Source organism: Rattus rattus, chromosome 3, assembly GCF_011064425.1.
Source record: "Rattus rattus isolate New Zealand chromosome 3, Rrattus_CSIRO_v1, whole genome shotgun sequence".
NCBI lineage: Eukaryota > Metazoa > Chordata > Mammalia > Rodentia > Muridae > Rattus > Rattus rattus.
Window position 1 is genome coordinate 116,910,408 of NC_046156.1, and position 72,089 is coordinate 116,982,496.

The 72,089-nt window shown below is 38.9% G+C and overlaps 2 protein-coding genes across 3 annotated transcripts in view; both read right to left on the bottom strand.

The window, feature by feature from the left end:
- Positions 1-6,625: 6,625 nt before the first annotated feature.
- Adad1 (adenosine deaminase domain containing 1) lies at positions 6,626-39,305 on the bottom strand. 2 transcript variants are annotated; one of them, XM_032896764.1, is made up of 12 exons: positions 39,116-39,305; positions 38,549-38,728; positions 37,627-37,815; positions 35,447-35,614; positions 33,526-33,594; positions 29,131-29,256; positions 27,042-27,165; positions 23,752-23,922; positions 21,988-22,217; positions 16,165-16,402; positions 10,972-11,104; positions 6,626-6,779 (listed from the first exon to the last, which is right to left on the bottom strand). In XM_032896764.1, the coding sequence occupies exons 1-12, from the start codon at positions 39,231-39,233 to the stop codon at positions 6,666-6,668; spliced, it is 1,860 nt and encodes a 619-aa protein (XP_032752655.1). In that variant the 5' UTR covers positions 39,234-39,305; the 3' UTR covers positions 6,626-6,665. The 2 variants fall into 2 exon arrangements, with proteins under 2 accessions (XP_032752655.1, XP_032752656.1); XM_032896765.1 differs by lacking the exon at positions 39,116-39,305 and having other exon boundaries at positions 6,666-6,779; positions 23,752-23,889; positions 38,549-38,705.
- A 22,575-nt stretch (positions 39,306-61,880) lies between these two features.
- Positions 61,881-72,089, bottom strand: part of Kiaa1109 (KIAA1109 ortholog) — a 182,077-nt gene continuing 171,868 nt past the window's right edge. Inside the window, exons 81-86 of the mRNA XM_032898488.1 lie at positions 70,575-70,826; positions 68,932-69,135; positions 66,869-67,063; positions 66,293-66,427; positions 63,891-64,056; positions 61,881-62,582 (exon numbers count right to left, since the gene is read on the bottom strand). Of these exons, the coding sequence (XP_032754379.1) occupies positions 62,366-62,582; positions 63,891-64,056; positions 66,293-66,427; positions 66,869-67,063; positions 68,932-69,135; positions 70,575-70,826 (1,169 nt within the window). The 3' untranslated portion in view covers positions 61,881-62,365. The remainder of the gene's footprint in view (positions 62,583-63,890; positions 64,057-66,292; positions 66,428-66,868; positions 67,064-68,931; positions 69,136-70,574; positions 70,827-72,089) is intronic.

Here is a 72,089-nt window from a genome sequence, read left to right on the forward strand (position 1 = left end):
CAGATACCAGATTCTGAAGTTGAACCAGGAACAGATAAACCATTTAAACAACCCCATGACTCCTAAAGAAATAGAAGCAGTCATTAAAGTTCTCCCAACCAAAAAGAGCCCAGGTCCAGTCAGGTTCAGTGCAGAATTCTATCAGACCTTCATAGAAGACCTCATACCAATACTATCCAGACTATTCCACAAAATTGAAACAGATGGAGCGCTACCAAATTCCTTCTATGAAGCCACAATTACTCTTATACCTAAACCACACAAAGACCCAACAAAGAAAGAGAACTTCAGACCAATTTTCCTTATGAATATCGATGCAAAAATACTCAATAAAATTCTGGCAAACCAAATCCAAGAGCACATCAAAACAACCATCCACCATGATCAAGGAGGCTTCATCCCAGGCATGCAGGGATGGTTTAATATAAGGAAAATCATCAACGTAATCCATTATATAAACAAACTGAGAGAAAAAAACCACATGATCATTTCATTAGATGCTGAGAAAGCATTTGACAAAATTCAACACCCCTTCATGACAAAACTCCTGGAAAGAATAGGAATTCAAGGCCTAAACATAGTAAAAGCCATATACAGCAAACCAGTTGCTAACATTAAACTCAATGGAGAGAAACTTGAAGCAATCCCACTAAAATCAGGGACTAGACAAGGCTGCCCACTCTCTCCCTACTTATTCAATATAGTTCTTGAAGTTCTAGCCAGAGCAATCAGACAACAAAAGGAGATCAAGGGGATACAGATCAGAAAAGAAGAAGTCAAAAGATCTGTATGTTAAGAACTTCAAGCCTCTGAAGAAAGAAATTGAAGAAGACCTCAGAAGATGGAAAGATCTCCCATGCTTATGGATTGGCAGGATTAACATAGTAAAAATGGCCATTTTGCCAAAAGCGATCTACAGATTCAATGCAATCCCCATCAAAATACCAATCCAATTCTTCAGAGAGTTAGACAGAACAATTTGCAAATTCATCTGGAATAACAAAAAACCAAGATAGCTAAAACTATCCTCAACAATAAAAGGACTTCCGGAGAAATCACTATCCCTGAACTCAAGCAGTATTACAGAGCAATAGTGATAAAAAACTGCATGGTATTGGTACAGAGACAGACAGATAGACCAGTGGAATAGAATTGAAGACCCAGAAATGAACCCATACACCTATGGTCACTTGATTTTTGACAAAGGAACCAAAACCATTCAATGGAAAAAAGATAGCATTTTCAGCAAATGGTGCTGGTTCAACTGGAGGTTAGCATGTAGAAGAATGTAGATCAATCCATGCTTATCACCCTGTACAAAGCTTAAGTCCAAGTGGATCAAGGACCTCCACATCAAACCAGACACACTCAAACTAATAGAAGAAAAACTAGGGAAGCATCTGGAACACATGGGCACTGGAAAAAATTTCCTAAACAAAACACCAATGGCTTACACTCTAAGATCAAAAATCGACAAATGGGATCTCATAAAACTACAAAGCTTCTATAAGGCAAAGGACACTGTGGTTAGGACAAAACGGCAACCAACAGATTGGGAAAAGATTTTTACCAATCCTACAATAGATAGAGGGCTTATATCCAAAATATACAAAGAACTCAAGAAGTTATACTGCAGGGAGACAAATAACCCTAATAAAAAATGGGGTTCCATGCTAAACAAAGAATTCACAGCTGAGGAATGCCGAATGACTGAGAAACACCTAAAGAAATGTTCAACATCTTTAGTCATAAGGGAAATGCAAATCAAAACAACCCTGAGATTTCACCGCACACCAGTGATAATGGCTAAGATCAAAAACTCAGGTGACAGCAAATGCTGGAGAGGATGTGGAGAAAGAGGAACACTCCCCCATTGTTGGTGGCATTGCAGACTGGTACAACCATTCTGGAAACCAGTCTGGAGGTTCCTCAGAAAATTGGACATTGAACTACCTGAGGACCCAGCTATACCTCTCTTGGGCATATACCCAAAAGATGCCCCAACATATAACAAAGACAGGTGCTCCACTATGTTCATCGCAGCCTTGTTTATAATAGCCAGAAGCTGGAAAGAACCCAGATGTCCTTGAACAGAGGAATGGATATAGAAAATGTGGTACATCTACACAATGGAATATTACTCAGCTAACAAAAACAATGCCTTCATGAAATTGTTCATGAATTCTTCAGGCAAATGGATGGAACTGGAAAATATCATCCTGAGTGAGGTAACCCAATCACAGGAAAACACACATGGTATGCACTCATTGATAAGTGGCTATTAGCCCAAATGCTTGAATTACCCTAGATGCACATGAATTACCCTAGAACACATGAAACTCAAGAAGGATAACCAAAATGCAAATGCTTCACTCCTTCTTTAAAAGCGGAACAAGAATACCCTTGGCAGGGAATAGGGATGCAAAGTTTAGAACAGAGGCTGAAGGAACACCCATTCAGAGCCTGCCCCACATGTGGCCCATACATATATAGCCACCAAACTAGATAAGATGGATGAAGCAAAGAAGTGCAGGCCGACAGGAACTGGATGTAGATCTCTCCTTAGAGACACACCCAGAATACAGCAAATACATAGGCGAATGCCAGCAGCAAACCACTGAACTGAGAATGGGACCCCCGTTGAAGGAATCAGAGAAAGGACTGGAAGAGCTTGAAGGGGCTCGAGACCCCATATGAACAACAATGCCAAGAAACCAGAGCTTCCAGGGACTAAGCCACTACCCAAAGAATATACATGGACTGACCCTGGGCTCCAACCTCATAGGTAGCAATGAATAGCCTAGTAAGAGCACCAGTGGAAGGGGAAGCCCTTGGTCCTGCCAAGACTGAACCCCCAGTGAATGTGATTGTTGGGGGAAGGGTGGTAATGGGGGGAGGACGGGGAGGGGAAGCCTGTATAGAAGGGAAGGGGGAGGCATTAGGGGGTTGTTGGCCCAGAAACCGGGTAGGGGAATAATAATCGAAATGTAAATAAGAAATACTCAAGTTAATAAAGATAAAAAAAAATTATATCCTTTTAGCCTGTGCTAGCGCCAGCACCCATAGGGCCACATGACACTCTGGGGTATCTTTATCTCAGTGGTTCCATGCTGCCCCCAAGTACTCTCAGACCCAGGTGATTTGCCAGCCAAGCTGTTCCAGTGTGGCATCTTGCCACATTGGTCCCTAGGGTTAGTTGTGGCACCCATGGGGCCATATGGAACTAACCATAATTTATCTCTGGTTAATATATCTCCTGGTGGCTCTCTACTAGCCTCAAACTCTCTGGTTCCAGGTACCTGGTAAAATCAAGACTCAACAAACTGCAACCTAACTATTAGACTATATGTTAAATTTTCAATCTACAATATATTCATACAATAAACTCACAACCAATTGATAAAGATATAAACCACCCACCTAGATAAGATAAATTGATGTATAGAAATCCATCCTTTAAGAAATATTCTTAACTAGCTGTATCTATGTATAGATTCATGGCAATGGATCATTTACATCTGCTTCCATGTTGCCTCTTCCTTTCTGCCTCTCCCTTTCCTTCTAAAACTTTGTTCCTTTCTCCCTTCCTTCTCATCTAATGACAGGCCTCGGTTTATCTTGTGTCTGCCTTCAACTGCATAATATCAACCTACAGTGCTGTATGATGTTCATAGCAACCTTATAGTCAGAACCTGAAAACAACACAGATGTCCCACAATGAAAGAATGGATACAGAAATTGTGGTATGTTTATACAGTGGAATACTATTCAGCTAGAAAGAATGAGGACAACATGAATTTTGCAGACAAATGGATGGAAGTAGAAAATATCATCCTGAATGAGGAAACGTAGACACCAAAGGACATGCATGGTAAGTAATCATTAATAAGTGAATATTATACAAATAGTACAGAATACCCAGAATAAAACCCACAGAATTTAAGAAAGGAAGGAAGAAAGAAAAGCAAAGAGAAAAGAAAGAGGAACATGATCAGGTATGGGTGAGGTGGAGAGACAGGAGAGAAGCCCTGAGGGTCAGCAGAATGGAAATATGCAACCTCGGTGGTGGAGACCCTCTAGAAAGTACCAGAGGTTTGGAAGGTGAAAGACTCTTCGGACTCAAAGGGACCTTAAATGAAATGCCTAACAGTGGGGAGAAGGAACTCACAGAGTCCACCTCCAGTAGATAGGCAGGGCAGCTCTGAGGCAGACCAGGCAGTCCTCTGCTGTATAGGTGTGTGGTCCAGTGACCAACCCTAATTGGGATCCAGCTCAAGGGGAGGCTCTAAGGCCTGGCACTATTACTAATGTTACAGTGTGCTAACAGACAAGATCCTAGCATGGCGGTCCTCTGAGAGGCCCAACAAACAGCTTGAGACAGACTCAGATACTTATACCCAACCACTGGACTAATGCTGGGGGGGTCCCTGTGGTTGAATTAGGGAAAGGCTGGAAGAAGCTGAAGAGGAGGGCGACCCCATAGGAAAACCTGCAGTCTCAGCTACCCTAGACCCCTGAGATGTCTCAGACACTGAGCCACCAACCAGGCAGCATAGTGTAGCTGGTCTGAGGCCCCCAACACATATACAGCAGAGGACTGCCTGGTTTGCCTCAATGGGAGATGTGCTTAACTCTTGAGAGACTTGAGGCCCTGGGGAGTGGGGAGGACTGGCATGGGAGGGGGGCTTCCTCTTGGAGACAGGAGGAAGAAGAATGTGATGAGGAACTGTGGAAGGGCAGGCCAGGATGGGGGCAGTGAATTGGCTGTAAAGATAAAAGTAATAAAAAACTTGAATAAAGAAATAAAGAACTTGAGCTGGAAGATTAAATCCTTACAGTAGTCACAGTCAATGGTTTATTTCCTCCCCATTCTGTTAGCTCCCTGCCTTATACCTATTGCCTTCTCCTGAGTCCTTATAAAATCTCCCCTGGGACCTGAACTGTACATAGACTCTGTTCTCTAAACCAAAACTTCTATAGGTAGAAATAGTATCTAGACACATTCAGTGACTAGGTTATAGGTAAACAGTTCTCCCGAGGGCTGGTGAAATGGCTCAGCAGTTAAACGTATATACTGGTCTTGCAGAAGACAGGAGTTTGATCCCCTGAACCGACATCAGGCAGCTAGCTCACAGTCACTTGTAACTCCAGCTCCAGGGGATCTGACACCCTCTTATGGACTCTATGGGTACCTGCACTTTATGTGCTCATGCCCCCCGCCCCCACCAAATAACTGAAAATAAAATCTTTAACTTTAAAAAAAAATGAATTCTGTCTATAAAGCAACTGGGTTATATTTGACTTATTTTCCCCTCAAAACTGCAAACTTAAGAAAAGAGATCCTATTTCTATTGACTGCCCCCACAGGACGGCTCTTGGATCCTTGCCTAGGGAGATTTCAGAGACTAATCATCTGCTTTCCCAGATGGTACAAGAGAAGGTGAAGCATTTTGAGTTTTCAAAGGCAATTTTACTATTATGTAGCAAAGTTTTTAAAAAATGAAATTTTCCATTACAGGAAGCAGCTTATAAGAAAAAGAGATTAAAAAATATTTACAAGAAAATGTCAACTAGAGAAATAAACAAAAATAGTAAGTATCATACAACCGAGATGTAATTTGCTAATATGTTTACATTGATCCATAAGAAACTGCTCATATTTTAATCATTTCTATCATTTAAAAGTGCAAATTCCCATGGTTCAACCTCCTAAGGAGAGTCTAGACTACCCACCCAGGGACACGTGTCTTTACAGAATAGTTTCAGCACAGATTTAGAGTTGAGACAACTACCAGTCTGTGTAGGGTGAAGGGGACTCATACATTTAGTAGAGATTTAAGTAAGATGAGAGGGATAAACTTAAGAACCAATAATGCTTGATAAAGCTGGCTGAAAAAAGAATAAAGTAAAAATACTACGTGATTAAGCTGTCCCTTCCATCTAACTACTGTCGAAACAAAGATATATAATATGCTCAATATTGCTTTTTTACCGTATAAATTAAAAATCTCTATTAGTCTAATTATAAAGAAGCAAATTACATGTGTTATAAATCCTATATGCCACTTAAAATCATAATCATTTACCAGATTCTTTCCTAATGTGAATAGGGTTTTGCAGTATTTGTATGTGTTTGTACATGAACTCCTGAGCCACAAGTGACAGTCTAATTATTGATTTTCTATCACCAAGCAGGGTGAGTGGCACGGATCACACACCCGAATGCCTGCTAAATCAGTTAAGTTAGTATTATTTTTATTCTTGACTTTCACTTTTAATTATAAAAACCTACAGTGGGATATCAGATACAATGTTGGATATTACATCTTATAGATAAATTTAAAGTAAAGACCAAGATATATGAATTATCTTTTAAGCCCATTAAAAGGTTTCTTAAACTGCATAAGAACTATAATTGCTTTGTGTCTACAAAAATAAATGGAAATGTCTACATGTTTAATTAGGTAATTCTTTTTATAACAGGCAAAGGAGCATAATGTCTCAATGCAAGGTGTCATGGGTATTTACACATTTTTAGCAACACCTGGGCATTGCTGTTGCAAAAATTCCACTGTGAGGGCTAAAGTCTCTATGTTTTAAAACATTTTTACCACTCAAACACACCAAAAATAAAAGGTTTTTAATTTGACAACGTGTTGTCTAATTCACATACTAAATTGCTCTATACAGGGAGACTTCACAATCCAGGAGCCATAGCCATGCTGCTGCAAGTAGGCCTTCAGTAATGCCTTAGCTTCTTGATAGGGTCCAGACAGACACTAGAGAGAGAAAGTTGATTGCATCAAATTGGCCTACAAAGTAAATAACTTCACATTGATGAACTTTAAATTTAAAAAAACTCATGAAAGACCTCTGAACTCCTATGCTAATTTAAAACAGTTCTTTCCAGATATGCTTAAGCAGGCAATTTTGCTTGTTGTTTAACATTAAGATTAAATAAATTCATAACAGAAAAATGTAAAGAAACATATAAAAGTATCGATATACCTTTGCAAAGCTACCTTTACTAAAATATAGTTAACTATAAAACTTACCCACTGTGATCGCTGTTAAAGTTATTGGGATGTGCAAATGTTACTCTGTCCAGTGGTAATGCCACTCTACTGCCTCTGCATCTTCCATTCTGCCTCCTGCAGGCCTGCAGTCAGTCTCTACCTCTACCTTTGGCCCTAGCCCCTGGCAGCTACATATTTTTTGGTCTCAAGATTTAGTTTTCTGGAAGTTTCAAGTAAGTAATTAGTGAGTAAGCACTCTGCTATGTCAGGCTAGCATAATATTTTCCAACCTATGCTATTTCACATGCCAGGCTTGGTTTTCAATGTCGGTTAACAACACAGTATGAATCTATCGCCTCTGTCCATTCACCAGCTTATGAAATTGCACTGTTTCCAGTTTTTACTGTTAGGGAGATGCTGTTATAAACATTCATGTAAGTTTGTTTCCTACAAATGCCAGTGGTACTGCGGAGTCACACGGCAAGTATGCTTACTTTTGCGGGGCAGGGGGGGAAGCAGGAGGGGGAAGGGGGCAAGCCAAATTGTTTTTCAAAAGTGGCTGTACCATTTTCAGTCTCACTATAATACATGAGGCCTCATCCATCCAAACCATCAATAGTACCTGGTGTGGGGCATCTTCTGGACTACAGTTGTTCACTAGGTTTAGGTAAAGAGCCAGACTCCATCAAAGTGTGAAGTACAGCAGCAAGTGCTGAAGAAGAGCTGAAGAAATCCCATAGCCCTGGCTCAGAGCACTGACAATGTGACTGCATTCCACATTGCTCAGTGTAGAGTAACCAGCTCCACCTGAAGAAGTATAACTATGACTTACAGAGAAGTTCATGCCTGGCTTAAAGTTTTAAAGAATACCTTGATTGTTTTGTGATGCTTTTGTTAGTTTGGGCATCAAGATACTGGTCTTGTAAATCAAACAGGAAAATCTCTATATTTGAAAGTGATTTTGTAGGATTTATATAATAATTCTGTTATATATGATAAAATTTAGCATCTGGTATTTTCTATGGGAAAAGAACTTGGTAACAATTCATAACTTCTCTATTTGATATTCTAATTGCATATCTATTTATTGTCATATTTTGACATTCTTTGTTTGTCTAATAGCATGTCTGTTTCATCTAACTTGTTAACAAACAGTTGTTGGACCAAGGGCCTCTCCTCCCATTGATGTCTGACAGAGCCATCCTCTGCTACAATGTGGTTGGAGTCATGGGTTCCTCCATGTGTACTCTTTGGTTGACGGTTTAGTCCCTGTAAGCTCTGGGGGATCTGGTTGGTTGATATTGTTGTTCTTCTTATGAGGTTACAAATCCCTTCGACTACTTCAGTCCTTTCTCTAATTCCTCCAATGGGGACCCTGTTCTCAGTCCAATGGTTGGCTGTGAGCATTCACCTCTGCATCTGTCAGGCTCTGGCAGAGCCTCTCAGGAGACAGCTGTATCAGGCTCCTGTCAGCATGCACTTCTTGGCATCAGCAATAGTGACTGGGTTTGGTGACTGCATATGGGATGGATCCCTAGGTAGAGCAGTCTCTGGATGGCCTTTCCTTCAGTCTCTGTTCCACAATTTTTCCTCCTGTGAGTGTTTTGTTCCTCTTTCTAAGAAGGACTGCCCAGTGTAGGCGAATGCCAGAGTAGGGAGGCAGGTGGCAATGGATGGGTAAGGGAGCAGTCATAGAAGCAGGGGGAGGGGGAATAGTATAGGGGTTTTCTGGAAGGGAAACTAGGAAAGAGGATAACATTTGAATGTAAATAAAGAAAATATCCAATTAAAAACAAATAGTTGTTGGAAGTGCTTGGGGTCTGTAGTGATGACCCTTTATTCCAGCTTTTGATAATTTGTTTTCCCTTGTATTCCCTTACTCACTAAAAGATCAAATTCTAACTCTTAATGAACCAACTTTAGATTTCATTTATTTTTTTATTAATTTTTGTTTCAAATTTCATTGATTTCCACTCTGATACATATTATTTATCCCATTTTACTTATATTTATGCCCCTGATTTTAACCAGTTTCTTGAGTTGGAAGCTTAAATAATTTTAGGATTCTTTTGTAATATAAGCATTTAAAGCTATACAATTTCCATACTTCTTTAAACACCCATTAATTTCAATGTATTATGCTTTTTAACTCACTCTAAGTTTTTTAGTTCCTATGAACCATTGGTAATTCAGAAATGAAAACATTTCTAAATATATAACAATTTACCACATTTCATTCTCCTGTTAATTGATATTTTAATGCCACAGTGGCGAGAACATATATTTCTGATGTTTATGTTGTTACTGTAAAGTTCTCCTGCTTTCACTGAGATCTGTCTTCATGGGAGGTTCAACTGCTATGCTATCCTCTCATCCTCAGTTTTCCCTTTTGTTTTTACAGTAGGCCTAGCATCCCAGTTATAGGTAACCTTGTACCTATATAACTTAAGAGATAAACGATATTATTAACAGCAGACACTGTACTCAAACATATGAGACCCATAGGCCTTCTATCTTCTGGCAAACTTGCGTGTACAAGTGGATGTATTTAACCAATGTATCTATACCTTAAGTATCCTTTGGCTTTTGTTCACTGTCTAATTTTTTTGAGCTTATCTTGTACATGATTCTAGTTTTCCTATCAGCCAGAGAACAAAGAGAATTTCAAATTGATTTCAGTCTTTTCGTTTTCCCATATCATCTTGGTAAACAGATTTACCACTTGCCTCCAACAAGGACTCCAACTTGAGCCAGGGGATTTACCAGCTTTTCCTATTCATTTTCCACCAGGTTTGGCACCTTAAGCTGAAAAGAAAGACCCTACAAACTGTTATCCTCTGCCCCATATCAAGCCTATAGCCTCTGGCAGAAAATCTATGACTTTAGTGGAGTCTTAATTCTGCTAACTACACTACCTATGATTCAAATCATTTGAACTAGAGAGATGAAGACAAGAGAAGAACAGCTCCAGGCAAGAACATAAACTTGTTATTCTTATTTAAAGTCCTAGAACCTTTTCAAGAAAATATAATTTTGATATTATTTCCCTAACTTTAATTCTTTTCCAGAGTTATGAAAGGGTGCTTTTGACTAGTTCTGTTTTCATACTGTTTTTACAAAAACACCTATAGCCTCTTTACATCACTGAAAACAGCAAGGACCCAGAGAAGCTTATATGTGGTTTTAGGAAGGTGTATGTACAAAGGCTTGTAGCTGGTATGACTGTATGTGGGAATATGTACACAGGCTTGTAGCTGATATAACTCTATGTGGGTATACACAGGATTGTAGTTGACTTAACTATCTGTGGGTATGCAAACATAGGACTCTGACTGACAGAAGTATATGCGGGAATATCTACATAGGCTTGTAATTGATATGGCTATAAGTGGGAGTACATATACAGGCCCATAGTTAATATGACTGCTTCATAGCTCAAAAGTATTGTTTGGTTATTCCAGTGCTGGCAAAATTAAAAAGACTTTCATATAACACTGTATTATTAAAATCAGGAAAATCAAAACACTAATGATAAAATGGATGTATGAATATGTAAGCCATATCAAATTAAAGCTTAATAAATAAAATCTACTATGACTTTAGTTCAGTGCTGTCGTGCTTGCCTTGAACGTACAAGCAATGTAACCCTCCTGTCCCCAACATTCTGTTTAGAAAGACAAAAAACTCTGTATTATTTGTTACATCATATTCAAATTAGGGCCTGGAATTTAACTTATCATGAGCAATGTAAGCAATTATTGTAAGACTTAACATTATATAGTTAATAATGTGATGCAGAGAAAATAGCTTTATTACATTTGTTTCTCTGTGGATAAGAAAAAGTTGTTATGCAAAATAAGTACTGTAATGTGTTATACTCAGAGCTGTTTAATAAATGTTTGCTGTCTCATGTATTTAATTATCATTTTTATCTGTACTTTTATGATCACCTTACCTTAGCTGCATGGTATGTCCGAGCTTCAAGTAAATCATCTGTTTTTGCTTCCTTGGCAAGCAGATTAAATCGACTTAACATTGCAGCCTTACAAAGCCGACTTGCCATTGATAAACCACTTTTAAATGGAGAACTAAAGTTGAAAGGAATGGAACACAGAGTAAACATAGTTAATGACTTGTGTTGGCAACTGTAAGGATTAATAGTCCATAAATATTTATGAGTCCAAATTAGGGAGAAAAATACATGTAGAGAAACTTTTAGATATGAAGCATTCTGTGTACTGCTGTCAGAGCTAATTTAACTTGTTATTGTACTACACCAAAAGTTAAAACACAATGTATTTGAATATTTTTATTATTTGAAGTAACACTAAACTATGGTGATTCAAACTGAAGCAGTGATTCTCCCATGCTTGCCTGAAAGGTGGCATGGAAACGCCCTCTGAAGTGATGACAACCACTGAGTTGTAACTAGAGCAATAGGTGACAGAGGGACACATGGATCAAATCTGAAACTGTACACTGCATCCTCTGCAAGCAAACTTTAATTGAGAAAACATTCTTTATAACCATCCATATATGTATGTGTGTGTGCACGCACATATATGCATTGTCTATTCTAATAAAACTGGGTTCCAGATCACAAACCTTTCTACTGAGTAACTTTTTCCCCGTAATAATTTATTGGCTGTTCTTGTGACAGATGATTCAAACTTTCCATTCTTCTGGTATCCATGTAGTTTTTCAGAAGCATGCATCCCCTTGAATTTGTGCTAGCCTTATGATTTGTTATGGTGAACAAGGAGAAAATGTGCCAGTTCGGAGCCTAGGTTTCAGGGTAACCCTGTTTCCTTCTCTTCAGACTCCTCCACATTCAGGCAACTGTTTTGGGATTAACCTACTAAAGGGCAGAGAACAACTATTCCTTGTGAGATCAACCAAAGTGACGTTTTCTTTGACTAACACCTGACTCCAGGTGTCTAAGGTAGTTCAAAAATGATTCAGAAGAAACATTCAGCTGATCTAAACATGTATTGAGAAGTAACAATATATTGATGCTTTAAATCACTCAATTTTGAGGTAGTTTTTATGTAGCAAATGTTAGCATGCAGTCATGTATATGAAATCTACTGATTTCTATATTCATTTCCTACTGTGATACTGTTGGTAGGTTTTCTATAAAATGTCTGGACTTTTCAGCAGAACTGGGGAACACAGAAGAGGAACATGTGCCTGGTGTTTGTGAGGTGCTAGATTTGACATTCAAAATCCCCCTACCAGTGGCAGTTTTGCCTCCTTTCTCCCACAGGTTGTCTCTCACTTTCTCTAGCCCAGCACACTGATGTTGGCAATGGCAGTAACAATGAACAGTCATCCTGGCGCGTGGGAGTTATTTCGAGTCAATAAAGCTACGTTTTATCCTGAAGCACTTCATCTACTGTTCTCCTTTTCACTTTTACTCCACAGCAGACCTTTCTTATGTGCTCTACTGGAAGGACGACATGAATGAATGGTGATCAGGAACAGGAATTTATAAGCTGGTGTCACCTCTGCTGCCACTCTTACATTCTAGGAAAACGTCAATTAGTACTGCTGTATACGTCATCTGCTTTTAAATGCTTCTAGAGTTTTTGTTGTAGTGATTATTGCAAAGCTTTCCTTGTAAGTTTTGTATGTACATTGGGGAAGAAGTAATGTTTCAATATGCATCTGCTTCATGTAAGGTTGGTGCATTTATGACACACATGGGTAGATCACACTCATAACCCTAATACTTAGCAAGCTGAGACAAGATAACTGAAAAACTGAGACTAGCTGGGCATGGTGGTGTACACCTTTAATCACAGAACTTGGGAAGTAGAGGCAGGTGGTTCCTTGAGTTCTAGGCCAGCCTGGACTACAGAGTGAGTTACAGGACTGCCAGGGCTACACAGAGACCCTGTCTTGAAAAACGAAACCAAACCAAACCAAACCAAACCAAAAAACCTGAGACTAGCTACTTAGCAAGTCTACACACACACACACACACACACACACACACACACACACACACACACACACGATGGATGCTTTTAAATTTTTATTCATGTGTGTGCCTGTGTATATGAAAATATGCACTCATGCATGTTAAGTATCCTTAGAATCCAGATAAGGGAGTCAAATCCCCTGGATCTGGAGTTACAGGTGGCTATGATCCACCCCATGTGGGTGCTGGGAACTTCTGCCCTCTGCAGTATCAGCAGTGACTTTTAACCATTACGCCATCTTTCCAGCACTTAGGTATTTTTCTCTTTCTTCCTTTCTTTTTCCTTTCCCTTCCCTTTCCCTTTCCTTTTTCCTTTCCTTTTCTTTCTTTCCTACTTCTTCCTCATAACCTCAGTTCTTTTGTTTCTTTCTGCTTGCTTCTTTTTTAAAATGTTTTTAATTTAAATAAAACCCCTTTCCTTCCCTCTAGCCTCTCCCATGTCACCATATAAAGCTGACAGCCTCTTCTCATTATTATCATCATTATTATTATTAGTTGTATGTGTGTGACAGCCACCTGATATTTGACAGAGAGGCAAAACACATTGACAAAAGGAAAGCTTCTTTAACAAATGGTGCTGGGAAAATGAGATGTCCACATACAGAACAATGAAATTAGAATTTAATCACTTAGCACAAAAATGAGACTCAGGTGGATCAAAGATCTCAATTTAAAACCTGAAACACTAAAGCTCCTAGAAGAAAACATAGGCAGTACATTATAAGATACAGGATATGTGGTGGTCTAAATAAGCTTAGCCCAGGGAGTGGCCTTGTTGGAGGAAGCGTGTCACTTGAGCGTCCTCCTAGCTACCTGAGGATGACAGTCTTCTCCTGTTTGGCTTTGGAACAAGATGTAGAACTCTCAGCTCCTTCTCCAGCACCATGTCTACCTGCACGCTGCCATGTTACTGCCTTGAGGATAATGGACTGAATCTCTAAACCTGTAAGCCAGCCCCAAATAAATGTTTGCCTTTATAAGAGTTGGCTTCATCATGATGACAGCTCCTCCCATAAATAGAAACCCTCATGAAGACAGACGTGTAGAAAATAATTTTTCTAATAATACTCCATTTGCCAAAAAAAGAAAAAAAATCAGTGAACAACTGAGAAGTAGGACTTCATAACTCTTAAGTAGCTTTTGTACAAATAAGGAAACAAGCAAGTAATGGAGAAACCCACAGAATGGGAGAGACTCTTTTTGAGCTATAAATCTGACACAGAATTAATATACAGAATACACAAAACTCAAATACAAAACAAAAACCAAAAAAATCAAACCAACACAACAACAAAACAAGAATCAAGGAAATGATCCCACTTAATAATGGGCTCTGTGAATAATAAATAAAAGTGGCTAAGAAATACCTCAAAAAGTGTTATTCACACTTAGCAGATAGCAAGTGTCTTAGAAAACGAAGACAACGGAAATTTCATCACACTCCTGTCAGGGTGGCTAAAATACAGTGACTGACAACCAATGCAGGAGAAGTCATAGACAAAGAGGAACGCTTACTAACTCTGGAAATCAGTATGGAAAATCCTCAAAAAACAAAAACAAAAAATAAACCTGTAGCAGCTCTACCATTCCTGGGCATACACATACCTAGTGACTTGACGTCCTTTCCCACAGACACATGCCTACTCTGCATTTACAGCAGCCAGGAAACTGAAAGATCTAAAGCTAAACACTCAGTAACAACCAAACACTGAGACTTTCTGGGGCTGGGTATGGTGGCACATGCATCGACCTCAGCACTCTATGAAAACAGAGGATGGCTGAGGCTAGCAAGGGTTGAAGAGTGAGACTCTGACTTTAATTTTTTTTCTTTTGACAGAGTCCATAGAACTTGACTATCTAAAAATACGGTAACAACAACAACAACAAGAACAACAACAACAAACCAAGTATCTTTTATTAAGAAGCCAAGGGTGGTCTGAACCTAGAGACCCTCTCTGTCTTTTCCTCTCTGGTGCCAGGGTCAGCACCACTGGATTGGGCTTTCTTTGTTTTATAAAGACTCTCTGAGACTAAAATTCACATAGCCTAATAGTCAGACATATCCACTACTTTATTTTTATTATTTGCAGATCCTTGGTCATAATAAAAAATATACTAATTTCATTTTTATTTATTCCATTTTGTCATGCCATTATTTCCTGAATTTTAAAGTATCTTTAATATAGTCAAATGTGTAAGTTGAGCCTATTTATAATCCAAAGCACAGACAATGTATTAATTGTGGTAGTCTATATTATTCTTGACTTTATCTTGCATATCATCCCAAGAGTATTATGCTTGATGATATTCATGCCAAGAAATAGTTGTACTGGTCTTGATTAAATGTCCTTCTACAAGGAAGATATTGAAAGCATGTAAACTTGGGTGTGTGTGGGAGCACACTAAAAGAAAACTGGGTTACCTGGAACTATATGTGTGTGCGTGGGTTTAGGGTTTTTACTGGACCCTAGATAACTTACCATAGCTATAGGCCTGAAGAAAAATGGCTTCTCCTCCCCTGTGTGTTAAGCTTTTAACATCACTGCTCATTTAAAATGTATATACACACTACTAGAAGTTTTTATTTTTATTCAATAATAAATTGTGGTAATAGTACAAAGAAATATTTAAAACGTATAGAATATTATGTTTAAAAATAATTCCTTTGGAAATAAAACATCTAAATTAGAATTTCAGTTTGTAAGTCTTACTATAGGGATGACTCAGAAAAATACTGGAAAATCACATGCAACTTACATGGCTATCATTATAGATGTTCTTAGACTTACATGTTCATAATATTTGGGATAGAATGTGAAAAATACAGATTCCTAATCTCAGATCAAGAAATTCAAATTTAGTAGAACAAATTCTATGATTCTCATACAAGATGATGTTTTTAACAAACACAGGGTCCAGAGACAAAGTCCGTGGGTTTGTACACTGGTTTTATCACTTAAAATATAACTGCTCTAACCTCTTATTTACCCCAAAAGGAATTTATAATGAATATGATGTCAGTAACTGGCCACACTCAATAAAAATTGTTGAGAATTAAATAAATAATATACAAAATTGTTTTGTATTTCAATATTTCAATAAAATACCTTTTTTTTGCTGTAGGTATGTATGTATGTATGTATTAGAGAAAGTAGTAATTCTAACCTTTCAGTGATCTTCCCACTTAGGCCATCCACAATCTCCAGAGAATTGTCCCCTTGTGCCCAATTCAAACTGAGTGATTTATGGTCCAAGTTTATTTGCAGAGGATATGCAGTGGGCACTAAGCTAATATGAGGTCTGTTGACCAAGTAAAACATGGGCAGTTTTGAAGTGAGTGCATCATCAACACGTTGGTTTATTGCGATTTCTAAGCCTCTTGTGTCATTGCAATTCCCATCACCTAGAAAGAAAAAACAAAATACACTCAGGAATTTAAGATCAAAAGGTTATGTTAAACAAACAAACAAACAAATAAAAAAAGGGAATGGTTAACTGTAAAAATCTAAAGCTCACTTCTTTAATTTTTCTCTATTCCACATCTGTCCTCTTAGCAGCTATTTCCATATATTTTACCAAATCAGTACAATCACAACATTTTCATTTAAAAAGGCTCAAAAAGGAAATAATGAAGTAATACTAGTAAATAAAAGCAAAGAACCAGCAGCTGGGGAAATGGATCAGGATTAAGAGCACTGGCCCACAAGTGGGGAGGTGCACTAGGGATTCTGTGGAATATTTTACAGAACTGCACATCTTTGACTTGCAATGTTACTTGCAGGACTTTGTATTACAATACAAATATTTGTATATTGTGTATATTGTAAATATTAAGTATGAAAAGGTCATTCACAATAACATTTTAGTAACTGCAAATGATTAGATACAATTGAGAAATGTCATCAACTGATACCTGGCTAAATAAGTTATAATATACTTCTGTATGATAAAGCAAAAAGGGTTAATAAAGAAGTTATTTACATAGACATATGTAAATCTTTCCAAGATCCTTTTTAAATAAGAAAAACAGTTGTAGAAAAGTATAAATCGGATGTTCCTGTTGGTATCTGTGTATCTAAAGTATAAAATACAAAAAAGAGTATGTTCACTGATTTCAATAAAGCACAACTCAATTATCCAAAGAAAAAATAAGAAACTAACAACAATATATCCTTTCACAGAAGTAAAATGGGTGCTTAGGGACTGCAGTAAGAGAGAGACTTTTTGCTACACTTTTTAAATTACAAATCAAGTTAATTTATTTCCTCTACATTTAAAATAAAGCTAATATTAGCAAAACAAATATCCATCTTCTGTTTTACAATATGCATTATGAAGTTGAACATACACATATGGAAAAGCTGGGTGCGGTGTCACATGTCTGTGATCCTAGCATTTGAAGAGCAGATGCAGGGACATCAGGATTTCAAGGCTAGTCTCAGTTACAAAGTGGGTTTGATATAAGCCTAGTCTACATAAGACCCTGTCACAAACAAAGAAATCTGAGAGATCTCAACTAAGAAACTTAACCATGTCTCTAAAGGTCTTAGAAAAACAAAAACAAGCCAAAACCAAAAGCAACAGACAAAGAAATCCTAAACCAATGACATGAAATAAAAAAAAATACAAAGAATCAATACAAAGAGTAGATTTTTTGAAAATATAAACTAGATCAATAAACTCTTCATCAAAGTAATCAAAGTACTCAAATTAATATAATTAAGAAATGAAACCAAACTCATTAGAGAATACTCTGAAAACCTAGATTCCTAAATGCTGGGAATTGTGAAAGAAATGGGAAGCTCCTGGACATATATAACCTCCTGAAATTCAGTCAAGAATAGCAAGAAGAAACATGGTATATGGATCTGTAGTGAGCAATAAATTTAAACCATTTGAAGAAAGCCCAGGACTGGATGGAGTCACTATAGAATTCTACTAGATCTTTTATGAACTAACACTAACTAGTCTATAAAATAGAAAGATATGAAACACTACCAAGCTCATTCTATGATATTAAAGAACAGACAAGGACACAACAACACTATATACTGGTTGCCTCAAAGAACACAGATACAAAAATTCTCAAAGACATATTTGCAAAACAAATTCAATCACGCATGAAGAAGAATATGCCTCATGTTGAGGTGGTCTCACTCCAGGCATTTAAAACTGGATATTTTAGCATATATAATGAATAGTTTGTAATACAGAACATAAATAGACTCAGTGATAGAAACCATACGATAATCTCAACAGGAGCAGAAAAAAAAACTTTAACAAAGTTTTGTATCTCTTCATGAGTAAAGCCCTGAGAAATCAGGATAGAAGAAACATGAACTATTTGACAGATGTACAGCTAACATTATACTAACTAAGGAAACCCTTAAAGTGTTTCCTCTATAGTTAGCAATGAAACAAGAATGTCCATCTATACACACTTATTCAATATAGTACAGAAATTGTAGCTAGAATTTGAAGGTGTAAGAAAATAAATGAAGAAAAGTCAAAATACCTTTTTCCAATCAACATGTTTCTATAAATAAAATTTTAAAAAACTGTAAATAGAACCAGAAAGTTGTCTCAACATTTAAGTGCACTTTTTGCTCTTATAGAAGACCCAGTTTGGTTCTCAGTCCACATGGCTCAAAAAATCTGAAACTCAATGCTAGGGGATCTGATACCCTGGTCTCTATAGGCACCAAGAATGTCCATGATACATACATATATACTGGCAAAAACTCATGAGTATAAAATAAATAAATCAACAAATTTTAAAATACTCTAAATAATATATCATAAAACTTAAATTTGATAAGCACTTCTCAACATTTAAAAAAATGTTACTAAATCAACATTTAAAAAAAACACTAGTATTTCTATATACTAAAAACAAACTTGCAGAGAAAGAAATCAGGAAAAGAATCCCACTCACAATACATTTTTTAAAAAGTATTTAGAAATAAATCTATCCAAGCAAATGAAATACCTTTACAATGAAAACAAAGAAATTAAGAAAGACAGAATATGGGAAGACCTCCATATCCATGGATAGGCCAAATTTATATTGGTTTGTTTTAGTAGTTTTTGTCTTATTGGCCTTTTGTTTATTCATATTTGTATGTGTGTGCTTTTATAGGATTTCTTAAAACATTTTAGTTATTCAGAGAGAAAGAACATAAAGTTGGGTGGGTAGGGAGCTGGGGAGAATCTGGAAAGAACTGGGGGAGGGGAAAAACATGATCAAAATATATTGTACAAAAAAACTTTTTCTCAATAAAAGCTTTTTTAAATACCAAGCAGGAAAATATTTATCAACTACATACTACACAGGAGATTATTATCTGGAATATAAAAGAATACTCACTATTTTAAACCTATCAAAAACTCCTAGTAATGGGGGACACGGAACATGAGTCAGCAGTCTTCTCTAACCAGGCAGGGCCTGAAATGGAGCAATGGTGCCAACCCAGGCACAGAACCTCCAGCGTGCAGGGAGTATGTGCAACAACTGACGGGGGCAGATGGAGTCCAGCAGAAAACCTTAGGTGTATCTCGGACAGTCTTGGTGGTGGTGGTGGTTGGGGAGGATTGGAGGAGCCAGAAAGGTCAGGGACACCGTAAGAATATGGTCCTCTATACATATGTTATGTTTCTGTAGCTTGGTGCTCTTCTGGGAATAATAAGTTTGAGTCAGGACTGTCTGTGCCTCTTTCACCTGCCTGTGGGACCCTTTTCTGCCTGCTGGGTGCCTTGTGCATCCTTGATGATCATGGTGGTGTGTGCCTAGTCTATTGTAGCTTGTTACTTAGTTCATGTCCTTAGGAGGCCTGCTCTCTCCTGGGGAGACACAGATGGGGTGTATCTGGAGGGTAGGGAAGTGGAGAGAAGAGATTAGGGGGTAGAGGAAGAAGGGGAAACTGCAGTCAAAATGTAATATATGAAAAAAGAATAAAATTTAAAATAAAAAATTTAAAAATAATCAAAAATTTTACATGAAAATCTCCCTGAATCATCCAAGCAATAAATGAGCAGATAAACTAAATAACTCTCAAAAGAAATACAAATGGCCAACAAATACACAAAATGTTTAACATTTATAGCCCTCAGACAAGTGCAAACCAAATCAGGTTGAGATTCCATCTCACCCCAGTCAGGATGACTAACATCAAAGAAACAAATGACAACACATACTGGTGAGGATGCTGAGAAAGAGAACAACACAAAATAAATTGCTGGCAGGAATGTAGTCACTATGAAAGCCAGGATGGAGGTTACAAAAAAAAAAACAAAAAAAACCCCTAACACTAAAACTGTTATTGCCAAATGATTTAGTTGTAGTATTCTAGGTATATACCCAAAGAAATCTAAGTGTCCCAGACTTAAGTTCACACACACACATTTATTACAGCAGTAAGCATAATACCCAAGACATGAAACCTGCCTAGGTGCCCTTCGATGGATGAATGGGAGAAGGAAATTCAATATACAAACACAATGTGGTTTTAGCAATGTTTTTCTCATATGAAGAGTTTAAATTTTCATGCATGTGTGTATATGTACATACACATATGGTATACATACAAAAACACACACACCAAGAAAGTCAACAGAGACAAATGAAGGGGAAAGGAGAAAAGGGGAAAGCAGTTACTGATTAACAGGTCATGAATATGAGCACAATACCAAGACATATGTGCACATAAATGCCATGATTCCCATTATTACGTGTGCTGAATAATACATAAAAGAAAAAACCTACAGAAATAATTATAATGACATGTGTACATGAAAATGCCACAACGAATTCCATTCTTTGTATATTAACTTAAAAGAAGAAAATTCCTAAACTGTTTTCCAATGAGATAGTATCTGGAAAGCCATTCATAAAAAAATCAAAATTCAACAGCACCTTCTAAGAAATTAATAATCTGTCAGTTGTGTTCCAGTTAACCAGACTCATTTGACCAATTAAAAGGATCTATATAATGTATTAAATTTATGTAAGGATAAGAAGGGGAAAATTGGCATTTAATTTCTTAGAGAAGATACAGCATAAGCTTTTAGATTTAGAAGGTTCAAAAAAGCATCTTTTCCATAAAGAGATGGGGTTCAGTATCAGGTAAATGAAGCTGTAAGTTTAAGACAATAAATCTAAGTGAATAGTATGTTAATTCCTGGCCTCCTATAAGATTATACAAGTCAAATAATCGTGATTTCTAGATATGACAAAGCAAATATCTCAACAAAGCAATGATGTGTAGTGAGAGTTGTGGTTTCTTATGTTACCTGAACATGTTTTTAACTCCAGGTGTAGGATAAGAGGCTGCTTCACAGATTATGGTTTACTTTGTGCACTAGCAGGGTGCACATCATCATTTTTGCCAGCTGCAGATAGTTTAATTCTAGGGACTCTGAAGAAGATGGACTCTGAGAGAGCCTTGAGAGGGCCTGTAGTAGCCACTGCCCCTGCTGCTGGTCCCTGCTGCTGGTTTGTTGCTGTTTTGCTGAACTGCTGGAGATTCTGAAGATGAAGATTGGACTTCTCACAAGGAACCCAATTCCCCTAATGAGCAGAAAGTAGCGTATAGAGTCTACATACATCCCTTTCTCCCTCTAACCTTCTTTCTCTCCTCCCTAGTGTTGGGGAGTTGGAAGGGATTGGGGTGGAGTTAAGTGTTAGAAGGGAGGTAGAGGGATAAAAACCTAATAAAACAGTAAAAAAAAATACGTCAACAATGATGTGTGCTTTTTACTTAAAGTCTCATGTATGCAAAAGCTGGTTATATACTAGTGGGTCAAATGTGGTTTTCCCTCCTACTAAACATCCAGAAATGTGCAACTCACCAACAAGTATGCTGCTGATATAAACAACAAGTATGCTGCTGATATAAACTGATATAAACTCACCAACAAGTATGCTGCTGATATAAACTGATATAAACTCACCAACAAGTATGCTGCTGATATAAACTGATATAAACTCACCAACAAGTATGCTGCTGATATAAACTGGCTGTATGAAGTGACTCAGCAGGGCTCCCTGTACACCAAGCACCTCCCATCTGGTCAGCTTGTCACTTGAGGACATACTGTTTACTCTATTAACCCCGTCTGCAGAACAGTAAACAGTAAGATAAATTTTGCCTTCAACAGCCACATGGAGACTCAGTTCTTCATTAGCTTCAAACGCAGAAATAGAATGTGGATTAAGGCGTCTAGAGAGAGAGAAAAGTTTTCTTTAAGAAAAATAAAATTGTTAAAAGTAAAATGTGCATGTTCTCAAGAATTGTTCTCTACCAGGCTTAATTTGCCAATACACATTTAATTCCAATAACATGAACAGATGTAAATACAAAGAAAAAGTAGGAATGGATTCATCAGCTCCCCAAAACTTAATGCATAACAAATTACCAACACACTAAGCTTCAGCGTAATTTTCCTATTATCAACATTCTTTATGGCCACTAATATAGAATGGTAAGGTCTAGTGGTAGTACATGCCTTTAACTCCAGCACTTGGGAGACAAAGGCAGACAGATTTCTATGAGTTCAAGACCAGATTGTATACATAGCAAGTTCAACATCAGCCAGGGGTACATAGTAAGATGCTTTCTCAACTCCCTTATTCCTGCCAAAAAGCTTAGGATCAGCCTTGGCTATAAAATCAGATTCTTGTGGTCTAAATATACTTGGCCCATGAGAACTGGCACTATTAGGAGGTGTTGCCTTGTTGGAGGAAGTGTGTCACTGTAGGTGGACTTAAAGGTTTCCTAATTCTCAAGCTCTGCCCAGTGTAGAGAGTGTCTCCTTCCGTCTGCCTTGGTTCTTTCAGTTTCATGTCTGCCTGCACACTACTGTGCTTCCTACAATGATGATCATGGAGTAAGCCTCTGAGCTGTAAGCCAGCCCCAAACTATAAGGCACCCATGGTCATGGTGTCTCTTCACAGCCATAAAACCCTAACTAAGATGGAGTTCAAGCCTAGTATGGGCTACATGAGATCCTAGGTCAAAAAAACATAATAATAGCAACGAAAAGTCTTGTTCTTGTACTTTGAGAACTAGGTTCTTCTACCAAAAAAAAAAAAAAAAAAAAAAAAAACAAAAAAACAAAAAACTAAAAAACCAAAAAAACAAAAAAACAAGTTTTAAAACTACAAAATGATTAAATGGAAAAAGTTTTTTCCAAAATTCACCTATGGTAAAATGTCAAAATCTAAAGCCAGTTTTCTTGAATTTTTCTATACATGGATCTTATTTTCAAAGCAATTCCTAGAATTTTTATAAAACTATTGCCCATGGTTACTTCTAGATGGTCAGACTGGGGTAGGCTTTTCTTTTTTTTTCACTCTTCTATGTGTTCTGTTTAAAGTTCATTCTACCTGATGTGTATTCATCAAAACAATGGCATTTGACCATACAATAGTTTTTAATCTCTTGAATTTGAAAATGAATATTGCACAGATCCATAATTTCCTAAAGCTTGTAAAATCTTCAAGGCAGATTTTTCAATAAAATAGGAAAAGAGAGTGGTGAAGCACAAGTATGTTTTTAAAGTGTCCTAGATCAGCGTGAGTGGAAAGGAGGTGCTGATGCTGGTGGACTTGTTGTGTCCTGAGCCAAAAGGTAACAACTCAAGGCTACAGAGAATGTGGATACACATGGGCTTACTCTTCCTGCTTGAGAAAGGGATTCAGAACATACAGTGCTCGTCCTACTGTCTTTTAAAAACAACTTCCAGAATACTTACAACTGTGACTTGATCTGGGCCGATCCTTTAGGCAGCTGGTTCATGTAGAGGTAAAGGTTGATGTTCTGTTTCAGAGTAAGTAGATTAGAAGCTGGCTCTGTACAAAAGATTGACTTTTCCATCATAGCAGGATTTTTGCTATAGAAGAGCAGAAGCTGTCTATAAAAGTACCTAAAATAAATGTTGTAACTTCGTTAAGTAATACAACTTCATACAGATGTATCTTAATTAGTATATAACTAAGTATAACCTGAGCAATGTCTCTTTATGTCAACAGCTTTGATACTGATAAGAATCTTATAACTTTAATTAGTGAAACATTAAGTCCCTCAAGAAGTCCTCACTGGGGACTGACCTGTAACTCATACGAAAGCATCGGTGCTTTATTACTATTCTACACCCACATTCAAGACTCTATCAGATCTTGCAAAGGACCCATTTCTCCAGGTTCCTTCTTTCCTCCTGAGATAGTTCAGAAGAGTCAATTTGTTGCCCTTTTCCTATCAAAGTAAGTTCCTCCTCTTTGCTACCATCACTATCACCACCTTAACACTGATTCTTAGTGCTGTTGAAGAAAAACCCAAGAGCACAGATAGAGCACAGGGAACATTATGGGTTGTACAAAGTGAATAACAATGCCAAGCATGAGAAAAACTTCACACTTTAGAGGTAGCATTAAGAAAGTCAGATAATATCATCAGCATCAAGGAAAAGTGGACAACAATGAGTTAACTCCTATGGGCTTCCACAATACTGTATGTGTGTGGTGTATGTACATGTGTGTGCATGCCAAGGCAGTTTAGGCTGGGTTAGCAGGTCCTCGAGCTTTCCGGATCTGGCCATCTCCACTCCCTAAGGCTAGGGTCACAGGAACAAGCAGCCATATTCAGCTCTGTATTCGATCGAGTTCTGGGGATGTGCCAATAGGTCCTCACATTTGCAGAGCAAGCACACTTGCCCATTTCCCAGCACTCTAATAACTTTAAACATTATATAATTCTTTCCTTAATAGAGATACCTAATTGCATTTTTTAGCTAAAACAGGTCTACCTACATTTGTTTTAAAATATTCCAGCAAAGAAAGCAGCAACAACGAGAACACAGGAATTAAACAAGAGGAGCAGAATGCTGACAACTGCTCAAGCTGGAGGATGACACTTATTCCACCTTGACTGGATATTTGCTATAGTGGCAATTCTGTGAGAAGTTTGATAGTTTAGAAGAACCAAAAGTCAGTGTGTATTACAGGAGGTAATACTCAAGTCCCACTCCTCATGTTTTATATATAAACACTCTTGATCTTTTGAACCACCTGCTACTTTTTCCTCTTGTGAATCTGAATTCAGTCCTTTTCCTTCTCTTTTGGTCTATCAGTTTACAGCAGTGTTCTCAACCTTCCTAAGGCTGCAACCCTTTAATACAGTTCCCCATGTTATGAGGACCCCCAACCATAAAGTTATTTTGTTGCTACTTCGTAACTGTAATTTTGCTACTGTTATGAATTGTAATGTAAATTCAGGGATATCTGATATATGGATATGTGGAATAATCATTTAACCCCAAATGGGTCACAAAGCAAAGGATACATTGTTTATACTCTGTTGAGTAATAGAAGAGTATTGGAGGAATTTGTAACTGGAAACCTGTGCTTTTCTGGTGCTATCTTTGGGTAAGTATATCTAATTTAGATGTGAAATAAGATCAAGTTTGTGTTAACATAATGTTACACTTTCCAATAACTTTAATCTTTCAAAGGTGATATTTCTAACTTTAAAATATCTTACAGTGCCCTTTTTAAAAAAAGATTTATTCCCGAGTGAGGTAACTCAGACCCAAAAGGACATGCATGGTATGTACTCACTAATAAGTGGATATTAGCCCAAAACTACAGAACACCCAGGATACAATCCTCAGAATTGAAAGTTAACCAGCCAAAGGGTTACCCAAGTGAGGACGCCTCAATCCCACTTGGGAGAGAGAAGAAAGCAGTCATGGGGGGGGCAAAGGGAGGGAGGGACCTGGGTGGGAGATGGTAGGGAGAGGGGAAAATGACCAGGCATTGGGGGTTGGGGAGAAACAGAACTGAAGCCCTGAGGGCCAGCAGAAAGAATGGAAACAGGCAACCTCGGGAGGTAGGAATTAGGGGTACCCTCTAGAATGTACCAGAGACCTGGGAGGTGAGAGATGCTCAGGACTCAAAGGGAGAGACCTTAGAGAAATGCCATACGGTGGGGAGAGGGAACTTGTAGAGTCCACCTCCAAGAGAAAGACAGGGCATCAAGTGGAGGGATGGGGTTGCTATGCCACAGTCAAAAACTCTGACCCAGAATTGTTTGTCTAAAAGAACTGCAGGGACAAAAATGGAGAAGAGCCTGAGGAAAAGGAGGTCCAGTGACAGGCTCAGATTGGGATTCAGCTCAAGGGGAGGATCCAAGGCCTGACACTATTACTGATGCTATGGTGTGCTTACAGACAGGAGCCTTCTGAGAGGCCCCAAAAAGCAGCTGAGTCAGATGTGAGACACTTGCATCCAACCAATAGACAGAAGCCAGCTGGGGGAACCCTGTGGTTGAATTAGCTGAAAGAGGCTGAGGAGGAGGGAGACGCATGCAGGAAGTCTCAACTAACCAGTAGTCTCAACTAACCTGGACCTGGAGATCTCTCAGATAGCATACACCAGCTGATATGAAGCCCTGACACATATACAGCAGAAGACTGCTTGGTCTGGTCCCAGTGAGATAAGATGCACCTAACCCTCAAGGGACTTGGAGATCCAGGGAGTGGAGAGGTCTGGGGGTTGAGGAAGGTATGAGGTGAAGGACAGTCAGAAGGCTGACCAGGAGGGGGACAATGACTGTACTGTAAAAAAAAAAAAAAGATTAAAGACTTTTTAAAAAGTATTTATTTATGTAGTATTCTGCCTGCATCTATGCCTACATGCCAGAAGAGGATGCCAGATCTCACTAGATGGTTGTGAGCCACCATCTAGGAATTGAACTCAGGACCTCTAGAAGAGCAGTCGGTTCTCTCAACCTCAGAGTCATCTCACCAGATCCCTCTTGTAGTGCTCTTGAAACTTAGTTCCCAAGGAAGTCACCAAAACCTACACAAGACACCAATTACCATGGCAATGTTACCACAACATAAAAATCTCAAATGACTTGGATAAAAGATTGATAGTCTTTGCTCTGTTATGAGTAAAGTTCCACTTGAAAACAGGGGAGTTTCTATGTAGTTGCTTAGGTCTGAGAGCATTAGTAATGAAGGCATTAGCACACCCTTTCCCTTACCTAAGGAGAGACCTTCTTGCAGTGACAACTGCGTGAGTATCATGCAGCACCCTTCCATTGGGCTTGATGCACTGGCTGTAGTTGTATTCCCCTGTGCCTATAGCCACAACTTCATGATGTCCCCCTGAAAGAGCAGTGAGTTGTTAGTTAACCTCCCTCTCTCTATGTTCAAGTTCTACCTCTAAGCTCATTTAAAAACTACTGCATTTTTATTCCTGTGACATATTCATGTACCTGCGTTTATGATGTGAATATGTACAGAACTGACATCAATGATGAGCTCCAAGGCCTGCCTGTTTACATGAACGGAATGCCAAGGCCAAAAGATATTTTTCCCCTCACTTATTATAGCGTTTATCAAATGAATTTGCTTCTGCTTTTCCTCCTTAGGTCCCTCTACCTTACAGCTTTCCACCTCAGCGGGCTCCTTTCTGCTTTTCCATCACATATATCCTTTCCCCCCTACTCCCCCTCCTTAATACTAACTCTTGTTTCCTACCTAGCTTCACACCCTATATCCACTCCACTTACTTACACACATGCCAACACTAAAAGTTAAAATCTGCATGTGAGATAGAATGTGATTTTCTTCTTGGGCCTGTGTCAGCTCACTTAGTAATTTCCAGATCCATCCATTTTCTAGTTAGCTTCTTAGGCAAGGAAGCAAGGTAATGCAGTCTAGGGACCCACGTGAATTACTGCAGGAATGTCCATGTGGCTTGCCTCAGACTTTACCAGCCCTCATACACACTTGTATTTCCTAAAACATTTTAATTCTCTCTCATATGCTTCATACAACTTCATAGCACCTTCCAGAATTTCAGTGAACATGGGAGTCACTATTCTACTATATGAACTTTAAGTGATGATTTTTATTGACATTAGAATATTGCTATCACCTTCATATTATCAATTTAAATATATTTTCTACTTTAATTCATGTTCCCAGTACTTACACAGAAATTCCAGTGCAACAGCTTCACTGTGATTATCTCATATCTAAATATCTAAATATCTTTCACATTATTAATCTTACTAAATCTAATTTTGACTGGCTTTTAAGCCACCTTGTAGTCTAATACCATATATTAATAATATATTTTATTTTACTTCTGTATATATGCTACCACGTATTATCAATAAATTCATCTCCTTGTTGAATTGTTGAATATTTATTGTCCACAATAAATATTTACCACCACATTTGTTTCTCATGCCTTCCTCTGTCTAAAAATATTTCCTCTCCTCTTCAGGGAACCCACTAGCCTTTAAAGCTTCAGCTTAAGTCTCGCCTATTGCATAAGGTTTTCATTCAGTGACCTCTCCTATCCATGAATTCTCATAACTTGCTTTTTGAAACAGGACCTAACCATGTAATTCCAGGCTGATCCTTATGTTATGATCCTCCTATCTCATACTTCTAAGTTCTGCAATTAAAAAAGGGTGTGCCAATATGTTCATATTCTCACATGCTTGCAAGGTTAAATGCAGTTTTTCATTTTTTATCATCTTAAAGATATATATTTATATATACACATATATAAAATATATGAGATATATATCTTATAAATATGATATATATTCTCTTCCCACCTGGATCATACAAGTTTCTTAAGAATATATCAAATATCAAAAATTGTTTTATCAATATCTCTAATAAAAATTCAAACTCTAAACATTAAAATGCAAGATAAAGTTAAAACAGACTGTAACATCAAACTGTCCACAGGAACGTACTCTTTCATATTTTGATATTTTCTTATTTGATAATAAAGACATTAATTTATTGCTCTCTCTTTGGTGTCTGCTATAGTGAGGGTTGATGTAGAGAAGGCACTGCTTCTGGTAGGGCAAGGTTTAAATGTTAGGCCTTTCACTATTCTGTGGTCTCTGTTGGCTCCTGGTCAGTCCATTTTGTCTCTTCCTTGAGAAGCTTTGCATTAAATGATTCACCTATCATAAAAGATCTTCAAATCAATGTAAAATTACAATCTACAGAAGCAGAACATAAAATATTATACAGTATGGGTCAAATCATTAAGGTATTAATTTTTCTGTAGATTAACATATACCAAATATATGGACTTACCTCTTTCAATAATGAAAGCAGCCAATGAACTGCTACATTTCAGATATTGTGAGTGACTAGAAATTAGTTGACTAAATGTTTCTTTAACAAGTTGTGAAATCTTGGCATACTGGACTTGTCTCCCTTCTAGGAAAAATAAAAAACAGTATGAATTGAGGAGGACTGTTATTTTTCTAAGAGGTGTGTTACTTTGCAATAACATTAGTGATTTATAGAGATAGGTAGACAAATTTCCACTTCTGTTTGGTTATATTCAGTTGTAAGAAAATTTACAAATTACAGAGGTCTGTAACTTCTTACGAATGATATGTCAGTACCAACCTTATTATCTGAACACCACTGTTTATGTTTGCAGAACTCAGTCAGACATGATTCTCAAACCCATCTGAGACAAGGCAATTTTTTTTGCTGTACAGTACTGTCTATCTTACATACTGTAACATACCACTTAATAGTAATAATCCTCCCAACCTGTGACAATCAAAACATATTCATTATAGTCATCATGACAAAAAATATGTATTATTTGCCCCAATGAAAATCAGTGCAAATCAAAAGCATTTGAAATCCTGATATAGGTTCCCCATATTCCCCCAAAAAAATCTTCTTGACCTTGAAAGGCAGTTCAAATAATTTTAAGTAAGCAGAATCACCAGCAGAATAGTGCACATAGCCAAGAATATACATCAGAGTTTCACAGGAAGCTTTATTTATAATTTTTAACATGATGCAGCCTAAAACTGCAAGGCAGAAAGGCCTGCTGTTTTGGTCATTTACAGCTGTGCATTGCTAAGGAAAAGCCCCTGCTGTCCCAGGTAAGAAACTGCAAATATCCTCAGTGCAGTGTTTCTCAAAGGTACAGCACTGTTTTCTGTTTGTTTTTAAACTGTATACCAGACTGGCCTTCACTCATGATCCTCTGAAGTCACTGGCTTCCTGAGCTCTAGGGTACATGAATTTGTCAATGTGCTTAGCCCATTGAAAAAGGTTCTTGATATACGGTGAGTGCTAATGGTTTATTAAGTGATTCATGTTTCATTTAATATTGTCAAAACAAGTGAAATGATTTTTGCATTCATGCAATGATATATAGGAAATGTATGACTACTTAAATTTTTCAATAAATTCCTTTAATAATCATTATTTTCTAGAAGACACACATATATCTCAGTATTCTGCTAAATGGATATAACTTGAGTCCATTTTTCTGTTCTTGTTAACTGAACTTTTTATTTGTTCATATTATTAACACTTATTACATACCAAGTGAGTTATATTTTAAAAAAAGACAAAGAATAAAAGGACAATCACAAATTAGAAAACTGAACCTTGAGTTAAGCTGAGTGGACTAGTGTCTCTATCACCCAGAATTCAAAAAAAAAAAAAAACAAGCTTCCATTATAAACATTTTTAATTAATCCTTTTTTTCATAGAAATGAGATATAGATTCACAGGTCTCCCTCTCCAGATGCTGAACCAGCACCACAAATTCCCTAGAGGTATTTGGGGACACAATCTATAAATATAGACATACAACACTGAAACATAAAAACCAAACCACGTTAAAGCTCACTTTGTAATTACTTAGTCTTGAACCCTCGCCAGTCTTATTATACCACTTCTTGAACTACAAATACTTATTTCAAGTGAAACCCACTGTCATGAATAACCTGAATCTATGTTCAGAGACAACACAGTACTCTTCTCATGCAGATAAAGTCCACTAGAAATATACTGCACAGTAGATAGCCTGTAGACTATTACCACCTTGATAACTTGCCCAACATGAAATGTTCAATAAATTTTTTGTGGGTCTTGAATCTTTATTTTTTAAAACATTCTATTCCTATTTTAACATCATATATTTGTTTGCTCACCTTTTTCTGACATTTGGCTCCAAAACTCAACTTTCCAAATTGGACTTTTATATTATTTTTTATACTATATCATACACTATAACCTGTTTTGCCAGGGTGATTGTGATCTGGATTCTTGTTTGAACTCTGTCCCTTTGGTCACTGTAAACATCTACAGTAGCTGATGAGAATGGCAAAACTTCTTCCAACAGTATGCAATCACCTGTGTAGACTGAGCCCTCAAGGCTATTCATGAATCCTCACACCTCTGAGGTCAAGGGGCCATAGCAATCTTTTGGTGTATTTTGCCTTTTGAATGTGGTTATTTACCCTGTCTGTCCACCCAAATATATTTGAGACCTTTTTCTGTCTTAGGAAGATGAATACAACAGTAAGGCTGACTAAAAGAAAGCAAGCCTAACTAAATGACAACAATGAAAGGGAAACTTTTCACTTAAGCTTCCTATGTTTACAGGAATTTGGTCATTCTCATATTTCTGACTGGGTTGAAGACTGATTACAGTCTCATAGCCTACTCAGGCTGTTTAACTTTAAAAATACATACTTAATTAGATAGTTATCCAATTGTATACAAGCCAGACAGGATATAATATAGATTTTAAGCCTTTCTTAAGCTGGAATGGCTAACTAAATGTTCTGTTTAACTGATAAAATGTTGGACTGGGTGTTATGTATATGTTTTAATTACAAAATGATAATAGCTGTGTTCAGTCTATATTTGAGAGAAAGTTTTTTTAATTAGACAGAAAGGATGAAATATAATGTCCTCATTATGCAGGTGAAGGTACGTACAGGATAGAATGAGGCCTGTCACTGGACGAGAAGCAAGGATGGGCAGGAGAAAAGTTTTAGAGAGGGAGAAGACCAGAGCGAGAGGAGAGGGCAGCTGAGAAAACATGGCAGCAGATGTTAAGATTTTTCTCTGCACATCTACAGGTTGTTATGAATATTCTTAAGGGATGGATGTGTACAGGATTCTGTGTGTCTAGATGAATGAATAAATCTTATCTAGGTGGGTGTGATGGTTTACATATGCTTGGCCAGGGAGTGGCACTATTAGAAGGTGTGGCCTTGTTAGAGGAAGTGTATCACTGTTGGCATGGGCTTGGAGACTCTCCTCCTAGCTGCCTGAGGGTGCTCAGTCTGTTCCTGGCTTCCTTGGGTGAAGATGTAGAACTCAGCTCCTCCTGCACCATGCCTGCCTAGATGTTGTGAAGCTGCCATGCTCCCGCCTTGATGATAATGGACTGAACTCTGAACCTGTAAGCCAGCCCCAATTAAATGTTGTCCTTTATAAAACTTACATTGGTCATGGTGTCTGTTCACAGCAATAAAACCCTACCTAAGACAGTAGGTAATTATATCTTATCAATTGGATCAAAGGTTATTGTGTTGGGTGTTCTTTCATGTGGTGATTTAATTGAGTTCAAGAGTGTGAGTGTGTGGTGGCTGGACACACTGGGCCACCATGGAAATGGGATGTGTATGTCTGGCATGATGGCAAACTGCCTTGGGAACTAGATGGGTAGAGAGATTGTTGCTGGGCTCAGAGAGTAGCCATCAGCAATGTGATATGTGATGGAGCCTAGTAGGTGAGCCGCTTTATTGACTGAGATGAAAATATCCCACAGATGCCTTATGGCCCTATGGTGCTGGCCCTAGTGCGGGTTAAAAGAAACCTTTCTTTTTAATTTTACCACAACACCTTAAAGTCTGAAGTATCTCTCAGATATCATCAACATACAAATTAAGAACATCCTGCCTTCCAGGAGACAATGGTATACAGTCAAGGACACAACTACTATACAATATTGAATGTGACAGTGTCACAACAAAACAATGAAAGTGCTGTTTCTGTGTGTCAGATACTCATATATTTTATGCCTATCAACCCAATCCTCATGATAATTTGATGAGGTATAGCTTTAATAGCAATTTTTAAAATGAAGAAATTAAAGTATGAGAATGATAGTCCTTAGTTACATATAACTTCAACTGGATATATGTATCATATATGTATATATTTTAAAGATGTATTTTTCTATTTTTATCTGCATGTATATATGTCTACCATGTACATGCCTTATTAATCTACCTCCATATTGAAAGGACCTGTCCCCCAACTATTTTGTGTTGTTCTGACAACAGAGCCACGTCTCACACCATGCAGGCAAGTATTCTATCACCAAGCTGGGTCCAAGATCCCTCTTTCATTTTTAGACAAGACTCACTAAACTGACAGGCTGTTGGTGGAGTGGCAAGCCTTGAATTTGTTATCCTCCTGCCTCAGCTCCCAGAACAGCTAGGATTCATATATGGCTATACCATTGGAACTGGCTCAAATACCTTTTTAATTTTTCCCTCTCCAACTTCCTTTCTCTTCCTACAAGCAATTTTTAAGGGGAACTTCTATTTTGATAGAAGCATGAAAGATCTTAACAAAATGTTAAGGTCTATCTTCATATCTGTACACTTTAATTTTTCAATGGGTTTATCTTCTAAAAGGAACATTACCTACCATATTGTACTTTTGAAATATATGCTGCTTCAGGTGTAACAATAGGTTCTACAGGAATAGGAGGAGGTCCTGTAAATAAAATGAAAGCATAGGAATCAATGAAATGCCAATATTCTAAAGAGCTGACAGCTAGCAGCTTTTTACTATTCTGCAGTAACAGTAACCCAAAAATGCAATAAAAACAAACAAACAAACAAACAAGAATCTAAGAAGAGCAATACATAGTGGTTATATTCTTTACACTTTTCTGCCAATTCTGTCATCATCAACTGTACCTTGGCTCACACTGATCTTTCCTACTCTGACATCAGTTATCCAAACTAATTTCTGAGGTTCCTAATCGTAACAGCAGTTTAATTTCCTTGTGAAAGTGGCAACACTCTGAAACTCAGTAGAGCATTGTTTCAGATGCTTAGGAGCAATTTCCTATTCATAATAATACTTTGTAAGACACTTGAACATTTTATCAAAAGGACTGAAATTATTTAAAATGCTGCTGTCATCAGGCTTTTAATAGGACAATGTTATAAATTTTCTAATGGGTTCAGTCTGAGTCTTTGTAAATATTTTCCAGCTCAGTCCTAAAAGCTAAAGAGCACATGACAAACAAGAAAAGCTCATGACATTACACCAGAGGGACACAAAGGAAAAAATCCAAAAAGGTTCTAGAAGCTAAGGTTTTTAACTTAGTTAAAATAAAGCAGAAAGAACACCTCTAGACTAAGTTTAAGATGAAAAACCAGTTGAAGGTGTAGAAACAAGCAAGGAAAGCATGGTGCTGTTATCTGAGACTTCACAGTAGAGAAAATGCTAACTAGAGTTAAACACATACACCTGGACTCAAGAAAAGCAAGTTGAAAACTCAGAAGAAAGAATTTAAAAATCTATGTACTCAAGAGAGTTTGACTCAAGTAGAAAGAAAACTAAGGACATTAAATTATGCTTATTATGAGCAAATAATCTCAATAAGAAAAAAAACTATAAAAGGAAATCTTCACTGTAAAATACCAGGGACAAATAGCCAAATATTTTGAAAAGAAAAAAACCCCCTAAAACTGGAGAATCACATATCCAAATTTCAAAACTTATTCCAAAGCTATGTAATCAGAATAATGTAACAGTAATCAAAACGATTATTATTATAAGGGCAGACACATAGGTCAAAGTGCCCAGAAAGACACAATCTAAGTGTTTTTAACAGGAGTAATAAGGGTTTTGTTTCAGTGCTTCTGGGAAAACTAATATTCCCAAGTAATAGAATGAAGTTGGGCACTAGCATCTTATACAAAATAAAAATTTACTAAAAACCTTTAAATATAATATTACATAAATATAATAGCTAAAACTATAAAGCTCTAAAAAGCAACCACAGTGAGAAAACTTCATCATATTAGATTTGGCAATAATTTCTTAGGTATGGCACCAAAGGTACACACAACAGAAGAAAACTGGATTTATCAAAAGTAAAATGTTTTGTACATCAAAGGATACTACCAATAAAGTTAAAGGAAACCCTCAGGATGGAACGTTATTTGTACAACAGACATCTAATAAATACCAGAATACATGTAGAATTTTAAAAGTCAGTAACAATAGACCTAGGTGAAGGTGGAAGAAATGACTTAAACACAATCTGTGTCTCCCTCTTAAAGATAATGTCCAATAAACACGAGAAATTATCATCACACAGCAATTGAAAAATTTAAGTCAAAACCACGAAGATTACCCTACATCCTTTAGTATGAGTACTGGCAAAACAGGGCTATATCTTTTGGTGATGAAAACACAAGACAATTATAACTCGAAACACTTTAGCAGACAGCAGCTAGAAAGTATTCAAACCCTATAATCTTGTAGTGGCTAAGCCTTTCTGGATTCCTGGAAAATAACACATTCCGATATCCATGTCAGTTGCATTTACCTGCTGGTTCTAAAGCTCTTGGCTCAGGCTCATCCAACTGTAGCAGCTCATCAAGAGCCAACTTTGCTGCATTGGATCTAGATTCCTTTTTATTTTGTCCCAGTCCTGTCTTGTACTGAATACCATCCACCACGGCACAAAAAGCAAAATATGGTCCCATAACATTTCCTTGAAAAAGAAATCAGAATGAATCTTACAGTAATTCACAGTATCTTCTTGCAAGTAATGTCTGAATGTTAGTAAAATATTGCAATATAAAATTCTTGAAAACTGGGGGTTCGGGATTTAGCTCAGTGGTAGAGCGCTTGCCTACCAAGCACAAGGCCCTGGGTGTGGTCCTCAGCTCTGGGGGGGGGGGGAACCTTGAAAACTAGTATTAAAGGACCTCCTTTTAGTGTAAATTCAACTCTTTGTAAATCAAGTAGAGATTACAATTACAGTTAGATCAGCCCCAAAACTTGTATTTTGCACTTGCAGCCAATGGGTTTAAGCAGCTGCACTGACTGCAGATATAATGCAAGCAACAAAGACAGCTTCAGAATACAGTGTAGTATAATGTATGGCAGTGGTTAGCCTTCAAACATTTACCGAACCAACTAAGAGGTAGTAAAATATTTGAAAACTTCTGGTAATATTCATGTTTAAAATTTCAATACATATAAAACTGAATTTCTCTCATCTTTGGAATGCTTTAAAATTTTATATGCTCTAAAATATAAGGGATCCTTTTGAAGAAACTTTGTATAACCATTAAGGCATCATTGTAAGCAACTGAATCAATTACAGCTCAGGAAGGGAAGGTCAGGCAGGGAATAAATAGAAAGAAATAAAACAAACAAGAGAAAAGATGTCTCTATGAATTAAGCGAAATGCCCATTCTTGCACAAATTCCTTTACACTATTTCTTTTACTAGAATTTTTATTTGCCTCATGGAAACAAAACTGTAATCATCTCCTAAATTTACAGATGAAACATTTTAATGTTAGGTATTTAAATATCTTCCCTTTGCTAGGGATGGCTAGGGACTAGTCACTGCACATACACCACTATCTTATTTTCTCATATATTTACAATCATGTTACATTGGCTGTTTCTAAAACATATACTTAAGATTTTACTAGGAACTTAAGTCCATATCTGGCTAATCTTGCTTTTTCCCCTTACCTAAACATCTCAGTTTACCAATCCCCATGTTTACCTGTATTCAATCTAAACTTATTAAACCAGATGGCACTCTACTTTCCTAACAAGTGGCTCATGTATATTACAGTTGTTAGAGAGTGCTCCATGTCAGAATGCTGAGTACTGAACTTCAGCTTGTTTAGAGCCTCGGTTCACAAACTTCCTGAATCATACTTGGAACACAGAACAAACGAACAGCACTGCCACTTCTCAGAGCAGCAAAGTATTTTCATTGGGATTTTTTTATCTTTCTTATTAACAGCTTACATTTTCCAAGAGTGATCTGAGAATAATGTAGGAAAGGTAAAACGGTAAACAAATATTGAGACCTCTGCTCATTTTTGTCATGTCGAGTTTACTGCTATTTCACCCAAAGAAACTTCTTAAAAATCCTCAGTAAAATCTCCAGAGCTTTAAATTATGTTGCAGAGATTCCATTTTTGAGATCCATACATGGAAAAGTTAGACAACTACAGAAACAAAACTCTCTGAACGTACACAAACATTTCAAAGGTCTTTTCACTGTCACATGTTAGTCAGTGCTTCTGAATGGCAAGCTTCTAAGACAGCATGAAGAGAGTGCAAGCCTCTTTCTGCTGCTCATTAGACTCCTGTACCTTCCACAAATACACACAGGAAGAGGAATTTCAGGTTCAAGAGTGTAAAGGAGAAAGGCAGACATTACAGACAACTCTGCAGAGGCAGTATCAACCATGCAAGTGTCCTTTACTTAGCAGACCCTTCGATTTCAGGGGCTAAATCTGACCATATGTTGTTCTTAGGAATCACAATCACAGTCTTATAATTTCAGAAGAAATACAACAAATACTTGATTAACACTGAGAGAAATGTGTGTTTATTCTACAAATATTTGTGTCACAAAATATCTATTAACCTTAACATTGTGTGTTGTAAGTAAATGTAAAGCTGCTTACTGTCCTACTTTTATTGGAAAAAATGCTAATCCTGGGATAATTAGGCACAACTTTGAACTTGCCTGTTGTTACAGTTTCCTTGAGGTCAAGCTGAACACGCTGCATTTGTGCAAACTGGTGCAAGGCTGACACAGGATTGATCTCTCCACGTCTGTATTTCATTATAAATTCTTTAGGTATTTTTTTTGGAGGAAGGACAGGATTTGAAATAGATGAAAGACCTTTGGAAAGCAATGGCTCTGGAAAATTACCTAAGAACAAATATTTATACTGGTTAGTTTGGTTTAAAGAAAATGAATCAAAGTACTAAATCCTTATAAAGTAAGTGTTTCCCCCCAAGTTCCTACTATACAGTTTGAGTACACATAAAACTACAGCCTGGTTTGTATATGTCTTTTGGCATACAGAGGACGTTATTATATAGGAATATCACTCATGATAGAAAAATTAATGGAATTTTAGTGATGTCTTCAGAGACAAGTCATTTTTACAGGTGAGATCACTAAGGTTTAGAATGGCAATGATATAGAACTGGTTTTGTTGGGACTACAATCTAGTTTTGTGCTCAGTTCTGTTAGAATGCCTATCCCACTGAACTGTCTGATTCTGATCAACCTAAGTTCACAGTGTGTTTACCTCTGTTTTTTATTATATGAATTAATGCGCAGAATACAAAGTGCTTATTAGTCTAGAGCTTTCCCTGACACCCCTGGGGAGAGGGGGCAGGTTAACTTATATTTTAAGTAATTCAACAGTGAAGGTGGGGAACTAATGAATGATCTGCAAAGAATTCTACAGACCTCCTACTATACTATGTAACAGTTACTAACTCCAAATGGCACATGGCCACAGAGATGGCAGAACATACACACACACACACACACACACACACACACACACACACACACACTCCACTTAGCACTTGCTAGCAATCCCAGCAAGGGATTGTACCTAGGTATTTCTACAATAAAAAGAAAGTTGTACCTGTCACTTGTGTAACCTTGGATGCCATATTGGACAGACTACAACTTTCGGAGGAATATCCAGTGGGCAAAGTGACCGTCTGAGCTGATGACTGAACTGGTAAATTCTTTTTCAGCATCTGCGCAAAGCTAGGGACCCTGGAACTCTGAAACCAGTCATTGTTTCCAGAAGTTTTCTCACCTGTTTAGGATGAAATTGGCAGAAAATGAAAATCCTGGGTAAACAACTAGTTCCTGATGAGGAACACCTCCCTCCGCCCCCCAAAAGACCTTTTAATTTGACAGAAGTGTTTTTCCTCACACACATGCTCCCATGGCTACAGCCAAATAATCCCTCTTTAATTGATCCCAAAGCTGTGTTGTGTTTTAACAAATTTTCCAAATTCTTCTCTAAACTCAACTATAAATGGGAATAGAAGGAACAGCAGAGGGGACTTGAGAAAACCACCACCACCACCACCACCACCACCACCAAGAGGCTCCTCAGAGCGGAGGGGCCTCATTAGCAAGATCTAGAAAGACAAGAACAAGAGGGGACAGAACCAAACCGACGGCCTGGCCAGCGCACCCCCGAGGCTGTCCTTCGCGCCCTCCCCGCCCAGGCTCGCAGGCAGGTGAGCGGCAAGAGGCAGGCCGAGCCGAGGGCCCGGGACCGGGGCTCGTCGGCTGCCGCCCGCGGTCGCCATTGCTGCGCTGCCACCGTCGACCTCTCGTCTCAGGCCTCTGCAGGCCGCGCGGCTAGTCGCGTCTTTCAAAAGGCCCCTCGAGCAGACCCTGAGGAGCGGGGCCAGCGCCCCCGTGGGCGCCCCTCAACCAATCAGCAAGGACCTTCGCTCTGGCCCCGCCCCCGCGCCCTGCCCGCGTGGGATACGTGCGTAGCTTAGTCGGGGTCACGGTGAATGGCGCGCAGGTTCCAGGCCTCGTCTCTATCGACCCCGTTCTTCCGGCCTTGTCAGGTTGCATTCTTTCTGTAGAAGACAAAGTCCCAAGGTTCAGCCTCTCCTACCCTGCCCCTCTCACCTCCTCATGGGGCTGCCTGTCCTCACCCCACTAAGGGAGATGCTCTGCCACACACACAGCACTACAAAGATGCTTATTCCCACCTCAGTTGTCTATACCTAGGACTACGTATCTGCCTCACAGAGTACCACATGGCTACATAGCCCCACTTCAATGGTCAACACGTAGGGTGACACCAGTCATCCCAGACCAGCACATGGTTGTCTATCCCTGCCTCAGTTGTCTACACCGCCCGCGGCTGCCTGCCCTCACAAAACACCAGATGTCTTCTTAACTCCACTCAGTGTTTACCGAGAGGAACCTTCCCCGGAGGCAGCTGGGAAAAGCAGAGGCTTGTTTCAAAGATACCCTTCACTTTGTCTCCAGGTAAGATCTGAGAAAGGGTCCAGGGTTAGGCCTCTGACAAGCAGAAGATCCCCTAGTGCAGCCCAAAAGAACGATCAGGAAGCCAGTCGGGAGGCTGAAAGCAAATGGCCCTAACATCTGGGCCTAACATCAGTCGATCTCTCCATCCCCTTTTACGATTGTTCTCATACAAGTCAAAAGAGGACCTAACCAAGCTATTAGCTAATAGGTAGTTGAAAATATTTTAAATAGTGAATGATTAAGTGTTGGGATGCAATCAGAAAGGCGTCCAAGGGATTGTGTTTTGTTAGCACAAGATTGTGATGACATCGACCCTTTGATATGGGCAGGTTTTCTCAAGAATTAAAGCCATTTTTTAAAAAGTAAGAGAAAAGGACAATGGAACTGATGGCCACTTACCACTAGTGTAGCAAGAAATAGCGTAACACAGCACATATGAAACTGAAGGCAGAACAATCTCATTCTTGTAAGTAGCATTTGCAGTAAGTATTTTTCTTTAGTTATTATCAACATGTTTTGACTAATTTGGTTAATCAAAAACCCATTTACAACTAATGATCCAGAAATTTTTGTTGCTAACGATAAAGATGGGAATAAAATATTTAATAACAGAATCCAATTATGTTAGGGTCAAATATAAAGGTAGACATGGAACAGAAGTAGAAGTTGAAGGGACAAAAGAAAACATATAAAATGACTCAGTGGATGAAGGCGCCCGCTGCAAAGCATCATAACTTAAGTTTGATCCTTCAAAGGAGAGAATTAGCTCCTATAGGTTCTACCGCCCCCCACCACACACACACAGAGCAAAATTTTAAAATCTACAATTTACAGAAAAGAATAATGATGGAAAAGTCCTTCTGTTTCCCCTTGTGTTACTTTGTAATAACCAGGACAAACTTATTAAAACTAAGAAATGTTACAACACATTCTTTTGGATTTCAAAGTTTCTCTACTGCCCCAGTTTCTCTTTCAGGATTCAGAGGTTGCCACAAACATTCAGAAATTGTTTCTTTTGTCTCCTGTGGTCTGTGATTTTTTTTTTAAAAGTCTTCTTTCTTATGCTTAGATACATTTGAAGAGTGCAGGTCCCATACAATGACATCTAATTGAGGGGCAGACAAAGGGATGAATTGGAAAACAGCTGAGTTGAATCAGGGAGCCAGAGTTCAGCGTTCATTCAGCAGTGAGTCTCAGAGGCTGAAACATTCTAGGCTGGAAGCTGAAGTCTCCCGGGCTTGCAAAGGATTACATTGTATGAAGGCTGGAAGCTTCCAGGCCTAGGCCAAGGAAATGTTAAAACACAGAAGGAAATGCTCTGGGCTCAGCCCAAACTATTTGTTAACCCTGGTTATGGCTCTCATCTCATCCCTTTCTCTGAGGAGAAAAAGTGACATTTAAATTATTTACACACACAGGTGGCAACAACCTGAAAAACTTAGTGAGCACCTTCCCTCCTACTGAAAGATAAAACCATGGTTTTGATATTTCCCATTGAAGGGTAGTTTTTCATCCTCCAATTTGTGTTTAGTCCAGGTTTCTTTTGTAGGTCAGTGGGTCAAACAAATAATGGGAAAATTATCTATGTGTAGAAGCAAAGATTTTTGTTTCTTTTCTTTTCCTCAGGAGCAGCAAGGAGGAAAAGGCCCTATGGCCTTGATGCATGATTCCTGTATTTTGTCTGCTTCACTTTAAATCAGTGGTAGAAAATGTGGAATACACCTTAGAGGGAGATCATTAGACCTAGGAATCAGCTGTCCTGTGTACCACTTAATTCCAGAGTTTCTTTGGTTAGCAAAAGAGATCCAAGACTCAAAACTTTACAGGGAGTCAGGGTAATTTTTGGAGATATTATAGTCACCAGGGGCTAAGCTTCTTGACACAGAGGGTTAGGCCACATAAGTTGCCTTTATTTGCAGTGATCAGCTTTATTCAATATTTCATTCCCATAAAAAGGGTATGGTTGTTTCTCCCAGATCTTGCATTTCTTCTTGCCATGACCAGTGAGGAACCCAAAAGTCAGAACTGTCTATTTTGATGGGATATGTTGAAGGCACAAGGAAAACAAGTTCCCCTAAATAAACCAGGTGAAAGACTTTGTTTAAATCACCTCCAAAACCAGAGGAATCCATCATTGAGATACAGTATTGCCTCCTAAGTCTGATACAGGAAACTAATGACTATATCACAGGACAACAGGGACACAAGAAAACATCACGTAATTGCAGCCTCCCTGAATTAGCCTACCACAGATATAACAGGAGTACAAGTGGAACATGGAAAGTGACCCTGAGGTATGAAGTCCCAAAACAGCAAAGGATATTGAGGATAAAGAAAACCGCAAGGGATTCCATGGTCTCAGCCCAAGGAAGGGTGCACATATGCCTCACCTAATCAGTGGTAACTGAGAATACCAAAAGATGTTACTGGGTCTTATTTTGATCTCTCTATGACTCTGGAGTCAGCTGGGATAAGAGCCCATGAAAGCAGTGAGGGTAGGCAATTGCACACAATGTCCACAGGCAGCAGTTGGCTTTTGTAGCACATGGAGAAACTTGGACAAAGCCTCCCACACTGCCATTCTGTTCCATCCAAGTGGCATAACCAATGTACACCATCCTGTCCCAACTTTGTCTGCCTGGTCACATCTCAGCCTTCCACCCCCTAAACAGATACCTCTGCCTTGAGAATGGTTCATGGGAATGGGAACTGTCTATGACCTTGACTGTGATCCAAATGTAACTTATAGTGCCTGGAATATACCTTAAGCCTTGCAAAGAAAATAGATGTTACTGAGACACTAAAACCCTCACTAATTTAGTACACCACCCCCAGCACTGATGTGATTATGGCATTTGTTTTGTTTGTTAGTTTTTTTCCCCTTTAACAGCACTATACCTCTAAACTTGGGCACCAAAAGACTTTGCAGAGTCATGAGTTCACTCTTTGGCCATAACAAACAACAACAACAAAAACCTCAAAACTTTATTGACTGAATCAGTATATCACATAGTTGCTATCTCATTTGGATCATTATTCTTTGTGTGGGCTGAGACCATTCTTTGACTTTGTGTTAGCAGACATTTTAGTCCCTTAGAAACCAGCATGTTAGAAACAGTTAAACCCAATTTAATGTTTCAACAACCTTGTGTGTACATTTACCCACTTAGATTATCAACTACCTATGAACCATAGATTAAAGTCTAATTGCTGGTGTTACAAGGAGTCCACCAGAGATGACCACTCACACATATTATAGACAGTTGAAAGTCTTTATTCCAGTCCACTGGGACTACACTCAGATATTCAGGACTCAGATGTTTAATATAAGAGATTTTTAAAGGCAAAAATCCACATTCTGGTATTTTGCTTGGCATCTGTAAGGAGAGGTTTTAGGCAAGCAAGCAGTTTAACAGAAGCTGGGGCATTTTGATCTTGGGTTCCTAGAATAAAATTAGGATATTTTCCACGGATTCTCCATCAAGATCAAATTTTAGATAAACCTATAGACCTTAGCAAGATACAAGATGAAAGAATTTTACACTGCTGTGTCACACTGTCACCAAGCCAAGAAGTTTTGCTCCCACTTAGTCCCCTAAACACAATGAACCAAGGTTTTCTCAGAATTGAGGGAATAGCAGTGGTGAATGAAAGAAGTGGGAATTCAGAATCTTAGAATATACTTACTTGTTCTATCCTCAGAGCTTTACATTCCATCTGGGTTGCCATGTTACAGGAAATGTTGTGAAAGCCCGTATGTTGGACTGTAGATGTTATTGGGGAAACTGGGGCTCCCTGTCATGGGTTCTTTGTTTTGTTTTACAAATTTAAATGGACTTAGAAGGAAATTTAAGTACTATATTAGTAATTTTAGGAATCCAGCAGAGAATGGAGGTCAATGAGCAGACACATGACCAATAGCAGCTGTGTGATGTGACAGAAAGGGGAGAGCACTGTTAGCTTGAGGAAATAATGAGAAAGCCAAGCATGTCTAAGAAAGCATGCTAACAAATAAATATCTAAAAGGAAAAAAAGAGAAAAAGGAAGCTTATTGTTGCTGCTCCTTCCAGCTTGGATGAGCAGACACAGCTCTGAGGTGGGGCAATGTCCCAATGGAAGGGTATCCTGAGATATGGGAACCCAGGAACCAGTTACCTCTGAGGTGTCACAGTACCTCAACAGAGGTATCACCACATGCGGGGACCCAGGACCCACACAGCTCTGAGCAGAGGTGTTTCATCCCTGAAGGAGACTATCCTTGCCTGAGCTGCAGTGCTACAGTGTAACAGTTCCACTTTGCAGCTTCTCTTCTCCAGGGTTGCAGCCTCACAGGGGAGGGTATCCCCAGTTGAGAGCACAGGAGCTGAGGAGCCTTAGCACAGCTCCACTTCTTTGCTTCTTCCTTACTTTGCTTCCTTACTTCATGGTTTCTTCACATGAAAGCATTACAAGAGTCACACCAGGCAGTAAGTCTCATAAAAGATTTATAAGGATGGATAAATATAGCCTGAGAAGTAACAAATCCGGGGTGGCTGCCTCTGTTCCCAGGAGATGACAGCAGTAAATTAACAGAGGGCAGGGCTTATATAGTATATCTTGAGGCAGGGGGAATCATTTCAGGGTAGAGATTTCCAGAGTGAGAATTGGTGGGATTTCAAGTCTTGATCTTGGGGGGCTCAGGGATTGTGAGGTTTCCTGTTCAGGGATTAGTAGGGTTTTATTAAGATTTATCACCTAAAATTAGCATCATCTGGGAAGGATCCTGTTGAGAAGTTAGAGATGAGCTTTGTGGCAGTCACAGAGGCTGGAGCTCCTCAGGCCTTGGCCTGACCACTTTCCTGCCTTAGGGATTTTCAAAGTTTACGCAGTATACAAAGTTTACAAAGGGAGCCCACAGCAGTGAAGCCTTTCCCTGCTGCTTGAGCTTGCAGGAATAGCTAACACTTATACTTCTGAGGAACTCTGAAAGCAGTGGGGATTAGCAGAGTAACATGGAGGCATCTCTGGAAGCAACTGTATAGTAGCAGTTTCTAGAGAGGCTCCCATCTCCTCCCCGCAGATTCAGGTGAATCAGGATTCAGAGGTAATCTTTTTGAAGAAGAGGTAAGCACAGCTGAAGTAAGTTTAAAACATAGTTTCTGAGAATTGCATATGTGAAAACTGTATTTGCATAATTTATCACCTCTCCTGATTTCCAACTCTTCCCATGTCTCTCCTTCTTAAATTCATGACTTTTATTAGTCACACGTATACACATACACATAAATACAGCCTACTGAGTTCATTTGGTCTTGCTCATGTATATGTGCCCATGTGTGTGCTTAGGGCTGATGACTTAGGGTTGGATCACTCATTAAGGGGCTTGTCCTTGGAACAGACTGCTAAGCAGTCATTAATTACCCATAGCTCTCTACATCTAGAGGTTAAGGTCTTGGGAGGAGACAATAGTATGCAATGTTCCGATATTAGAATGCTGTGTCTCTACCTAGAGAAAGAGGTAGATTCCATTCTTTTGACCAGGAGGAAATAACTTTCCCTTAAGAGTTCTATACAGATCCTGACAGCTATTCTTAATGGCTTTTAAGACTTCTAACAGTGTGGCCAGGAATCTTGTTTTTGTCTGTGTTTGGGTCCCTAAAAGGCGAGGAAACACTTTAGGCAGCAGGTGACAGTCTGGAGTTGAGTCTCTGTATAATGAGAACGTTGGTTTCTTTAAACAGAAATGTTATGTGAATATGGTTTTTGTTTTAACCCCAGGTGTGGAATATGGTGCTGCTTTGCATTGTCCCCAGCAGCTGGTCTCGTGCTCTGGCAGGATGTGATTTGGTTTGGTCAGCTGAAGACAGTTTAAATTTGGAGTTTTGGGGACTCTTAAGAGGGTATAAAGGTGCCAGAGTCCTGAGAGGCTGTGGCAGATGCTGCTGTTCTGGATGCTGTTTGCTGGATTGCTAGGTTTCTAGTAGGAGAAACTTGGTGACAAAGATTTGATTTGCCGAAAGGAACGTGACACCCTAATCAGCAGGAAGTGATCTAAGGAGATAGATGCCCCCTGTCTTAGTTAGGGTTTTACTGCTGTGAACAGATACCATGACCAAGGCAACTCTTAAAAGGACAACATTTAGTTGGGGCTGGCTTACAGGTTCAGACACTCGGTCTGTTATCATCAAGGAGGGAACATGGCAACATCCAGGCAGGCATGGTGCAGGAGGAGCTACATCTTCATTTGAAGGCAGCTAGTGGAAGACTGACTTCCAGGCAGCTAGGGTGAGGGTTTTAAAGCCCACACCCACAGTGACACACCTACTCCAACAAGGCCACACCTGCAAATAGTGCCCCTCTCTGGGCCAAGCATATACAAACCATGATACCCCCTTCTTCCTCCAACATTCTTTCTCTCCTATCTAGTCTTAGAGGCTTGGAAGGGATTAGGGTGAACAAGGGCAATAGGGAAAAGAACCTAATAATATAGCCAAAAGTACAGTTACAAGTGCTGCCCAGAGGTGAGGCGAGACAGAATGTGAAACTTGGTTCTAATAGGGTAGAGGAGACATCAGGTCAAGAGGAGAAGAATATTCTGTTTTAAGACATCAGTAAACATTTTATTGTGGCTGCTGCCACAGGCCTCTCTCCTGTTTTGCTCCCAAAGGGGATTTTCAATTTTTTCTTCTTTTTTCTCTTTCTATATTCTGTCTCAAAAAAACATTTGGAGGAGTTAGGAGTGGAAAGGGGGATCTGAGATGCAATGGGAAAACTTGCAGGTAGAGGTGGAAGTGCTTGCAAAGTGAGGAGCACTGGGAAAGGTAGAAATAAAAGGTTTCTGAGTGACCTGGTGACTGAGCAAGACCATGGGAGCTTCCCAAAGGATGACAGAGGGAAGCAAACTGGGCTAGAAGGCAGATCGCAGCCCCACCCTGTGCCACAGACTTTTAGTTTCAAGTGTCAGCAGACCCTGGGTGGGGCAGAAAGAAGGTGTGAGGTTGGGAGGAGAGGGAATCTGTGTGGTGACAGGGCTAAAGGAAAACAGCCCATTTTGAGAGCAAGTGTTAATCTTGAGCCAACTGCACTGACAGAGGAGAAGGACTACAATGTCACCATCAGTTGTATAGCACATGTCTGCTAAGGGTGCTGATCATGATAGTGATGAGATAATGTGGCATCCTATAGAATGATAGGTCTGAGGTAATCTTTAAATCTTTAGATTTAAAGAAGCCATGGTTTCCTATGGACTGCATTCCCCTTATGTAAAACAAATATTAAGTAACTGGGATAGAATTATTCCCCAAGATTAAAAGGCTCTGGTGAGAGCTGTGCTAGAGGCTGGTCAGCAGTTACAATGGTTAAAGAGGTGGAGGGAGAAAGCCTCAAATATAGAGCAATGCGAGACTGAAACAAAACAAAACAAACAACAAAAAAACCAACAAAACCAGACCTCAGCCAGCTAGTCAGAAGGTGCCAGGCCATTTGGCCGGAAGCAAGGGCAATGGCTCAGCAACAGTTTCTAGACTTTCCCCAGGACAGTTTCCAGCCCCCCACAGCCCAACAATGGTTCTGGGATGTCCCTAGAGAAAGAGCTAACCGATTAAGAAAAAGGTCACCGACCCCTCCCTGGAATTCCTGTAATGTGCTTTAAATTGGGCCTTCAAGTTCACAGGGTGCCTCCATCTTGGTAGATGATAGAGCCCAGCATGCTGGACTTCTGCAGAATAAAATGCTCCTTGCTTTTGCATACTATTTGAGTCTGGGGTATCATTCTTTGGTGAATCATGGACCCTTACGAATAGAACAGAGCAAGGGGAGTGAATATTGTTAAAGATCAGCTATCTGGTGAAGGGGTGGAGTTCTCTGACTTACGAGAACAGATTTGATTTTATGATGCTGTTAAGAGCCTGGGACAAGGGTGAGGAGCTTGAGAAAAGGTCACCCTGTTTATTAAGATTTCTTTTTTTACAATAGAATTCCAACTCTTTTTTTCTCCATCTTTATTAAATTGGATATTTCTTATTTACATTTTAATTGTTATTCCCTTTCTCGGTTTCCAGGCCAACATCCCCCTCCCCTTCCCCCTCCCCTTCTATATGGATGTTCCTCTCTCCATTCTCCCCCCATTACCACCCTCCCCCCAATAATCACGTTCACTGAGGGTTCAGTCTTGGCAAGACCAAGGGCTTCCCCTTCTACCTAGTGCTCTTACTAGGCTATTCATTGCTACCTATGCAGTTGGAGCCCAGGGTCAGTCCATGTATAGTCTTTGGGTAGTGGCTTAGTCCCTAGAAGCTCTAGTTGGTTGGCATTGTTGTTCATATGGGGTCTCAAGCCCCTTCAAGCACTTTCAGTCCTTTCTAAGATTCCTTCAATGGGGGTCCTATTCTCAGTTCAGTTGTTTGCTACTGGCATTCACCTATGTATTTGCGATATTCTGGCTGTGTCAGTCAGGAGAGATCTACATCGGTTCCTGTCAGCCTGCACTTCTTTGCTTCATCCATCTTATCTAGTTTGGTGGCTGTATGTGTATGGGCCACATGTGGGGCAGGTTCTGAATGGGGGTTCCTTCAGCCTCTGTTCTAAACTTTGCCTCTGTATTCCCTCCCAAGGGTATTCTTGTTCTCCTTTTAAAAAAGGAGTGAAGCATTCGCAATTTTGGTCATCCTTCTTGAGTTTCCTGTGTTCTGTGCATCTAGGGTAATTCGAGCATTTGGGCTAATATCCACTTATCAATGAGTGCATACCATATGTGTTTTTCTGTGATTGGGTTACCTCACTCAGGATGATATTTTCCAGTTCCATCCATTTGCCTATGAATTTCATAAAGTCATTGTTTTTGACAGCTGAGTAGTATTCCATTGTGTAGATGTACCACATTTTCTGTATCCATTCCTCTGTTGAAGGGCATCTGGGTTCTTTCCAGCTTCTGACTATTATAAACAAGGCTGCTATGAACATAGTGGAGCACCTGTCTTTGTTATATGTTGGGGCATCTTTTGGGTATATGCCCAAGAGAGGTATAGCTGGGTCCTCAGGTAGTTAAATGTCCAGTTTTCTGAAGAACCTCCAGATTGATTTCCAGAATGGTTGTACCAGTCTGCAATCCCACCAACAATGGAGGAGTATTCCTCTTTCTCCACATCCTTGCCAGCATTTGCTGTCACCTGAGTTTTTGATCTTAGCCATTCTGACTGGTGTGAGGTGGAATCTCAGGGTTGTTTTGATTTGCATTTCCCTTATGACTAAAGATGTTGAACATTTCTTTAGGTGCTTCTTAGCCATTCGGCATTCCTCAGCTGTGAATTCTTTGTTTAGCTCTGACCCCATTTTTTCTTTATTAACTTGAGTACTTGTTATTTACGTTTCAATTGTTATTCCCCTTCCGGTTTCGGCCAACATACCCCAACCCTCCCTCCCCCTTCTAGATGGGCTTCCCTCCCATCATCCCCCCATTACCACCCTCCCCCAACAATCACATTCACTGGGGGTTCAGTCTTACAGAACCAAGGGCTTCCCCTTCTACTAGTGCTCTTATTAGGCTATTCATTGCTACCTATGAGATTGGAGCCCAGGGTCAGTCCATGTATAGTCTTTGGGTAGTGGCTTAGTCCCTGGAAGCTCTGGTTGGTTGGCTTTGTTGTTCATATGGGGTCTCGAGCCCCTTCAAGCTCTTCCAGTCCTTTCTAAGATTCCTTCAACAGGGATCCCGTTCTCAGTTCAGTGGTTTGCTGCTGGCATTCGCCTATGTATTTGCCATATTCTCGCTGTGTCTCTCAGGAGAGATCCCACCAACAATGGAGGAGTGTTCCTCTTTCTCCCCATCCTCGCCAGCATTTGCTGTCACCTGAGTTTTTGATCTTAGTCATTCTCACTGGTGTGAGGTGAAATCTCAGGGTTGTTTTGATTTGCATTTCCCTTATGACTAAAGATGTTGAACATTTCTTTAGGTTGAACCCCATTTTTAATAGGGTTATTTGTCTGCCTGCAGTCTAACTTCATGAGTTCTTTGTATATTTTGGATATGAGCCCTCTATCAGTTTTAGGATTGGGAAAGATCTTTTCCCAATCTGTTGGTTGCTGTTTTGTCCTAACAACAGTGTCCTTTGCCTTACAGAAGCTTTGTAGTTTTATGAGATTCCATTTGTCGATTCTTGATCTTAGAGCATAAGCCATTGGTGTTTTGTTTAGGAAATTTTCTCCAGTGCCCATGTGTTCGAGATTCTTCCCCACTTTTTGTTCTATTAGTTTGATCTGGTTTGATGTGGAGGTCCTTGATCCACTTGGACTTAAGCTTTGTACAGGGTGATAAGCGTAGATCGATCTGCATTCTTCTACATGTTGACCTCCAGTTGAACCAGCACCATTTGCTAAAAATGCTATCTGTTTTCCTGTTGGATGGTTTTGGCTCCTTTGTCAAAAATCAAGTGACCATATGTGTGTGGGTTCATTTATGGGTCTTCAATTCTATTCCACTGTTCTATCTGTCTGCCTCTGTACCAATACCATGCAGTTTTTATCACTATTGCTCTGTAATACTGCTTGAGTTCAGGGATAGTGATTCCCCCAGAAGTCCTTTTATTTTTGAGGATAGTTTTAGCTATCCTGGGTTTTTGTTATTCCAGATGAATTTGCAAATTGTTCTGTCTAACTCTCTGAAGAATTGAATTGGAATTTTGATGGGGATTGCATTGATAAGGCTCTGAGGAAGCCTTCACAGATTTCTTGCAAAGATTCATTTCACCCATGAACTAAGCCTTATCAGGTCCTTATGTGAGACAGGTCCTGATAGAGACCTTGGAGTTGGAGGATATGAATACCAAATGTAAATGAGTTGTTAGACCTTTAAAGGTGTGGGCAGTGCCCATGGATGAGTGAATAAGGGACATGACTGATGTTGACTCTCATGAGCATCATGCTAATATCACTGGAATGGTCTCTGAGATCAAATGCCATTGTTATTCCTCTTCCTGGTTTCCGGGCCAACATCCCCCTAACCTTTCCCCTTCCCCTTCTATATGGGCTTCCCCTCCCCATCCTCCCCCCATTACCGCCCTCCCCCCAACAATCACGTTTTCTGGGGGTTCAGTCGTAGCAGGACCAAGGGCTTCCCCTTTCACTGGTGCTCTTACTAGGCTATTCATTGCTACCTATGAGGTTGGAGCCCAGGGTCAGTCCATGTATGGTCTTTGGATAGTGGCTTAGTCCCTGGAAGCTCTGGTTGGTTGAAATGACAGTGCTTTAATTCAGCCATTTTCTATGAAAGTGTGACCAAGTCTTGGATCTCAAAATGGCTGGTGTGTTACGTGTGAGAAATACGGTACTTACCAAACTAGATCTCCTCCAGAGAAAAGTCCTTTTGGCTCTAATGGACTTTCTGAAAGAATGCTTAGGCTTCCTGGGTTTTGCAGATGTTGTGGAAAGGGATACCATTGGACTAATGGGTCTACACCAAGAGGGATATCCAAGGTTATTTCTTGCAGTTGGGAAATGAAATGGGGGCAGGGGGGAGCAGGACAAAAAATACAAGACCTTTCCCTTTGGTCATGCAGGAAATGACAAACAGGCAGAAAAACTGCAACTAAGTGTCAATCTCTAGATTAGGCAGTTCTGTTCCAGTTTGGGCCACAAATAAAACTCTTGCTCTGTCTTCAAAAAATTCAAGTGTTACAAAATAACCACTGGCATTTATAAGAAGAAGTGGATTTGACTTCCCAAGAGTTCATTATGCATTCAGGAATTATAGATGGAGATTTCAAAGGAGAAATTAAAATTATGGTCTGTATTTAAAAAAAAGATTGAGAGGGAGAGAGAGAGGGAGGGAGGGAGGGAGGGAGGGAGGGAGGGAGGGAGATGCAGATTAATGAAAGTGATAGATTGCTCAGCTGTTGTTGTTTCCCTACATTAAAGGCAAATCTGCTCCAGTAGAAAGAACATAGGGGTTTGGAAGTACTGGAAAGTGTGTGTTATAGCAGTGTGTGTGTGTTATAGCAGTGTGTGTGTTATAGCAAATGATGGTTAATGATCAGAGACCAAAATTAAAATTGCAAGTAAATGGTGTTGAAATAGAAGGTTTGGTAGATACAAGAGCTGATGCAACTATCATTTCTCAAAAATCTTAGAATTCAGAATTGCCACTTCAGAAGGTTTTTACACAGTATACAGAAATTGGAAAATGATCTCAAGTAAAGCAAAGTATACTAAGGGTTAAATGTGTGGGATCTGAAGATCAAAGCAGGGAAGTTAAGACCTTATGTGGCCCATATACCCATAAACTTATGGGGAAGGGACCTTTTACAATGGGGTACTCAGATTCCTGCAATACCAGAGACAACTCATGATGAAATTAGGGGTGAAATGGTAGATGATCCCGGGGAAGGTATTGATGTATGACAATTGTCCAGACACAGGATACCCCAGGGATTGAGTTTTCAAATTTATAAGGGGGATGGGCTGCAAAAATACTAAAAACCCTACCCTAAAAAGTGGTTGACTGACAGGCTCATAGATAGGTCTGTGGCCCTCAAGTACTGGAAAATTGCAGGTACTTGAACAGCTGTTACTAGAGCAGCCTTAAGTCTACAAGCCCATGGAATTCTCCTGTGTTTGTTGTAAAAAAAAAAAAAAAAAAAAAAGAAAGAAAGAAATCAGAAAAATGGAGGATGTTAACAGATTTAAGAGTGGTGAGTAGAGTACTTCAACCAATGGGTCTATTACAGCCTGGAATTCCTTGGCCTTCTTTATTACCTGCATCATAGCCTATAATAGTAATTCATTTAAAAGATTACTTTTTATTTCCTTGCATTATCAGGATATGGAAAGGTTTGCTTTCTCAGTACCTACTTAAGAATAGTGGTTCAGTAAAAGACATTATTAGAAAGTACTTCTACAGGGAATGTTAAATAGTCCTACGTTATGTCAATATTTTGTGCAACAACCACCACAAATAATTTGTAGGCAGTTTCCTCAATCCATTAATCATTACATAGGTGATATTTTCTTGGCTGAATCTGAATGCTTTGGAAAAATGTTTAAGGAAATACAAAGAATTCTGCAATACTGGGGGTTACAGATTTCTCCTGAAAAAAAAAAATAGAGAGAGGAGACTATTTGGGTTATAAAATAAGTTAACAGAAAATTCAACCACAAAAGGTATAGATCAGAAGAGATCAGTTGCAAACTCTTAATGATTTTTAAAAATTAAAAAATTAATTTTAAAAAACAAAAAATTAAAAAACTTAAACTTTAAATATTCATAGGAGGGGATATGGAGGCAAAGTTTGGAGCAGAGACTGAAGGAACGGCCATTCAGAGCCTGCCCCACATGTGACCCATATATATATATACAGCCACTAAAACTAGATAAGATTGATGAAGCTAAGAAGTGCATGCTGACAGGAGCCAGATCTAGCTGTCTCCTGAGAGACACAGCCAGGGCATGTCAAATACAGAAGCAAATGCTAGCAGCAAACCATTTAACTGAGAACAGGATCCTGGTTGGAGGAATTAGAGAAAGGATTAAAAGAGCTGAAGGGGCTTGTGACCCCAGAAGAACAAGCCTGGGAGCTGACCCAGGGCTCCAACTGCAAATGTAGTAGAGGATGGCCTTGTTGGACACCTATGGAAGGAGAGGCCCTTGGTCCTGCCAAGGCTGGATGCCCCCCAGTGTAGAGGAATGTCAGAGAGGGGGTGGATGGGGAGGGGAAGGGGTAGGGGATGGAATAGGAGGCTTGTGTCCTGGAAACCAGTAAAGGGAATAACATTTGAAATGTAAATTTAAAAAAATCCAATAAAAAATATTAATTGGCTACGGTCTACAATCGGGCTCAATATGCAATGGGAAATGTAGTATTATGAAATGGATTTTCTTAGCATACAAAGGAAAAAAGTAAAGACTTCTATAGAAAAATTTTCTGATTTAATTATAAAGGTAGACTAAGACTACATCATCTGTCAGGAACAGACCCAGCTGAAATTGTAGTACCTTATACTAATGCTGAGATTATGTCATTATAGGTAATCAATAAAGATTATCAAAGAGCTTGTAGCAACTATTTGGGAGAAATTAACAATATCCTAAACACAAGTGCCTACAGTTTTTAAATAGAAATATTTGGATCCTCCCATGTACTGTAAAGAGAATGCCAATCTTTGAAGAATCTACATTCTATAGTGATGTAAGTAAGCTGGGAATGGCAGGCTATAAGTAAGACAAAATACTTCAGTTCAAAAATCAGAGTTGTGGGTTGAGGATTTAGCTCAGCAGTAGAACGGTTGCCTAGCAAACGTAAGGCCCTGGGTTCGGTCCCCAGCTTCGAAAAAAAGAAAAAAAAATCAGAGTTGTACGCAATCCTATGGTACTATTAGATTTTCTTGAATCTCTTAATATAATTACTGACTCAATATTCAGAGTTGCTTTGCATATAGAAACTGATGAATTTATTCCTGAGAATTCAGAATTACCCTTGTTATTTATACAATTGCAACAAGCAATCAAATAGAAACTATCCATTATAATCACATATATTCACTCTCATATATGTTTGCCAGGTCCACTGGCACAAGGAAATAAGGAAATTGATCGATTATTAATAGGAAAATGTGTTAGAAGCCTCAAAATTTCATTAAAAAAATTAATAGTGAAAAGAATTTTTCTATCATTTGGCAAGAAGTAAAAAAAAAAAAAAAAAATCTTGTTTTTTATATAACCAAACTCCATTACCCACCAGAAGTAACACTAGGGGGTGCCAATAGAAATTAAATCTGGCAGATGGATGTGTTTCATTTTGCAGAATTTGGAAAACTAAAGTTTGTACACCATACCATCGATACATATTTGGCATATCAATGGGCAACTGCTTTGAGATCTAAAAGGCTAATTGTGTAACTACACACTTACTAGAAGTAACAGTATTATGAGGATACCTGCACAAATTAAGATTGACAATACTCCCACATATGTCTGCAGTTAAGATGAAGCAATTCCTTGCATATTATAATATAAAGCATATTATGGATCTACCACCAAATCCTACAGGACAAGCGTTATAGAAATGCTTATAAAGCAAAAGAGAAGAGTAAAGATGCCCCAGCGATAGACTGAATAATGTTTTGTTAAACTTTAAACTCTGAATGGTAATGGAAGAGGAACAAGAGCAGTTGGGAGACGCTGGGTTATAGAAAACACCGGGAACTAAATCAACATGTATACTCTAATGATATGCTGACATTAGAATGGAAGTGGCAATAGTTTTGCATTCGGGGGAGTGATTCTGTTTGTTTCTACAGGAAATGAAGAGCTATGAATGCTTTTTTATAATCAAAAATTATAAAGATTAGATTTTAGCAGAAGAGGTCTCTCTCCTCAAGACTTTGACCACTGATTGGAAAAAGTTTATTGAAAGTGTTTATAATTTCTCACTAAAGAAAGCACAATTAATGACTTAAAACAGAGTTGGAGAAATGTAGTGAGAACTTTGGTTTATTTTAACATAGAAATGTTATATGAATGTTTGTTTTAATCCCAGGTGTGTGGTATGGAGCTGCCTCAGATTGTCCACAGAAGCTAATCTGATTTGTTTCATGCTCTGGCAGGGGTGTGATTTTGCCAGCTGAAGATAGTTTAAGTTTGGAATTCTGGGGACTCTTGAGAGGGAGCAAAGATACCAGAGCCCTGAGAGACTGTGACAAGTGCTGTTCTGGTTGTTGTTTGCTGGATTCCTGATTTCTGGTTGGAGATATCTTGACAGTGAATATTGTGACTTGCCCCAAGGAACTCGACATCCCTAATCAGCAGTCTAAAGAGATTGGCACCCATTTCCATTCTAACCTTCTTTCTCTCCTACCTAGTGTTAGGGGGTTGGAAGGGGTAAGGAAGAAGGATAGTAAGAAAAAGAACCCAATAAAGTAGCCAAAAGTACAATTAGATCTCTGTTTCCACCACCACTGAATGAATATACATTTATTATGACCTTGATAACAATAATAATGAAAATCCTACACAAAATGCAGAAGAGAAAGAAAGACATGCTAGCAAACTAAATACATCAGAAATGCATTTTGTTTTGCACACTGCTAAGCACTCTAACTAGCAGCACTGGACAGAAAGTAGCATTCCACTTAGAACTTGCATTCCTTCTGAGTGCAAACTTTATAGTTGCCACTTTGTAGCACTGCTTCTGCATGGGTACAGGTGTTGTCCCTACTGATAGTAGTTGTTGTTCTGGGTGCTTTTCAATAGCACTTTCTTAAAAACAGAAACATGTCCCAACATCTGGGAGTTCTCTGAGAACTTCCTTAACCAAAAGGATATTTGCGATTCTCCCATCAGAATGCTGAAACAAGGCACCTTGGGAATTGGAATTTCCCCTAGGAATTTCATGCTAGAAAAAAAGAGGAAACTGGAAAGGAGACTGGGATTTCATTGCTGAGATAACTTGTCATACTATTTTGCAGGGATGACTTTAATAAAGATGATGATGATCAATGATAAGTGGACCATACTTTGACCAGAATTTCTTAGGTAAGCATAGGCCAAGGGCCAGCCCTCGCTGTTCCTCTCTTTTGGTTCTTCTTGAGTCAGCAGAGGGGGAAGATCATTGGTGGGAGTAAGACTTGCTTTTACAAGATATTTTGGGTTGCTGTTTAATAATAAAACATTTATTTAAGTCTAAGTCACTTGACTACTGTAACTTACCTGCCTTGAGTTCCCTTTGGGCCAGAAACTGCAGTCTCTGACATTTTAGTACCTCATCTTAAAATATCAGAGGATTAAATACAGGATTAATTGCTAGAGCCTTTTCCCTCTAGTCCAGATGCCTCTCTCTTGTCAGGCTAGGGGAGGGTTGGGGCAATAAACTTCTACTGAACCAGGAGAAGAGAGTCATACTAGCAGAAGGAAAAACTTTTACACAACCAAATATGAATTAAACTCACATAAATTCATATAAGATTCATGTACACACTTATACATTCCCGGGAATTCAAGCTAGTTGGGCTCCGCTTACATACTATTTCTTAATTACACACACACACACACACACACACACACACACACACACACACACACACATACATCCATACTTATATATGTTATATGAAGCAAAAGACTAAGTGTCATATAACACTGCAGATAGAACTCACTCATTCTGGATGAAGAATGAGTTCCAATCTTTATTGCATAGAGAAAGAAAAGGCTTCTACTCTTTTATTGCTAAATGAATTAAAACCAAGTCTATAAGAAGAAAGCTTTGTTTCATTACTAACACTAAGCCTGCCTTGATATTAAAATAAAAGACCTGCTCTGTGCCATAATAAGGACCTGCCTACTCCATCTGCAGCTTCTTTTTTCCTCTTCCTCTGCATTCTGCATATTGCTCTCTAATTTTTTTGTTGCCTTATACTTTCTAAGTTATTCCATTCTGCATTCTCCTGCTAATCTTGCTCTCCCCTCCTGTTCTGATGTCACAATGCCCTTGCTCACAATGTTTTTGTTCCCAAATGCCTTACTCACAATGCTTTCTCTTCAATGTTATATCTTCCAATGTAATCTTTCCTGGTCTTTTGTATCTTTTCTAGGAAGATAGATCACATGGTTTTTCCAAGCACCCCCTTTTGTTTACAAAAGTTCATTAGAAGTTCAAACATAAATTCGAATCATAAATTAAGACATTTACAACAGAAAATGCTTACATGCATATATATTAAGGGTAATTATCCAGCTAAATATTCATTATCTGTCACTAGCTCTTCAGGTTCATGGAGAGTTAAAGACCATAACTAAGTTATCACTGAAGTTATGTATAGATAAACTCAGTCAATATTTTATCTATTATCCTTGAACCTATAGTAAATTCTTACTTCCCTTTTTATGACCTTTGGGTAATGGTTTTAAAACTCTTGAAGTGTGCTTTAAGTTGTAGATGCCTGCTTGCTATCTCAGAAATGATTATCTCCTGACACTTGACGACTGTCAGAGTTCTCAATGCAGCTTTGACATCAGAAAGGTCACTTAATCTTTGACAAAGGAGCTAAAACAATCCAGTGGAAAAAAGACATTTTCAACAAATGGTGCTGGTTCAACTAGTGGTCAGCATGTAGAAGAATGCAAATCAATCTATTCTTATCTCCCTGTACAAAGCTCAAGTCTAAGTGAATCAAGGTCTTCCACTTAAAACCAGATCCACTGAAGCTAATAGAAGAGAAAGTGGGGAATAGTCTTGGACATATAGGCACAGGGGAAAACTTCCTGAACAAAGCACCAATGGTTTATGCTCTAAGATCAAGAATTGACAAATGGGACTTCATAAAATTGCAAAGCTTCTCTATGGCAAAGGACACCGTCATTAGGACAAAATGGCAACCAACAGATTGGGAAAAGATATTACCAATCTTACATCTGATAGAGGGCTAATATCCAATATATACAAAGAACTCAAGAAGATAGACTCCAAAGAATCAAATAACCCTATTAAAAATGGGGTACAGAGGGGTTGGGGATTTAGCTCAGTGGTAGAGCGCTTGCCTAGCAAGCGCAAGGCCCTGGGTTCAGTCCCCAGCTCCGGAAAAAAAAAAAAAAAAAAGAAAAGAAAAAAAATGGGGTACAGAGCTAAACAATTCTCAACTGAGGAATAGTGAATGGCTGAGAAGCATCTAGAGAAATGTTCAACATCCTTAGTCATCAGGGAAATGCAAATCAAAACAATCCTGAGATTCCACCTCACACCAGTCAGAATGGCTAAGATCAAAAATTCTGGTGATAACAGATGCTGGCAGTGATGTGGAGAAAGAGGAATATTCCTTCATTGTTTGTGGAATTTCCAGCTGGTACAACCACTGTGGAAATCCATCTGGAGGTTCCTCAGAAAACTGATCATAGTACTTTGCGAGGACCCAGCTATATCACTCTTGGACATATACCCCAAAGACGTTCCAACATATAACAAGGACACATGCTCCACTAAGTTCATAGCAGCCTTATTTATAATAGCCAGAAGCTGGAAAAAAAACACAGATGTCTTTCAACAGAGGAATGAATACAGAAATTGTGGTACATCTACACAATGGTGTATACTCAGCTATTAAAAACAATGACTTCATGAAATTCTTAGGCAAATGGATGGAACTAGAAAATATCAACCTGAGTGAGGTAACCCAATCACAGGAAAACACACATGGTATGCACTCACTGATCAGTGGATATTAGCCCAAAAGCTAGGAATACCCAAGGCACAATTCAGACCATGTGAAACTTAAGAAGGAAGACCAAAACGTGGATGCTTCAGTCCTTCTTAGAAGGGGAAACAAAATACTCATGGGACATAGAGGGTAGGAGGAAATTGGAAGAGAGGAGGGGAAGGGGAAAGGGGGGCAGGATCAGGTATGAGAGGAAACAGGGATATATACAGAAGGTCAGGAATTTGAACAGAAATGTGTAGCAATGGGAGATGGGAAACTGGGCGTAGTCATCAACAAGCCCCAGATGCCAGGAAAGCAGGAGGCTCCCAGGTCTCAACAGGATGAGATTAGGTAAAGTGCCCAACAGAGGAGAGGGAGAACCTGCAGAGACCATATCCAGAGGTTCCGTAAGGCCTCCAGTTAGGAGATAGGGCCAGCCACCCTTCTCAAAATTTTAACCCAGAATTGCTCCTGTCTAAAGAAATTCAGGGACAAAGAGTAGAGAAGAGGCTGAAGGAAAGGCCATCCAGAGACTGCCCCACCTGGGGATCCATCCCATAGGCAGCCACCAAACCCAGTTAGTTACTGTTGCTGATGCCAAGAAGTGCTTGCTGACAGGAGCCTGATAGAGCTGTCTCCTGAGAGGCTCTGCCAGAGCCTGACAAATACAGAGGCAGATGCTTGCAGCCAACCATTGGACTGAATACGGGGTCTCCAATGGAGGAGTTAGAGAAAGGACTGAAGGAGCTGAAGGGGTTTTCAACCCCATAAGAAGAACAACAATATCAACCAACCAGAGCCCTCAGAGCTTTCAGGGACTAAACCACTAATCCAGCAGTGCACATGGAGGAACCCATGGGTCTAGCCACATATGTAGCAGAGGATGGCATTGTCTGGCATCAATAGGAGGAGTCCTTGGTCCTGTGCAGGTTCAATTCCCCAGGATAGGGGGGAATGCTATGGTGGTGAGGTAGGAGAGGGAAGGGGAACATCCTCATAGAAGCAGGGGGAGGGGGATGATAGAGAGGCGAACCGGGGAAGGGGATAACATTCAAAATGTAAATACATAAAATATTCAGTAAAAGAAGGAAGAAAAAGAACTTAGCAGTCTTATTATAAAAGAGCTTAATAATTACTAACATGATTTTAGTAATTCTTATAGGATCATTATTAAGAATTAAGTAATCATCCATTTGTCTATATAACACCACTGCAAAACAGTGCACCTTCGGTGTTCTGCAAAGGTCTGTTCAAAAGGGTAGGTAATGCCGAGTGATTGTTATATATATTTAATAATAACAGGAAAAGTATATTAGCAGCGGGAACCTCTCCTAAAATGAAATTCTCCTCAGTCTTGCCTAGGGAAGCAATCCATCATTAACTTTGACAGTCTGTGACAGAGCCACCTCAGGAAGATCACCTTCTCGTTTTAGCTTCTCCCTGATGGCTCCTGGTAGGTGTAACCCTAGCCTTCTATCTAAGTTTATCTTAGCCTTTGTAACCAAAATAGGTACAGAACTTGCTTCTCTGGTAAATGAAGTAAATTAATGAAGTGAATTTTATAGATAGCTATGGGACCAGTTGTTGAGTGAGCTAGAGAGGATTCAGAGTTTGACATATGACAGCTTGTTACTAGACTTAGTGTCATAGCCTATGCCCCAACAAGCCAGGTTTGACTATTTGTCCTTGATAAGCCAACGCAAAGATCTAAATCAGTAGTAAAAGTCCAGGGGATATTTATTCAGTGTAGCTACTGAAGGAAGAGGGACAAAGATCTAATGACACCTCTAAGTGCACCTTGTGGGTCCTGAAGTGAGGTTGAGGTTTGAGTAGAGGGACAGAGTTATCCATATCCAAATGGTGCTGGCCTCATCGTTGTTTTAGCTTTACTCTCCAGCCAGGTGGTCTGTCAAGTTGAAAATCTCTTCCCAGGAAAAAAAGTTTCTTTTCTGGCTGGCTTAGGTTTTAGGATTTCTCCCAATATAAGATTTTCTGGAGAAATACCAATTCCTTGAGGCCTATCTTTTCAATAGTCAAATAGCCAAACTGAGGGCACAAGTATCACCTCAGAGGGTCTCCATTTTCACTGAATCAGTTACACAATGAGCTGGTCTGCAAGATTCAGAATTGATGTCTGATGTGAGCCATCAGCTCCCCTTTTACTACTGTATATAGGACATAGTTCTGTGACTAAGCATGTAGTTTTTCTAGAGGTTTGTTTTATTATTTAATATGCAAAGGTCTACTGGAAGTTTCCTTGAGGTGTTTTCTAGCTCTGGTTTCTTCAGTTCTGCTGCATGTCCACTTTTTAGACTGTCCTGGCTTGGTCAAATTTTCAACCTGAGTTATCATCAACAATATGCCTACTTTTGAATATTAATTTATTCATGTACACTGAGAACTGGAGGATCATTTTATATAAAGCAATTCATTTTAGTATGCCTACTTATATACTAGGTTTTTACACATACACTATCATACATAGGTATATGTATGTGTATATATAATATTTATACCTTATGATTATAAGCAATAAGTGTTATATACAATACATAAGGATTAAATGCAGTGTAATTATAAAAATGTGCATCTGTGTACTTGCCACAGTAAAGAACAATACCTAATGACTCTGAAACCTCTGGGGACCTTTTCCCTGAAACTATTTTTATTAAGTATTTTCATGCACTCAAAACTTTACAAGCACCATATATAAAAACATATGGCTAACTGTGAAAAAGAATGAGCATTACATCTAACACACTAGCAAATAAGTCAAAGATATGAAACAACTATGGACTGAAGCCATTACTGTGACTTTATTACAATAGTTACAAACAATAGTTTTGTGGTATACAATCATCACAATTACTCAAATTATATACAAATAGATCTTTATACAAGTCTACATAAAAAAAGACCCCCAATCACATTATCAACAAGATTTTTCTCTAAAAGTTATGGCCAAGGAGAAAAAAATTCACAGTTACTCTGCAAATACTTTAAATGCAGCAATCATATTGCACATAAAACAATCATAAACTTTAATGAGCAGATGTATATCTTTTAATTTAGTTTTTCTACAAAATGTACATTTCATGCAATACTTTACTGTATGCAGAATGGTAGAGCTAGAATAAACAGATTAACTTACAAACTGTTTCAATAATGGCCACAAAATTAGAATTATTTTGAAGTACCATTTAAAGTTATGCTGAAAAAATTGCAGAGTCAGAACTTAACGGACAGAGTCAGGTACTTCACAGATGGAGTTATTATTCTAGTGTTCTTCTTTGTCTTTTCCTTTCTTCTCCTTCTCATCCTGCAGGGCAGTCCCGAGTTTTTTGATGAGAACGGATAGCACCTTATCCAGTGGGTCCATCACTCCTCTCTGAAGCCATTTGGGAATAGTAGTCCTGGCATGGTGAAAGCCCAATTTTTGAAGAATGTAATCAACACCTACTGGATCAATCTTTCTTCCAGTCCAAGAAATTAATCTAAAACGGTAATCAGAAATGCTCGTTATGAAGGTACATAATGCATGAACATTACTGCACTCGCTTAATATACTCTGGATAAAGCACTTTAGGAGATATGTACGAATACTTGAGTCTAAAGGCCTTCTATTCATTGTAATAGCTCCTAAAAGTATATTATGTGTGCTGGTAAGTGTTGGGGGCTGGTCTGCTCTGGTGTTATATATGCAAATGCTAAATTCTGAACCCCATGATCTTGTTGCCCTCAGACCAGTGCCTTCTCATGTACAGTGGCCTTTGTTGTGTGAGCCTTACTCTCCAATTTAAAGCTATTGGTTAAATAAAAGTGGCTACAGCCAATTACTGGTGAGAATAGAGGTAGGTGTTGCTTCAGTTAGTGAGGGATGGGGATTGCAGGGGGGTGGGAGAAAGAGAGAGAGGGGGAAAGAAGACAGAAGACATTACTGCATTTGTACCTCTGAAAAATATGTGGCTCAAGTCTCTGCTGCAAAGAAGTGCCAAGTGCTTACTGCATGGAGCTGTGAAAGTGAAGCAGTAAGAAGCAAAGGAAGTCTAGAATGATGGATGCCAGGATAGTGGCATGTCTCCTGAGAAAAGCTGCAGGCATGGAGAACTCGCCCGAGAGAGTGGCTGTGTGTATTTTAGGAGACAGCCACTCAACCAACACCTTTGGAGCCTTGGTTTCTGCCCTGTTGGGTTTCAGTACTACTTTGGCCCAATCTTTCCTTGCCACACCCCCATTCTTCCATATGCCATGTGGAAGGTTTACTCTGTGCCACTGTATATTGGAAATATTAACTTGTTCTTTGATTGTATACTGGTTCTCAGTTAAGAAACTGCCCTAAGTCTCAAAAGAGACTTTGGAATTTTAAAAAGGGTTTGGACTATGAAAATGTTTGCAAGTGAATAAATACGTTTTTTCTTATGGGGTGGCTTTACGCCTCTGGGGAAGGAAGTAGGTATTATGATTTAAACATAAGCTATGTCTTCCATGGGCTGCATCGAACACCTGGTCCCAGCTGACGGCTGTGATGAAGATTGTGGGAATGGTGGACTCTTTAGGAGTGAGGCTTTCCTGGAGGAACTGGAGGTCACTAGAGGAAGGTTTTGAGGGGTTAGGGTCTGGCTACACTTCCTGTCACTTTTCTAGTTCTGCCTGTGTATACATTGTGAACAGCTGCCTCATACTGTGCCACCAAGGTGCAGTGTATTTTCTCTTAAAGCCATACTACTCCCGCACCCCCACCTTCAGCTTCTTGTCAAGCATCTGGTCACATCAGCTGGAAAGGCGTGCACACCCATTCTCACCTAAGAGTAGGCTCCAGATGCCATGTGTTGCACATAAAGTCTCGCCAGTCCACAGTGGTGTAAGTGATGCCATCTTCTCTGTCTCTGTCAGAGGAATTGTCATCGTGTATAATAACTGGACACTTTTGTCCTGGTCGAGTGGATAAAATCCGAGGTGGAAAAATGGCTATAATGATAATAATAATTATTATTATATGTATATATATAAAGTCAGATCTTAAGAACCATTACTAGCTCTATTACCATGCCAAGTTTCATTTAATTACACCTGTTAAAAGGTAGCTTAAAATAAGCCAGGGAAAAATAACAATTCTTATTATTTCTGAGAAAAGTGAGGTTGTGCCTGTGGTAAAGAATGTAGAGCTCACATTTGTGTCAGCAAGTGTAGGGCACTGGGATCGACAGTTAGATTTCCTACATGGTGACTAGTAGTTAACTGTGCTGGTCACATCTGTAATCCCAGCTGAGCAGGAGACTAAGGAGACTGTCTATTTCAAGCCAGATTAAAATTTGGTGATATTGTGCCTCAAAATAAAAATGTAAAGGAGGGTCAGGGGTTATGAATTCCATGGTAAAATAGTTTTTTAACTATGTGAAACCTTGAACCTTGAGTCTAAACTTCAACATAGCAAAAAAAGTTGTAGCTTGATGATTTTAAAAGTTTAGTTGGACTGTTATTTATATACCAGATTCAAATGAGTGTGTAATCAGTGTTTTTTCATTTGTTAATAGTTGTATAGTTACATAAAGTGTCAATAAGCAGCATTCTGTGTACAATCCTTTCCTCATGGTACTTAAGGAAAGTCTCTTTAAAGTTGGCTACCATAAACACACACATGTATGATCAAACCTGAAACACATATGGCTTTTTATGTGATCTAATTGAATAAACATAGCACTCATTTTGAAGTACAAACATCAAAACACAAAGTAGACATGAAACAATTGAATATGATGTTTGCTTTGCTGCTTTTATCGAATCTCTATTGGTAACAAGGTAGGCAGTACCAGAGTCAGAACACAGATACCTACATAAACGTTCTGCTGCTTACTGGGCTTTTATTACTGGTAGAAGTTACACTGCTATAGTATATCTCCAAGTTCTAGAAGTTTCGGATTTCTGTCTAGTCTCACATAATGGTGTAAACTATGTTTATCTGGGCCTATGCTTAAGTGACCTGTCTCAGTACCACTACCGCTACCAGAAACCACACGGTGAAGAAGCTAAGTGGTTGAGTGTCTGCTAGCACGCACGAGGCCCTGGATCCCAGCACTGGGGAAAACAAACACATTGATAATGAACCCACTGTAACTTTCTATTTCATAAACATGCAATAGTTGTACAATAAATACCGAATGAAGTAAATCCGCATGTTTGAGAGGACATTCTGTACCATTTCAAGTTACCTAACTTCATCAATAGCTATGGACAACCACAATACATTCAACCAACTCCACATAGGTTATTCGAGCCACTGTATGCAGTAACACAGTGTTACAACAACACTTATGTGCTAGAAAGGAAATTGGTGTTATCTAGCTCATGAAATCAAAACCAGGTCACTAAGGTCTAGGTAATTTACTTATAAAACAAAAATGTTCTCTGCATAGATTTATCTCCTTATTACTTTCTGCAACTATATGATATGCCTAATAATGCAACTTTATTAGGTAGCTGTTTTTTCAGTCATTTTACTTAAATCTGTAGTATTTCCTCCCATTTTCCTAACTTGCAAAAATCACCTATAAGGGCTTAACTGCAGACTTTTGTATTTTTAGAAACTTCTAAACTTTTTTTTTATTGATGTGTATATGTACATGTCTGCGTGTGTGTGTGTGTGTGTGTGTGTGTGTGTGTGTGTGTGTGTGTGTGTGTGTCAGGAGCTAGAAAAAGTGTTTGGTCCTCTGGAGCAGTAGCTGTAGATTGTTTTTGAGCTACCTTTCCAGTCCCTGATTTTTAAAAAAACAAAAAAACCCCAAAAAACAAAAAACCTCTTTCCTCTTTATGAAGAAACACCTCGTGATTAAAATGAGCACCATTGTGGGCCAGTCAGATGACTCAGCAGGGAGAGGTATTTGCCACCAGGGCTGATTTCCTGAATTTAACTTTTGGAAACAATATAGTTGAAGGAGAGAACAGATTCCTGTGAGCTCTCTTCTGACCTCTTTATGTGTGTCATGATGACTCTATCCCCCCAAAAAACGAAATAAATAAATGTAAAAAAAATGTAAAGAGTGCATGTATGCAGCAGAAACTCAGGAGTCTGTCAGACTGTCCTGGAAGTGCTACTGCATGACACTGCAGCCCAGAGGAAAAGGCATGCATCCTGTCCCTAGGCCATGAAGATATCCCCATGCTAATCCTCTACACTGACAGGAGAAAGGAAAACTATGCAGCCCACCCTTTTCCTTTTCTTTCAGATATGCTGACACTAGATCATGGAGAAACATGATGAGCTCAGCATCCATCGTCACACAGATGTGGTCCGTGAACTCTGTCACCACACTACACTCCACCTTGGGTTTCACGTTGGCATCTGAAATGATAAAGGCGTTTTACAGTGAAAAATTCCATGCAGCAAAGGCCTCTTCCATCAGTAAAGATTTACATGGATCCATGCAAATGCATTCACTGGTAATATAAGCGTAAAGATTCGAGAAGTGAGCAATGGCTACATGCGAAGGATTTAGACCAATGATGATGTATCAAAACATCCCTAGAATGCATCATTGTTCCTATAATACTTCTAGTAAATAAAGTCTAATTATTCTTCCTAGCATTTGGGAGAAAAGGCACAACTAGGCTAAATAAATTCACCATAGTCCACATATATCTAGTAAAAACATCAATTTGACTTACATCCCCACTTCTATTAAATTAACATACCGAAATGGCCTGCAGCAGGAGGGTAAGGGTAGTATGAAGCTTCTTTAGACTTTTCTTAGTAACTGTCAAGACTAAGGATATTCCCACATACCTTGTAATGAAGGCTCCTGGGGTTCTTGAACATGAATTGATTTAAATTCTAGCTGCATCCTGGGTAATGCAAAGATGGTCTCTGTTTCATGGTTGTAGCTAGAACCTCCTCGGAACCCACTCAACAAACTAGAATTCTTCACAGTAGTACTGTTCTCCGAGTTATTAGCATCAACATTACGAAGTAAGTTTAGCTCTACATCCAAAAACAGAAAGGGTTATGTTAACCAAGGGGCACTGTCACCACATTGCACAATGTGTTGAGGATGGTCACTTGTTGGGGGTTCATCTGTTGCTATCTATACAAACTTTAAATTCTGAACCCCAAGATCTGGTTGCCGACAGACAAGTGAATTCTCATGGACACCAGCCTTTGTCATGTAAATTTTGCTTCCCAATTTAAAGCTATTGGTGAATAAAAGGCTACAGTCGGTGGTAATTGGGCAAGAGAGAGAGAAAGGCAGGACCTGAAACCTGAGTGCATGACCAGGAGAAACGCACCCTGAGGACAGACTGATGGAGCAAAAGCAGCCCTGGCGAGACTCAAACAGTAAGTAACTAGGGGTGTATGGCTCAGATGTAAGTTAGAATAGCTCAGGGACTGCTCAATCTAGGCTTACAGCTTGTAAGTGAAAATACCAGGCTTTTGTGATTTTATATGGGATGGCTGGAATAAATAATTTACAATCACTAGAGCCTAGTGACAAAAAAAAGTATGTCTCTAAAAGTGATAAACTGTATTTAGACATAGGCAAATAAATGAAGCCTCAGAGTAATAGATTTAGCTAAATTGTACAAAGTGTGGCTTTAAAGATACTATATCAAATGCTAATCACTCTACAAGTTGTAAATAATGATATTCTAAAGAAGAAATGTCCATGTATACTTTACTGTTGTCAAACCCAAAGCTTTGTAATGTGAATTTTGGATAAACTCAATACCTGTGAGTTTTGGTTTCTCTAGTTTTAATATGTCTAGAACTGTCAATTTCAATCATGTCTAAATTGAATTTTATCAAACTGAATGGTCTATATAGATTGAACACTAAATATTATCCTGACCCTTGAAATTATGTAGAAATCTTATTTTTTGGAGCATTAACTACTCTATTGCTGTGAAGATTACTGCTATAGATACATAAACAGCTTCCTGGAACATCCTAGCTAAAAAAAAAATCTTAAAAAATACCCCAACAACATAAAAACCTCAACAACACCATATTCCAAGTGTATAAAAGTCAAAATAGGCCATAGTCTAATTTTCTCTTTTTTACCCATCCAGAATGTATGCCTATTCCTGAAAGATAATCTAAAATTACAAGGGACAAGTAATTTTTTTTTATTTAGAAAGATCATTTTTAAGTAAATCATTCAAATCGTAACATGATCTAATCAGCTTTGGCAAATACCAGATGATTGATAAAAACAATGTTACATATGCAAACTGAAAACAATCATATAGGAGCGACCTGACAAAATACTATAATTATTTACAGCACAATCTGGCAGTGACATAGTTGAACATCTTTTACACTCACTACGCCATGGGCAGGTTTTTGTGGTGATGCCTTGTTATCCTGGTTAGACCAGAGAAGTGGTGTAGTAGATGAGGAATTCACCAGAAGTATTTTCTTTACATTATGAATCGATAGGGGTAATATTATTGAAATTTTATTCCAGGTAAGTATAATTTTCATTTTTGGCATTTTGTTAGTTAGCCATATTCTACATTTCCCAAATGTCTAATTTTTAGAATAACTACAAAATATTTCTTCCAATAATTCTAAAATATTTACCAAATAGTACAAAATTAACAAATTTAATTTTATTTATTTAAAACCAATTTATTTAGGATGGTTTCAGTTATTTCTAGAATTTGAATCTGTAAAATATTGTAGGTGTTTGTTTCTTGCATTAAATAACTACTTTGTGTAGCAACAGAAATAAAATGGAAACTGTATCAAGACATGAAAACTTGACCTCTACTTGATTTCTGAACAGCTGACAGAGCTCAAAATAAAACAAGAAACAAAATAGGCCCAACACAGGCTAAATCTTTCTTCACCTTCATTCCTTGTGGCAGTGACATAGTTGAACCATTCTTTTACACTCGCTACTCCATGGGGTGGGTTTTCGTGGCGACGCCTTGTTATCTTGGTTATTGTTGCCATTGGGCTTTCCAGAGCACCACATGGTTTGGTAACCATGGTATTATGACCCAGATGAAAATCCAAGGTTTGAACAATGTATGTAGAGTGATCGCTAGAGCCTACAATGCAAGAAAAACATCACAAGTAATAAACTGTCTTTATAGCTAAGAAAATAACTGTGGCATCAGAGTATCAGATGTAGTTAAGCTATACATAGAGTAGGAAAGGCTAAGTAAGTGAGGAAGCCCACACAGAGTTAACTGGATTTATCTCAGTGAGATGAAGAACATGTTAACATCTTGTTAAGAAACCTTGGAGTGGGTCAGTCAGTGGTGTACATCTGTATACGGCTGTAGAAGCAGAGGTAGGGGATTGTGAGTTACAGGATAACCTGGGCTAATGAGTAAGACACTGTTACAAAGCAAAACACAAGGAAAAACGCTGAAACACTGAATAGGAAACTGCTCAAAGGAACTACTTTTTTTTTTTTTTTTTTTTTAGATTTTTATTAGTTCTTTGAGAATTTTGTGTATGTTTTGGTATCTTTTTCAAAAAACCCACCAGGGCGAATTTGTGTTGCCCAAAGATTTCTGGAGGTATCCAGGGTTCTATTACTATCTTTATGTTTTATAACGCAGTTTTGTCTGACAGAGAATCTTGTCACGCCATCACTGTCCTCATGTTTTTACAAGGAATATTTCTAGATAACATGCTAAGGCCAGTTACAGCAGCACTAAATTTAAGTAGTATGGAGTAAGAGGGCAAGTTTAGAAGTATGTTTAGATGTTTCCTTAACAAGTCTATACTTTACAAATGCTGATTCACTAACAGTGAACTCCCTGATCTTTTAGGTATAGGATAACAAATAGAGATCGATTTCTCCAATAAAATAAGTCAGAAGCAGCCAGTGAGATGACTCAGGGGATAAAGGCACTTGCTACCAAGCCTAACAACCGAATTTAACCCCTAAAATCTACATGACGGAAGCTGAGGACCAACTTCTCAAATTACATCTGTGGTATAGCACAAACGAACCCTTCCAAAACAAACTATTGCAAACACTCAAAAGTACAAAGGAGGTCAGGGATGGGTTAGTGTATAAAGCATTTGTTGTGCAAGTATGAGATCCCAAGCTTCAATCCCTAGAACCAATGTAAAGCTGGAAACAGATTTATGTGTTTCTAATCCCAGGACTCATATAGTGAGATGTAAGGTGGACACAGGAGAATCCCTGGCAGCACGAGTCGGCTAGCCCCAGATTGCCCTCTAACTTCCACAATGCACACTGTGGCATGCACATGCCTTTACTCACAGACATACATATACATACAGCATACAAAACCACATAAACACCATACACAAACATACACACATCATACCCAGACACACTTATGCCATACACATAGATAGACAGAGAGACAGAGACACACACACACACACACACACACACACACACACTCCTCAAAAACCAACAAAATATCAAAGAAAGAAAAATGACTTAAGCCATTTATGATCATGTCAGAGATACAAAGAATAAAAGCTGGAAATGTCAGGTTACCATCTTCCCAGATTTTCTGAGCTTCAGTCCAAAAGGCAATGTTTGGTTCTTCTAAATGAAAAAGGGCCCAGGACTTTGAACGAAAATTTGGACCATGAAAACAAGCCAGGGTCATGTGATTTCCATGCAAGCTCATGGATCCTCCAAACTGCATCCCATCTTCTGGTAATGGAACCTGAAATAAGGAGATGTGGCATCCAGACACCACCTTCAACACGCCAGGCCAGTGTCGATGGTGTGCAGCATCAAGCACTACAAGAAAACCAAGAGACATCTGTCAGTCTTGAAATGGTCTCTAGTGTCCTGAGCAGGGTAAAGGCAGAGGTGAGTCTGTTCTACAGTCACGTGTGATGTGTGACGTGTGTCTGGGGGCGCTAAGCAACTGTTAGAGACAGTGGGAAAAGGTGATGCCTAGGGATGGACAGGGCTTGGGAAAGTATGGACTCTCAAATACTCACACCTCTCACAACTGCGATATCTACAATGCTGACTGACTTACAAAGAGCCTGAATGGTATTTCACAGAAATTCTACATAACAAGAAACAAGGCATTGTCAGTTATGTCTATCAACTTTTCACAGGTTAAAAAAACAAAAATGAGGGTTTTCTGTTTCTTTCTTTCCCACATGCTTTCTACTTAAAGCAAGGTCAGATGACTAGCACTATCAGCACCACTCTAGGAGCCAGTTAGAACTCCGATTCTTAAGTCTACTCACTATCTCCTGCATCAGATCTGCTCTTCAAAAGAATGTCCTGGGTTGAGCACAGCTCAGTGATAGAGCATTTGCATGACATGTGGAAAGTCCTGACTTCATTCCTTAGCACTTCAAAATATAGATTTCCAGGTATTATACATGCACATTAATGTTTGAAAAGGGCCAATCAATCAATCAAGGAATTCAGATTGAGATTTTTTTCATTTATTCCAGTAATGTCCTTTTTTGCTGTTTACCTTTTTTTTTTTTAATCAGCACTACCAAAGATTATTCATTGTATTTAACTGGTCTTAACAAGGACGTTTTAAAATAAAGTAAGCCATACACTTTGTGCAGTACCACAATTTACACATGCTTGCTCACAGCAGTGCTTATAAAGAACATAAAGGAGTAGAGGACTAAGACATGACACCACAAGCAAGTCACTGAGAGTATGGTTTCCTGCAGAGAACTGGCCATATCTATTTAATAGCTATAGTCAGACAAAAAGGGACGATGCCAAAGTGAAGGAGAGTAAAGATAGGCAACAACTGGATTTAAACTTTAAACACGGGTAGGACAAACTAGTTGGAACTTGTGGGTTGGTCATGGAGTTGGAATAGTGCCTTAAAGGCAGAGATAAAGAACTGGCACAGTAGGACGCTGGAGTGTAAAAACCGGTTGGTGATACTTTGATAAAACAACATTCCAGGAAGGCCAGGGCTGCACAGAGAAACCCTGACTCGAAAAACAAAGCAAAGTAAAACAAACAAACAAACAAACAAACAAACAAGTGTATAAATATGTAGGGAACAAGTAG

Bases quoted from the DNA above. Each gene is read 5' to 3' on its own strand.
- Adad1 (XM_032896764.1), bottom strand. From the start codon at position 39,233: ATGGCGACCGCGGGCGGCAGCCGACGAGCCCCGGTCCCGGGCCCTCGG. The intron at 37,816-38,548 runs GTACAACTTTCT...ATTTGTTCTTAG, and splicing joins CAAGGTTACACAAGTGACAG to GTAATTTTCCAGAGCCATTG. The intron at 11,105-16,164 runs GTTAGAATTACT...TTTCAACTTTAG, and splicing joins AGTGGGAAGATCACTGAAAG to TTCTCCATTTAAAAGTGGTT.